General features: G+C 43.8%; 1 protein-coding gene across 1 annotated transcript; it reads left to right on the forward strand.

Annotated features, from left to right (window-relative positions):
- Nucleotides 1–602: 602 nt before the first annotated feature.
- Nucleotides 603–28,582, forward strand: BAG3 (BAG cochaperone 3). The gene is made up of 4 exons (XM_065408351.1): nucleotides 603–779; nucleotides 20,998–21,345; nucleotides 23,352–23,738; nucleotides 27,812–28,582. Exons 1-4 carry the CDS (start codon nucleotides 603–605, stop codon nucleotides 28,580–28,582), a joined length of 1,683 nt encoding a protein of 560 aa, XP_065264423.1.
- The last annotated feature ends 43,507 nt before the right edge of the window (nucleotides 28,583–72,089 follow it).

A 72,089-nucleotide genomic window follows, 5' to 3' on the forward strand; every position in this document is an offset into this window, starting at 1 on the left:
GGGGGAATATTCCTGTTTATGGCCCCCAATAGGCTAGCGCCACGTCTGCCAAAGCCCCTGTCCCTGATCAGGATTGTGCTGGGCTCTGTGCAATCACAGAATGTAAGAGCCAGTCCCCAGAGAAAAGGATGGGATGTAAACATCTGTTACCTGGAACACATGAATAAGAAGTTCTAAGTGTGGGACAAGGCTTTCAGCCCCTTTCCCCCTGGCTCTGGCCCAGCGGCCCCAGAGAGCGCAGCAGGCAGGTCTAGGGGTGGACAGCGCTCAGGGCTTTCGCTAAGCACAACGCGCGTTAACAATCATGACGGTGCCCAAGGGTGACTCAAACAGGCTCTCTCCGCCCAGCCGCCGCAACCAAGTTCTGCTCGACGCAACCAGAAGTTTCCAGCCGAGCCGGCCAGTTGCTCTGTCTCTCCACCTCCTTCTCCTCCCCCCTTCGGCTCCTCCTCCGCCTTGCCCCTTTGCAGCTATTTCCAGACACTTCCACCCCCTTCGCTGCCCCCTCCCTCCGCCCATTGATTGATAAAGGTGCCGGCCTGGCCGGCTTCCCCGCCTGACTCTACAGTGCATGTCACAGCGGCCGCTGCTCGAGCCGGAGCATGAGCGCCGCCACTCACTCGCCCGTGGTGCAGATGGAGGGCAGCGCCGAGCGAGAGCCGCTGCCGCCGGGATGGGAGGTTAAGATCGACCCGCAGACCGGCTGGCCCTTCTTTGTGGATCACAACAGCCGCACCACCACCTGGAGCGACCCGCGGCTGCTGGCGGAGCCGTACAAGGTGCCCGCTGGGGAGCCACGGTGGGGCGGGGGTGGGAACTTTGTAGTGAAGGGCCCGGAGCTTGTTCCCTGCGCAGCGCCGGGCACGGCAGAGGGCAGAGCAGGGGCGGGGGGGGGGGCGAAGGGACGGGCTGCTGAGCCTCCCCATGGTACATGGCCATTGCGGGGGGGGGGCAGCCTCCCCCCCTCGGTACAATTGCGGGGGGAGGCGCAGCCGGGCTTCCCCTCGGTACGTGGTAAAGGGAGGGGGGGCAACAGGCCTTCCCCTCAGTACATGAAATTCCGGGGGGGAGGGTGGGCAGCCGTCCCTCCCCTCCCTACATGGCAAAAGCGGGTGGGGAGCTCGGCCAGCTGGCCCTCCCCTTGGTACGTGCTAATTTCGGGGGGAGATCGAGGGGCAGTGGCAGAGCCGCCTAGGGTGACCAGACAGCAAGTGTGAAAAATCGGGACAGGGGGTGTGGGGTAATAGGAGCTTATATAAGAAAAAGACCCCAAAATCGGGACTGTCCCTATAAAATCAGGACATCTGGTCACCTTAGAGCCGCCTGCCCTCTCCTCAGTACATGGTAGTGCAGTGGGGGTGAGGGGCAGTGGCAGGGCCATCTGCCCTCTTCTCTCCTCAGTACATGGCAATGCAGTGAGGCCAGGAGCTGCCTTTTGTCTCTGACGCACTGCAGTCCTTTTTTTGTGCATTAAATCATTTGATACCTTAGCCCTGTAATGTTTATTTAAAGTTGGTTAAGTCCACCCAGCCTGCCTGGGGAGACACAAACTCTGATTTATTTTTCAGATGTGTATAGCTTAAACAATGGACATCACTAAAAAAACCCTTCCTCGGTTCAAGGGTTTTTTTTTTCCTTACTAACTATCTCAGTAATTTTGCTCTCTGGTTTTGTTTTGTTTTAAAGCTTGCTTACAGGAAACCTATCTCTCACTCCAAATATGTCCATGTAAAGAGAAGCAGCTGAGAGTTAGAGAGCAGTCATGATTTTTCTAGGTGCTCTCATAAGTGAATCTTTAAAGTAAACATGTCTTGGTTTAAAGAAATGCTGAATTTATAGTGTCCCTACATTTAATCAGAATTAGTGTTTTTTTGTTAGATTTAAGCAATAACCAGGAGAGACAGAGCTGGAAACCCCCTAGAACTAGGAAGTTTTTAAGAGCCTGGTGGAAAATAAGAGTTTATTGTCAGATGTTTGTTTACTTTGTTTTAAGTTCTGATATGCTAACCTTTGTCCCTGCCTTCATTTTTGACACCATATTACTGATGGTCATAAAACATTACTGTCATAGGACTAACACAGGGCCCAATTCTGCTATCCTTACACACTGAGTTCCAGAATTAGGCCTACATAGAACAGGGCTGTACAGAACTCTGCAGCACATCAGAGGAAAGAAAGCTCCCAATGAAATATGGAAGGTGCTGTTCAGGCCAGTGCTGAAAGAAGTTTGGTTGGGCTCTGTGTTACTGTATATTGGACTGGTAGTCTGAACACCTGATTGCTTCTGCTGCGAGGGAAGGTTCCTGACACTTCAGAAATCAGCTAAAACTTCCAACTGTTGCCTTAAAAATGGTGCAGTGCTGGTGGTCTGAGGCTTGTAAAGGTATCAAGTTATTGTAGAGCACCAAAGCAGTTCAGTGGTTCTCAAACTTTTGTACTGGTGACCCCTTTCAAATAGCAAGCCTCTGAGTGTGCCCCCCCCCCCCTTATAAATTAAAAACACTTTTTAATATATTTAACACCATTACAAATGCTGAATGCAAAGCGGGGCTTGGGGTGGAGGCTGACAGCTCGCGACCTCCCATGTAATAACCTTGCAACCCCCTGAGGGGTCCCGACCCCCAGTTTGAGAAGCCCTGAGTTAGATCATCAGGACAGCATTCAGTTCAGACTAACCCTGCAGGTAACTATTGTTTCACCATTTTATCAGCACACTGGAAAGTCTTAGGGCCTTGTTAGTGGACAGTATTGTTGTCTGTGTTGATATATAAGCAGAAGCCCACTGTAACAACATTTATTTGTTTTTTAATTATATTTGAAATACATGTAAAATAGACAATTCTGTAGAGATCTAGAATGCATTTTTATAAACCAGCCCATGGAAAGTAATTTTTTTTTCTTTTTTTTGACTAATGATCACCATTTTTTGTGCAATCTGACACTCGTAACCTTATTCATTAATGTAAATATTGGAGCTTCAAACACTAAATGTAACAGGGAATACTCTTTTAAATTCCTTAGTTTTAGAATGATAATTGAATAAAATTTGTTATTACACAGTTTGTGAATGCAGGTCACAGCTGAGAACTCAGAGTACGAGCAATGCAGTACTTAAGGGAAGTCAGAGGGACTGATTTTTCCTCTCACACTGGTGTGAATCAGGAGTAACTCCACAGAAGTCAATGGAATTACATGGGTATAGAACCAATGTGAAAGGAGATTCTCTGTATTTAATCCAGATTTTACAAAACAATTTTTTCATTTCTTTTCATTTTTGTAAATGTTCTTCTCAAATTCTTTGATGAGCATTGTTTAACTTAATGACAAAGTAAATTATCAGGAGGTAGCCGTGTTAGTCTGTATCCACAAAAACAACAAGAAGTCCGGTGGCACCTTAAAGACTAACAGATTTATTTGGGCGTAAGCTTTCGTGGGTAAAAAACCTCATGTTTTCAGATGCAGTAAATTATGTAATTTTTGTACTATTCTGAAGATCTCAGAAAAATATAAATCAGCCAGTATTAAACAAATACTATATAAACCGCTTTAGTTCATCTTCAGACAGATTGTCTGCATAGAGTAATGGTGTCCCAGTCAGGGTTGACACTACTGTAAACAAATAATATTGATAGATGTTTTGTGTAACCATAAGACTTTCTTGAAGAGTAAAGAGTGCAATTTTTGAATGACCTCTGTTATAAATTTGCCATCTCTTGGGAAATTAACAAATGTCTCCTCTAACTTGTTTAAGATAAAAAGTCAGATTTAAGCTGCTTTTGATAATCATCTGAAAACAGGAAAATTTTGAATTATAGTGGATCAGAGTTCTTCCTTTGTGATTGAAACAAAATAAATTCCAACCTTATCTGATGTGAAATCTGTGGTAATGGAAAGTAACTCCCTAAAACCTGGCAGGAAAGGATTATCTTACAAATCAGTTTGGAAGTAGTTTTGGGGGAAAATGTACAAGCGTCTATATAAAAAGAAGAAACAGTTGCACCTACCTTTGAAGAGATATTATGAAACAAATTTTCCTAATAGGAAAACACACCTCTTCCCCGATAATAACGCTGTCCTCGGGAGCCAAAAAATCTTACCGCATTATAGGTGAAACCATGTTATATTGAACTTGCTTTGAGCCGCCAGAGCACGCAGCCCCGCCCCCCTGGAGCGCTGCTTTACCGTGTTATATCTAAATTCGTGTTATATCAGATCGCGTTATATCGGGGTAGAGGTGTACTCTCAAAACAGGCATTTACATGCTTTGGGACTTCTTATCAAGGTCAAGGTTAATGCTTCCTGAGAAGGAAAGGAAAATTGTTGATTTAATGTTCTATTCTGTTCCTGACAACAGACACAAACTCCAATTGATTTCAATACAAGTTTTGCATGAATGGCCTGATAGGGCCCTTGGAGTGTGGGCCTGAATTTAGAATTACCTATTCAAATTAGGGGGCAGTTTCTGGCACCTTCACTCTGATTTAAGTAGCATTATGTTTCACTAGTAGTCCTATTGACTTCACTGGAACTATTTGTGGAGTAAGGTCATAAAGGTTTTAAATTCTGGCCCTCAAGGGATATTGTGTGTCCCTAAATAAGAATTCTGAGCTGTCAAATTTGCTACTTAATTGGCATAATTTAACAAATAATCTCTGGCTTTCACATTCAACTGTAAATACAAAAATATTTCTGGAGGGGCATTAATTATGATTCTTGTGTTCATGAATGACTGAGATCAGATTTTGTATGTAGGCAGGAGGAGGAATACTTTCAAACAGCTTCCTTGTTTTCTCCCTCATTTACCTAGTACTATTCAAATAGAAGAACAAGTTTTGTTTTGTTCTCAAGGGTGAGTTGAGGAGAATAAGAGCTGAAATGTTCATTCTTTACCCTGCTACACTTGGATAATTCAAAAAAGACAAAATGTTTTCTGAGATTTCAGTGATGCCCTGTTCTTTTGGAAAGCTCATAAAAGCAGACAGTGAAACCGCTGACTGTGGATCACCCTGGTGTTGGTGCTAAAACATCAGTTTAAAATTATCCACATCTTCTTGATGATAATTCATCCCTTTGAGTGACCTGTGCAGTGAAATTAACTTAAAGTACTACAGCAGTGAAATGGAACACAAAGTGTGAAGTCATTTTGTAGCTAACTGAATAATAACTTTTGTGAGACCATTAGTGATAATGAAGCCCCCTTATTTCTGTCATGTTGGGCATGATTCTCCTTTCATTTATTCTGGTTTTACACTGGTGTTACTTCATTGATTTCAATGGCGTACTAGACCTATTATCCCTTAAACCCCTAATCCGGGCCCCCTTTAAGTAAATGGAATAAGGCTCTCGATTACCAGTTAACTGTGGAGTACAATACACGGCAGCAACCACGTGAAGACGTTCTGGTTACACTGGTCTACAATTTTTGAGAAGTCGTCTGCTTCAGAGATGAAATGTGCTATTTATTATGTATTTTGATGTGCTGAATTCAAATATGACAATTAAAACAACTGATTGGCTACTGTTTCTAAGATATTTAAGTTTTTACATTTTATGTCTATGTATATTGTGTAGATAGTAGAGTTTTAATCATAAATTGTAAACCTAGGTCTTTTCACGTGTTTATGGTTGCTTTACATGATAATATTTCACCTGTCCTGTTTATGTAACACTTTAAAAATCAGCAAAAGGGTTATATAAATAAAATTTATTATGAAACAAAAGGCAAAAAACTATTCTGTACATAGTTTAGTCCTATTCAGTGTCTACTCGGCGCTTCTTGGCTTGTCTCTTGTATTCATTAAATGGAGCATCTCTTGTCACTGTCCAGCAATAGTCTGCAAGCATTGATGGGCTCCATTTGCCCTGATAGCGTTTCTCCATTGTTGCAATGTCCTGGTGAAATCGCTCGCCGTGCTCGTCGCTCACTGCTCCGCAGTTCGGTGGAAAAAAATCTAGATGAGAGTGCAAAAAATGTATCTTTAGTGACATGTTGCAACCAAGGCTTTTGTATGCCTTGAGGAGGTTTTCCACCAACAACCTATAGTTGTCTGCCTTGTTGTTTCCGAGAAAATTTATTGCCACTAACTGAAAGGCTTTCCAGGCCGTCTTTTCCTTGCCACGCAGTGCATGGTCAAATGCATCATCTCGAAGAAGTTCACGAATCTGAGGACCAACAAAGACACCTTCCTTTATCTTAGCTTCACTTAACCTTGGAAATTTTCCACGGAGGTACTTGAAAGCTGCTTGTGTTTTGTCAATGGCCTTGATAAAGTTCTTCATCAGACCCAGCTTGATGTGTAAGGGTGGTAACAAAATCTTCCTTGATTCAACAAGTGGTGGATGCTGAACACTTTTCCTCCCAGGCTCCAATGACTGTCGGAGTGGCCAATCTTTCTTGATGTAGTGGGAATCTCTTGCACGACTATCCCATTCGCAGAGAAAACAGCAGTACTTTGTGTATCCAGTCTGCAGACCAAGCAAGAGAGCAACAACCTTCAAATCGCCACAAAGCTGCCACTGATGTTGGTCATAGTTTATGCACCTCAAAAGTTGTTTCATGTTGTCCTAGGTTTCCTTCATATGGACTGCATGACCAACTGGAATTGATGGCAAAACATTGCCATTATGCAGTAAAACAGCTTTAAGACTCGTCTTCGATGAATCAATGAACAGTCTCCACTCATCTGGATCGTGAACGATGTTGAGGGCTGCCATCACACCATCGATGTTGTTGCAGGCTACAAGATCACCTTCCATGAAGAAGAATGGGACAAGATCCTTTTGACGGTCACGGAACATGGAAACCCTAACATCACCTGCCAGGAGATTCCACTGCTGTAGTCTGGAGCCCAACAGCTCTGCCTTACTCTTGGGTAGTTCCAAATCCCTGACAAGGTCATTCAGTTCACCTTGTGTTATGAGGTGTGGTTCAGAGGAGGAGGATGGGAGAAAATGTGGGTCCTGTGACATTGATGGTTCAGGACCAGAAGTTTCATCCTCTTCCTCTTCCTCGTCTGACTCAAGTGAGAATGATTCTGGTGCATCAGGAACCGGCAGTCCTTCTCCGTGGGGTACTGGGCGTATAGCTGATGGAATGTTTGGATAATGCACAGTCCACTTTTTCTTCTTTGACACACCTTTCCCAACTGGAGGCACCATGCAGAAGTAACAATTGCTGGTATGATCTGTTGGCTCTCTCCAAATCATTGGCACTGCAAAAGGCATAGATTTCCTTTTCCTGTTCAACCACTGGCGAAGATTTGTTGCACAAATGTTGCAGCATATGTGTGGGGCCCACCTCTTGTCCTGATCTCCAATTTTGCAGCCAAAATAAAGGTGATAGGCTTTCTTAACCATAGTGGTTATACTGTGCTTTTGTGATGCAAAAGTCACTTCACCACAAACATAGCAGAAGTTATCTGCACTGTTCACACAAGTACGAGGCATCTCTGCTCACTTTGGCTAAACAGAAATGTGTCCCTTTGCAAAATCAAACACTGACAAATAAGAGAGCACGACACTGTATGATTTCTAGAGCTGATATAGGGCAATTTGTTCAGCAGAGTGATGTAAGCTTCGTTATGATTGCATCATCCATGACTTCTAGGAATAACATGATGCAATTCATATCATGTATGACGCAATACCAGCTTCAGATAGGCAAGTACTGTCCAAATCCAGTCATAGATTTATTCATAGATCCAGTCAAAGATGCATTTTGGCTGTAGAGCAGTGTTATTTTCATTATTTACTATTGCCCTCTTCCCCCACATATATGAAGAACAGACAATATGTTTATGCAGTTTATTAGGCTTTGTGGAAGGAGTGGTGGTTGTAGGTAAGTCTCTCAACTTTAACAGTTTATGGCCCAGTTATTTGTATGGAATCATGGAATTTGTATGGAATGGAATGTCAGAATGGATTAGGGACATTGTCCGGAGATCAAGGAATATAAAATCTCCAACTAGACTGAAATGAACAGAAGAAAATGGTTTTGGTAATGACTGAAAAGCATTTAGAGTATTAAGGCAAGTTCTTTAACAGTTATTTTCTCCCAGGATACTAACTACTAATTTATTGAATGAGTTGCTGGTACTTTCAATAGCGTGGACCACATAACTTATTACATTTCTACTAGAGAAGTGTTTTCCAACAAATGCCATTGCTTTTCCTTTAGTTTCTTTGTTATAATCATCTTCCCTTGGGCATGTATGTCATTTGTTTTCCTGAGTAATTAATGTCATAACTCAGTATGGCTTTTGCCAAGATTATTTGAAATGGTGGATCAGTCTACTAAATTGTTCAGTGGGAGCCCCCAAACTTTTGAAAATGGAAATGGACCAAATTTAGCTGGGGAGGATGGTTTCAGGGAAGGGCTTGAATGCTTTCAGGAAAGGGAACACATAGACAAGGCTTAAATAAGTGTTAACTAATGCCCCCACTCCTGTGTATTCTTTTTACATGGACTACTCCCCTTTGATGTTTATTTTAACTAAAGATGGGTCACAGGTGTTAACTGCAGAGAGATTCACTGAACAGATGTGAGGGTCATCAATGGCTCAGAGGCATAGCAGGTTGGGGCTTGTGGCTATCTTTCACAGTTACGAATCCCTAGATGCCTGTCGCATTGAATGGCATTGAATGGCATCTGCCATAAAAGTAACGCTTCTGAAAGCAGCCCTTCTAGCAAAGATCTCACATCATTGAACAATGCTGATTGCCTTGAAATGATGCAAACAAACTGCATTGCTTAGAAAGACCAACAGGTGTATGCAGCTATCCCCCAGGTGCTCGAATTACCAAAGTCTCCCACCCCACCACTATAATTAATTTCTGATTGTATTTATCTTTCTCCCTTCAATTCCTCATCAAACTCCAATCTTGGTTCACTAGACCCACACATGGGTGTTTTTTTCAAAAATGCTCAGCATTGACCTAACACTTTTCCCATTCAAGTCAATGGTAAAATTCCCACTGACTCAAATAAGAGAAGAATTTGGCCGGTGGTAAACAGTTTTGAAAATCCCACCCACTGGTTCTGCTTCTCTGTTACCTTGCACCTCATACCATCTCTTACTCCAGTCAAGGTAAGTGCACAGTGGTTGTAAAATGCTACCAAATTTTATTTTGCAAGCATTTTACACTAAGTTTGCACTGGTGTGAGTGACTACACAAGGCAGTGGAGAATTAGGGCAATGAAGATCCACAGATTCACACCTCCAAGGGTGTAGAAACTGTATTTTTTTGAAATCTCTAAATTATACAGTTTGGAACTGGATTAGTAGTGATATACCCTCTTACCTACAGGTATAGGAAAGATCTGTGCCAGTGTTCCTCCTAGTGAGGAGTCTTGTCTTTAACACCTACAACTGATGCACAAGCATGACTGTTCATTATGCCGATGTGATAAACAGCATTGTATTTGATTAGACAATAGTAAACCAGGTGTAGAAAAGTTTGGGCTGGAGGGGACCTTGTGAGATTAATTAGACTATCGCTCACACTGAGGCAGGACCGAGTATACCTAGACCGTCCCTGACATTCCTATGTTTCTTTCAAACATAGATACCTATCGGAAATGAGTTTTGATGGACTAACAGTACCATTCTTCTATGTTATGAACCCCCTCTTCACTCCTCTTCCGTGGCCTCAGTACTACATTCTTGCCCTGTTTTTACCCTAAATTACACCTCCTGATTCTGCTTCCAAAGAAAATATAAAAATAAAAGGGGCTGCAAGCCTGAGAGGTGTCTAAAGAGAGGCTTTTTTTGCAACTGGTGCTAGGGAAATCTTATCAGTAAATAGGGTGCGGCATAACAAGTGTTTTTACAGTGCGGAAAAATAATCTATGTGGATGAAGTGCTATTTTAGGAAGTGATACCAGAGGACTACCCTATGCACAATTAAATCAAGATGAAAATTCAGGCAGTAGAGATGTCCTGTGAAGTGAATGACTGACTGGTCACTTGTTCGCTATTTGCTTTCCTTTCATGAGTGGCAGCATGTTGCTGCTTCTTGAGATTCATACCGTCACCTGTGCTCTGAGTTAATGGGACACAGCCAGTATTTGGAACACAGAAAACAGACTGGCCACCTGCTTCTTAGGGAAAATAACGTAATGAACAGAAGTAGCTTGGTAGAGCACGTTGTCATTCTCATGATCTTTGGCAAGAAAACTCCTGTTGGCAGCGTCTTAGTGGGCTTTACTTCAAATTTATCCCTCTCTCTCTTTGTGGGTGTCAGTGTTTTCTCAGAACATGTTCAATTCAGCCCAACTGACGCAATCTTCATGCAGGCCAACTCCTACTTATGGACATAAAGGGCAAGTGTCTTCATGTTCTGTGGAAGGCCAGGATGTGATAGCCTAAGAGGAATCTGCTTGGTGAGCAAGAAAATTATAGCTATAATTCCTAAGATAAGATTAGGTCATAGAGTTGTGACTTTACAGCTAGAAGCATAGATCTCTACTTTTGAACTACATAGAACTTACTCATGGTTAGATTGTTTCCTCGCTTTTTTGGATCCACATCAGCCTATTGCCACTATCCATCAGATAGCGTATACATTAATGGAATACTTACAAGGTATATATTAACTACTTTGGTTAACAGAAAAACAAACCATAAGCCTTATTTGCCTGCACATGTAAAAGGCATGAAATAAAACCCCAGCATTAAACAAATAAAACATCAAAAGCAAGCAGCCTGTTCTATAAATAATGATGTGACTGATTTGATGCCTTATTAAGACAAATTCATGAGACTAAACATGTTCATGAGTTATTCTATCTTTCTTCAGTCATTAGCTAATGATGCCTCATTCAGTATATATGAACACTGATTGTAAGTGAGTGAGAGAATATGAAAATCCTGAGTAGGTGAACTTCTGAGTTACAGCAATAGAAGCAGTATGCTCCAGTGGATTGAACACTGGACTGGGACCTAGGAGATGGTAATTCTGCCCTTAAGAGGCTATGTGACCTTGGTGAAGTCAACTAACCTCTCTGCCCCTCTTACCCACCTTTGTAAAATGCTCTGAGAACTATGAATAAAAAGCACTTTGTAAGTACTTATTATTATTAATCCATGGAAACATAGCATCGCTGAGGAAACTGGTTAGATTAAAACTTTTAATTAATATTTTAAGTAAATTACTGTTGACCAGTGGTGCCTAAACTTTTCCTTTGAGGGGGCTGGCCCAGGCCCCGCCGCCCCCCTATGGTGGCACACCCCACAGTTTGGGAAACATTGGTGTAGACAGTCTGGGGTGTACTGATTTCTACTTTTAATAAAGACTCTTAACACTGATGAGTTAGCTAGCTAGATCAATTGTTATACAATTTGGGGGGAGAGGGAGAATATTGGTTTGGCTATAACTTAATTCCAAGAGGGCAAGCAGTCAGGATTTTTTTGAGTTGCAGCCACTTCCTATAAGGTAAAAATATTCTCATGTAAATGGAACTGGTGCATCCTCCTTAATTCAGAATATGAGCGACTATTATCATCATATAATGACACTTCTGTTTGAAAGTGGAATAGACATATGTACAAAGAATACTAGGTTACTAAAATGTCACAATCAATTTTGGCAGGCACTTTTCAGTTTATTTTATATTGTTCTCCTGACCTGTGGGACTCCTGGCTCCCTGAAAACATGGGACCAGATCCTGCAACTCTCACTCATATGAAATAGAGCTTAATCCTGTGTTCATGGACTTCAGTGGGTGCCGAATCAAATCCATAGTCTCCCTGAAGCCAGTGGTGAGGGTTCCAGAGCGGATTCAAGGTCTGCAACATAACTTAAAACTTTCTCCTTTGGTGACCCTATAAGAGAAATCCCAGTGGTTTCTGTGAATGTTCATATAACACAGACACATACAGTACATACATTTCCTCTTAGTGCCTATCTGTTTCAACCTCTCTGTAAGAGCTATGGAAAAGCTAAGTATTATAATTAATATGTAAGTCTTAGAGGACGTCTCTTCTTTAGAACACAGCTTAGGAAAATGTTATTGGCCGTGTGTTCTGCAAGAAGCAAAAATGTTGCTTTTCAACTTTTTTCCTGTAGATCCTTGTAGCATTGTACATTTTGGAGTTCAGTCCTACTCTTCTTACTCATGGAAATCGTTTCCGATTTAAGAGACCTGCTATAATGACGTGTGTTATAGTTTGCATCCAGCATATTCTGGAAAATTTCAACATCTGTTGATAGAACAATATGGAAGAGTAAGGAGTGACTGAAAGCTCAGGCATGACCTCAGGATTTGACTAATTATGATAATTTTGGCCTCTGAGGAATGCTCTGAGGAATCAGCTCGATGTGTTGGCCTTACCTCATCCTCCACACCAGGAAGAGAGGGCTGGTGTGTAGAGGTTGTCGTCATAAGGATTCTTTCCCTTCCGTCATGCCCTGCTTGCTGAGGGAGCTCATTTAAAAGCTGGGAGTAGGGTTGAGAATCTTGATGTCACTTCTGACCATACCCTCCCCATCGGAAGCCAAGAATAGGATGTGGTGGCATGAAGCATTTGTGCTGGCTGCACTTTTATTTATCCTGGTGATGACCTCACAGCAGCATATGCCCTCTTCGCCAAGAGGTGTGATAATTGTAATTGCCCTTTAGCAGAGCTACCAGCACTATGCATCTCTTTCACTTGCAGCTTGTTTGAAATGCAGGAGCACATTTTCCTTGCTGGTTAGTGCAAGCATTATATGATCATGATTGCTCAATGTTCTTTAATGTGGTTGCCTATAAAGTGGTGGATTGACTCTAAATTGCCACTGTTGATTCTAAAGCCATTTATGATGTAGGCTATATTTAAAATCTCTGAACCACTTTCTGAAGGGTTTCTGCATTCGCATTCCACCTGCTTTTCAGGTCCCTCCCATCACATATAAGAGAACAGATGGTCAGGTTTATCCTATGCCTTTAAGACCACTGTTGGACCTTACTTTTTAACCTTCCCTTTTATTAATTTATCTTGGCCTCCTCTATTTTTAGTTTTGAGATGATTTTTTTTAAATTATAATGTTCATTTTTTTAAAGTACTAAATGTTAATTTGCCCATCCACTACTGGGGATGGGGACTTTATCAATATTATTATTATTAAAAATAGTTGCATACTCTGTGGCACATTTTACCTTTGTAGCAGCGAGATGAGAGAGCGATTCCTTTTAGTCCATTATGCAGCATTGGTGCATAGGATTTGGATTTCTGCTTGCTTTATTTGAACCAGAAGGGTCGTGGACTAGGTTTTTAATCTCATTGTATTTTGTTTAATCATTTCTTTTTATACATGTGTCTTGAATATGGACTCTGGCATGTGTAAACATCCGTGTTCAGACATTGTTTATTGTAAGGCAAATAGCACATAAGAACTGATTATAAAAAGTACTGACAAGCATGACTTCTTCCTAAGCTGAACCCTGAGACTGAACATCCTTTAGAGGGGTTCCCATGCTCTCACCTTCACGGTACTACAGTGAAAATTCTGTGGTTGCTAATTCCCCTTCTCTTCCCCCATCTCAGTATCCTAGCTGTGATGTTGTTCTTTTTATATGCTAGAAGATTCCTGTGTGTGAGATGAGAAACTTCAGCCTTTTGTGCATAGCACTGTGAATTGCAATGTCAGAAGATCCTTTTTGACTTAAAAACCCAGTTATTGAAATCTCTGTTCTCTTTTAATGACTTGCTATGATTTTGAACAATAATTAAGGATACGATTCTGTCACAGATTCCATGACTTTCTGGGACCTCCGTGACTTCTTTTGAGGCAGCCCCGGGGCCGCCAGAACCACTTACCAGCGGTCAGCCCCCAGGCCTGCTGGAGCAGTGATCCCGGAGTGGCTGGGGTTTGGTCAGTCCCCCTGGGGCTGGAGCGGCTGCAAGCTCCAGCAGTGCTCTGTTCGTCTCCTCTCCCCTACTCGCCCCCCCTCCCCCCCAGGGTATTTTTAGTAAAAGTCAGGGACAGATCATGGGCTTCTGAGGATTTTTGTTTATTGCCCGCTACCTGTCCCTGACTTACTAAAAATACCCGTGACAGAATCTAACCTTAATCATAATAAAAGGCCAGCTGTGCAATGGAACCAAAATCAGTTTGCAATGATTTAATTGTAAAAAGCCTGCTCTCTTTCTGGGATAGTGGCTTGACTCCCTCTGGATAGATTTTAAATATGTTTTTTACATACATATAGATTTATTTTTATGTTTCAGGACTTCTCTTTTCACTAAGAAAACCTTTTATTTCTAGAGATTCTGAATTAGAGGAATAATCAAGGATCTGATGAATTTCATATTATCATTTAGATCTCATCTTATTTACTATGCTAAGGTCCAAACATCAACGAGAGAACAGAATTGGACCTAAAAGTAAGTAGTTTGGGGCAGATCATTCTATCAGCAGACTGAGGTCATGAAAATTCAGAGTTCTGTGCTGGGTGACTAGTCAAGAGAGGATTGATGCCTCTGGCATCATTGTTCCCTTCCCTATACTGCACAAAAGCCTTTCTGTAGAGATGACAGAGAGATTCAGGTCATCAGGTGTGGAGGGGACAGATGTCAGCAAATCATTTCACCTCTCACCCTCCCCTCTACCAACCCTGCAGTAAATTCCCCCTTCAGTTAATATTACTAGAGGCTATGGAATTGTCACTTAGCATGAATTCTGGGGGCATTAGAGAGAGGACAGGAGAGTCCACAGTAGAATGAAGCTTTGCTACTATCGGGCCATTACAGGCAGAAAGCCAGGACATTGATGGTCCTTAAATTCATTCTCCACAAATGTAAAAAAAAACAGCAGCTGTGAAAGGAATAAATGCAAAAAGATTTTGGGTCCATTGTATATCTGGGGTGAAATCCAGGCTCTGCTGAAGTCAATGACAGACCTCCTATTGACTACAGCAGCGCCATGATGTCACCACTGGACTTTATGGTTCAAAGGCTTGGTCTACACTAACCCCCCAAATCGAACTAAGGTACGCAACTTCAGCTACGTGAATAACGTAGCTGAAGTTCGAAGTACCTTAGTTCGATCTTACCTCGGTCCACACGCGGCAGGCAGGCTCCCCCGTCGACTCCGCGGTACTCCTCTCGTCTAGCTGGAGTACCGCAGTCGACGGCGAGCACTTCCGGGTTCGACTTATCGCGTCCAGACAAGACGCGATAAGTCGAACCCAGAACTTCGATTGCCAGCCGCCGAACTAGCGGCTGGGTATAGACGTACCCAAAGTGACAGTAGATGCTCATCTCAACAGAATAAATATTTAAATAATTGAGTTTTTAAGTGGAAGAATCCTTTCAAATTGTAATTCAATTGAAATAAATGAGAGTTGGTACTTAGCACCTTCCAGGAGTGCTCAGACTCTTGTAGGATTGGGCCCTTAAACTGGTACCTTTACCTAGAAGAGGTATCTCATCCTTCTCTTCAAAGTGCCTTTTCCAACAGAATTTACATGGAAAGATCTTGCATAAAGGACTAATGTTTAAAATTCTCCTGCATTACTCTGGATGTGAGATTGCACTGGCAATCGTAGACCCTGAGTGGAGGGCCAAACTTGGGGGCCATATTGCAAGGGCTGATCTGTAGTTACGGTTTTATCGTGTATTGTGGTAAGGAGTGTGATTTTTGGGGTTTTTGTTTACCAGCATAGTTATGCTTATTTTGCTTCACCAAACCACAATAAACTATACTGGTATAAGCACTTTTATACCAGTAGAGCTGCATCTACACTAGGGTTTTTTTCCCCATTTTAACGATGCCAGTTTAGTTAAAGCAGCAAACTTAAGCATAGACAAGGCCTTATTAACACAAGGCCATGCTAAGCTACTGAATTAGCTGGTTGCTGATACCGCAAACCATGCAAAGAGATTTTGGAAGACCACAAGGAAAAGGGAGTTATTTTTTTTAATGTAAATCCATGTTTATTTTTATATGAAAAGAAAGTGTTAACTATGTTTGCACCAGGAACAATAGCTTCAGACCAAAATCAGCCACTTGTATTGTAAATGATCTTCCAGTATTTCTAGTTAATTCAAGAAAAGACATTATTTACAGTTTGCTTGTACTTTAATGATTAAAAATTTTTTGTAGTGGTTAATTATTTACATGCTGCAGCTATTTGTTGACAATGCTAGTTTAAAATTTTATAGCAATGTGTGTAGCTTTTGTTTTGACAACTGAGAATTACTACCATTTAAAAATCACAACTCAGTAATAACAAGGTTTTAAAAAGCTTTCTGTAATCAGTTTTTAAAAAAACAGAAATTAATGCACTCAATTTGATGATTTCTAGATGTTGTACAAATGTTAAGCCTCCTAACACCGCAGAGACAGGAAACTGTTTTATAGACGGGGAAACTGATAAAGGATAAAGGGAACTGACTTTGTGACACACAAGTCAGTGGCAGTTGGAAAACAAGTTACATCAGTAAGACTGTGATTGCAGCTAGTTACGTAGACTTCTTGGTGATGCATCATACATCACATTTTACTTTATTATCCGAGGTGCAGTTGCAAGGACAAGTCAGAAGCATAGGGAGAGATGAAGAGTGGGGAGGTAATGAAATGATAGGGATAAAATGAGGGAGGGGGAAGAGAAGCTGGACTGAAGAGAAGATGCTGCAGCTGTGCCACTGTAGACACTCCCTATGCTGACGGGAGGGTCGTTTCTCACAGCAGTGTAGGTAATCCAGCTCCCTAAGAGGTGGTAGTCAGTTTAACAGAAGAATTCTTCCATTGACCAATCACTGTCTAAACTGGGGGTTAGGTCAGCATAGTTACATGTCTCGGGCATGTGGATTTTTCATACCCCTGAGAGATGTAGCTATGCAATGGAAGTTTCCAGTGTGGACCAGCCCGGTGTCACCGACTAGTAAGCTTAAATTAGTATAAATTAAATGCTAAAAAGAATAATCAGGATTATAAAAAATAGTTGTAATTGGATGGACCTTCCTTATGTTTGTGATCTATGTAATTCACAATTCAGGCTACTTCTGGAGGCAGAGGGGGACAGAGAATTTTGTTGCTTTTGTGGGAGGTGCTCAGATACTAGTGTTGAAGGCCATATAAATACCTTCCTAGATAGATATATACATACATACATATACCTAGCTACAGTTTTTATAATTGACCATGAAGAGAATTTGAGTACAGGGACTAACTACATTCGTAATTTTCCACAAGATGTACTTATATTTATTTACAGCTGTAAATATAATGACAGATTACAGGAGTACAGTTCATGCTGTTCTGTTTAAGGTGGTGTCAATGTTTCCATTATAAACCCTATTTTCAGGGTTTATAAGCGTGCTATAAAATTTCACTCCAGGCAAATCTTGGCATTTTTAAAAAAAAACCACAAACACGCCTCTCAGCCTCTTTGTTCTTGGGCTAGTTGTTTTGCATTTCCAACCAGGGCCTGAGCTGTGGAGGCAGGATTTGTCAGATAGCTGAGATGGTTCACAAATTTAGACAGTCTAAAGGGCCTGAAAATAAAATGTGTAGGACCCTAACATGATCATCTAGGATGAGATGGAGCGTGGTAGTGATAGAGGAAACCTTCACAAGGATTCACCTCATTCCAGATTGCTCTGCTGGGGGTTGGAATTGAGGTTGCAAGGCCCACCTCCAAACCTAGCAGACTTCTGAGATTCCAAGGAAGATTTTGCCTCTGTACCGGCCCCTAGCAGCTTCCTGATAGGGTGTCTCAATTGGAGCCTTGCCAACAGGGACTGCCCTGCCATAAATATTCCATGGGAAAGATCCAATGCAGCTTCAGGAAGCATCTTGTTTGGGGTCCTCCTGGCCCACCCAGGCTCTAACCCAAGGGTAGGCGACCTATGGCCTATGGCCAACCAAAGGCGGCACGCGAGCTGATTTTCAGTGGCACTCATACTGCCCGGGTCCTGGGGGGCTCTGCATTTTAATTTAATTTTAAATGAAGCTTCTTAAACATTTTAAAAATCTTATTTACTTTACATACAACAATAGTTTAGCTATATATTATAGACCAGGGATCGGCAACCTTTGGCAGGCGGCTTGCCAGGGTAAGCTCCCTGGTGGGTGGGCTGGTTTGTTTACCTGCCGCATCCGCAGGAAGTGGCAGCCAGCACATCCCTTGGCCTGCACCGCTTCCTGCAGTCCCCATTGGCCTGGAGCGGCGATCCGCGGCCAGTGGGAGCCGCGATCAGCCGAACCTGCGGACGCGGCAGGTAAACAAATCAGCCCGGCCCGCCAGGGTGCTTACCCTGGTGAGCCGCGTGCCAAAGGTTGCCGATCCCTGTTATAGACTTATAGAAAGAGACCTTCTAATAACGTTGAAATGTATTACTGGCACGCGAAACCTTAAATTAGAGTGAATAAATGGAGACTCAGCACACCACTTCTGAAACGTTGACGACCTCTGCTCTAACCTCTCCATAGCACTGATCTCATACCCTGTGGGTCATCTTCTACAAGGTTCACAGGAGGAAAGGACAATACCACAGAAGTGGACAAACCTCCCTTCCACGCTAGAGTGGGGAGATCTGCACGAGTCATCCCAGCTGGGTAGTATAATTCAGGCAGACATATCTAGCTACCCGTAGATCTCTCTATGGCAGGGGTTCTCAAACTGTGGGTCAGGACCCCATTAAAATGGGGTTGCCAGGGCTGGCTTAGACTTACTGGGGCTCAGGGCTGAAGCTGAAGCCCGAGCCCTACTGTCTGGGGCCAACACTGAAGCCCGGGATCGAAGCCCAAGCCCAAGGGCTTCAACCCTGGGTGGTGGAGCTCAGGTTACAGGCTCCCTGCCTGGGACTGAAGCCCTTGGGCTTTGTTCCCCCACCCCCCACCCGGGGCAGTGGGGCTCAGGCAGGCTCAAGTTTCAGTCCCCCCTCCTGGGATCGTGTAGTAATTTTTGTTGTCAGAAGGGGGTCATGGTGCAATGAAGGTTGAGAACCACTGCTCTATGGTAAGGGAATTTTCTTCAGAAGGATTGTGTGGAGCAGCTGCTGTAAACCAGGCATGGAATCTAATGACTCAGCCTAATCAGCAAGGTGTTTCTTCCGAGCACTGAATCATCTATTTTCCTGACTGCTAGGCAGCATGGTTGGCTTCACTCACTTGGCAGAAATTCTGCTTTGCACATGGCTTCAGTTGCCACTTGCTGACTGTTCTTGATTTTTCAGGTAAACTCATTTTGCCGACATAAGCATATGTCCCTCCAGTGCCTAGAAGGGAATTGCTGCCAGTAGCACTAGGAACACACTGTGTTGATCTAGATTTATATTTGCAGGGGAAATCCATTGATACAGCAGGGAGGGTGAATTGGTGAAGAGGACCTAGTTGTTTGTACTAAGAGTCCAGCAGCCCCAAGACCATCCATATGCAGGTGCTGATTCTGTTCTTGCATCTGTTTAAGTCTGAAATAATAAATAGTTACACTAATATAAAACCATTGTGAGATCAGAATCAGATCCATAGTCTTTAATTGTATGCAGAAGCTAACCTAAAATTATTTTTCTCTGAAAACTTTCTGGGCCTGGTTTTCATTTCTGACTTCAGTGGAATTTCTCTTAATTTACACCAGTGAAAGAAAATTCAGGCTCTCTGACTCAAGCCCCTTCCCTCCTGGAAGCACTTCATATATACCTCTACCCCGATATAACGCTGTCCTTGGGAGCCAAAAAATCTTACCACGTTATAGGTGAAACCGCGTTATATTGAACTTGCTTTGATCCGCCGGAGCGCGCGATCCTGCCCCCCCCGGAGCGCTGCTTTACCGTGTTATACCCAAATTCGTGTTACATCGGGTCGCGTTATATCGGGGTAGAGGTGTATGTGGTCTCATTAACTTTGTTAAAAGAATAGAATTTATTCTCTGCAATTCTATAGCTTGCTGAGTTTCTCAGTACTCGTTTTAAGGAGACACTGGCATATGGGAGGCTCACTCAGTATCTGATTGGAAAATAATTAATTTTCATTTAGTGAATTGGTCTGCTTACATATGACTGTGCTACATATCTAAGTAATTTTTATGGTTACAACAACACTTAATACTACAATAGAAATGTTAGAAATCCTATTATGTCCTCTTATTAAACTCTCCCTTTACTGAATAATGACATTACCCTCTGTGTGGTAGAGTGCCTGTTACATGATCTTACTCAAATACATCTGGAACTTGGCCCTTAGGAGGGCCTCAAAATAGAATGACAGTTGCAGGAAGAACTTTATTAGAGGACTTATGAGGGAGCTTGGTACAAACCACTTCCATCTTATCCAGAGTATTAGTATAAGCATAATCCTGCACCATGTAGACTTATCTTCCATTCCCTTTGTTAGATTTCCTTTTGGTATCCTCCCTTTATTACTCTCTTCTTTTGTTATTCTCCCCTTAGCAGCTATTGCAACTGAATCACATTTAGCTGAAAGCAGATACATTTTTCAGTATCCAGCATCAAGAACACTCTTTTAATAGCCAGTGGAAAGAACAATACTGACGAACATTGCTTTTCTGATAATCTCCTGTTTTCTTGAGAATTTCTTTGTCTATAAATGGGCTTGATTCTAAAAGTTGCTGAGGGATCTCTTTCTGATCTCGCACTGCTGTAAATCAGACATGTCTCCACTGAAGTCAGTGGAGTTACACTAGTATAAAGCTTCTGTGTGTCAGATCAGAATTGCAATTATGAAATGTGAAAAATTTGGATATGTTTAAGCTTAAAGTTGCTGTCTATCAGAAGTGAAAACTTAAAAATATCCCTAGACAAATAATTTGTTCATCTTTTTTTCCCTACTGCACACAATTCTGAATGATTAGCAGTTGTAGTCATCCTCTGCATTAGAATGTGATACCAGTTGCTCATGCAAAGGAATTTAATTAGAAATAAAGGAAGTTTTAAAGTTCTGACATACAGTTCTGTCATTGCTTTGAAGATGGAGGTTTAAGATTACTTGTTCTTATGAGTTGCATTGGTCCTAACTTCTAAACTTTTCCCATGTGGTGTTTTTAATTTCTAGGAGGGCCAGTCATCAGCAAATGGTCCTTCTCCAAGGCAGCCACAAGTAAGAGAAGGAAGCATGGGATACCCTCAACTTCGTGCTGGCTACATCGCTATTCCAGTTATGCATGAAGGTGCTGAGAACAGACAGCAGCACCCGTATTACTCTGTTCATCAGCCTGGCATGCAACGATACAAAGCAGAAACTGTTCCCACCACAAAGCGGGCACAGTCACCTTTAAGGGGGGCCTATGCCCACTCGGAATCCCCTGCTAGAGGACCAGCTGAAGCTGCTCAGACAGATAAACAATGTGGACAGACAACAACAGCTGCAACAGCCCAAACTCCAGCCTCACATGGGTCTGAGGTAACTTGTCAGTAGTGCTGGGGTGTGTTTTGCATTACTCTCCAACATTTGTGACCTAAAATGGCATTACAGCTGATTTATCCCTCAAAAGTCCAAAATTACCATAGAATTACATTTCCCCCCCAATACTTTCAAAGTATTAATACAAACATAAAAATGCACTTTTTAATGGTTCTGCTGACAGTCACTTCACTTTAAATGCTTTACATTTTATCTAGCATCACAGTGTCTCACTCACAAATGACTGTGCAGAAAGAATTGCACATAGATTGATTCTGTCTCTTGTCTCAGAAACAGAGGCATATAAAGCCCGATTCTCCTCTCACACTGGTTGACTTAATGGAGTTATTCCTGATTCACACCAGTGTAAATGAGAGCAGAACTGAGCCTACGGTGTTCTGTGACATAACTATGAAACAATGTAAGTGAAAAAGCTAAAAACAAACCAAACCAGACAAAAAATAAAGGCTGCTATTGTTTAGTTGTTAATAAATGAGACCATTTTAGAATCCACCAAACTGCACTAATTGCAGCTGAATATTTTTAAAGTGCATATTATTTTTAAATGTATATATCATTTGAATTCATTCTAAAAAAAGCTTTAAAGATGAACTGAAAAATAATTTTTCTGCCTATGCCCTTTACTAATTTGTTACTATATATTCACAAAGATTTTTCATAAAAAAGATTCTGCTTGCTTTGTATCTCAGATGTACCAGCACTTGGTTTCCTATTTTCTCTGGAGAGCCAGAGTTGAGATAATATCCTCACCAGACTGAAACCTGAGCTTGAGTTTTCCCAGCCCTGAGTTGAGTGGGGAGTGAATGTTGAATTTGAGCCATATTACATCTTTTAACTGAGTTTGTACTCAAATAGTGGCAGGATTCGCTCTTCATATGATTGGCCCATACACCACATGATTTTAAAATTCTGTGTTTTGTCCCTGAAGCCCAGGGTGGCACATGATAGAATAATGAACCAGCTACTGGGTTTTGGGTTGTTGTGGGTTTTTTTTTTTTTTTGTTTGTTTTTTTTTTTTTGTTTTTTTTGTTCAGTGTGGCCAGGACCCCTAAGCCATATTTGTGTAACCACTTTGGCCAGTCCTCTTTCCTCTCAGTACTTTGTGCAAAAGGACTTCCAAAAGTATATTGCCCCATGTAATGTTGATGACACTCAATGTGCATGTCTTCCAAACAGTATCCCTTATTGTAGCACTTTGGGTCAGCTGTCCAGATTCTCAGAATTCCTTGATACAAACAGTAGTTGATAGGGATACACAAAAACGGTGTGGCCACAAACTAGAGTGTGTTACCTGTAACAAGAGAAGGCAACTGTGCCTTTAAGTGTGATGTCGCCAAGGCCTTATTTTCCTAAAATATCCAGTTAGTGCAGTTCCACCGATAGTACCAATGGTGGAAGCACTGGTAGACAAGGTGCCACCAGCATTTTAACTGTCATGTTACTTAGACTCATTCTGAGCAGTGTTCAGACAACAGTGCATTAAAATGCTAAGACCACATTAGTATTGCTACCACCAGTGGAGCTGCACCAGTGGGAAATTAAGAAAGTCATTCTAGCATTCACACCCCTATCCTAACAAGATACAAAAACACAGGAAGAAGTCCTAGTGTGGCAAAGGCAACATTGTTTATGTGACTGGGTTTTTTTTCCCCTTCGTTTGCTTAACTTTTTGCCCCACATCTAACCAGTTTAAACAAGAACAAAGTTTCAGATAGAGTCTGATTAAATGTCCCCTCCCTCCTCAGGGAATGCTGCAGCTCAGGTTTCACCTATTACAGTGATGTTTTCTCACTAGTTCTGCAGTTGTCCAGCAAAAAATAGGGAAACCAAATCCTGATGTGCAAACAGATTCCACCACTACTCCCCACTGTCTCTCCCTATTTTTGGGGGGTGGGGGAGAAACAAATGTTAAGGCTGCCTTTCAACATATTAATAAAATAAAAATGTGAAACAATTAACACTAATTAATAATCTTGTTTTTACAGCAACCTCATTCTCCTACAACTTCTGACTCACAGTCAGTTTCCCCTCAGTCATCAGGTAGACCCAGTGCAGGAAGCCATCAGGTCCGTCGAGGTTATATTCCAATTCCTGTGATCCATGAGGAAAAAGGCCTCAGGCAACCATCACAAGTATATCATCAAGCACAGAAGACACACTACCCTGCCCAGCAAAGTGATTACCATGTCCACCAACCAGTGTATCACAAAATTCAAGCTGATGAGCTGGAGCCCAAGCCAGCACGAGAGCAGTCCCCGTTCAGAATGTCTCAGAAGGGTTCATCAAGTCGTGAAAGTTCACCAGCCAGAGTTACCACTCAGATACAGTCCCCAGTTCCCATCAGAGTACAGACAGTTGTGGACAGACCCCAGGTATGTGGGATGAGCAGAAAAATCTGATTTTTCTATAGTAATTGGGCTTTGTGTTAATAATGTTAAAGATCTGGATTATACTAATAAGCACATAGAATTTCACACATGTAATTCCAGCATCAGATCCTCAGCTCATGTAAATCCAGTTTACACCAGCTGTGAGGATCTGGCCTTCAATATTGTTGTTGACAGTGCCACCATGTTACTGAGGCACTATATTCTCATCAAAGCTAGCATTTCACACAATAGGGTGCTAAAATCCTCATTCTCACATGGGAAACTGTCAAAATTAGAGATTAAATGAAAAAGAAAAGTTCAGGGATACTCTAAATCAATTCTGATTGAAACCCAGAACCGGATTCTCTTTTCACTTGCACCCTATGTAAATCTCAGTCAGTGGTGTAAGGGAAGTATACGTTAGAGGAGAATCAGGCCCATGGGCTTTATAGTAACAATGCAACTTTGTCTCATTCTTCATTGATTACAGCAGCAAATCCAGAAAGTAACCATTATTTATCATGATGAAAGGAGATTGGTAAAATATCTACTCTACAGTTTGTTTCTACATACAGTACTTTCTCTAAACTTGATTCATTCAGGGACAAATTGTCCAATTCTGCAATTTGTTCAAGACAGTGAAATTCCACCACACAGACAGTAATTTTCTATAATATAGTACCAGCGTATAATATCCTAGACAAACTCTAAAATATAATACTATTTAGTGCTTGTCATCCAAAAGATTTCACAACACGTTACATTCACTAATTAAGAATCACAGCTTCTTAGTCAAGTGGGTATTATCATATCCATTTTACAGATGGGTAAACTCGCATAGTAAGACACAGGACTAGAAACTAGGAGTGCTGACCAAGATTAGCGCTTACTAGACTACAGTGCTTTTTACATGCCTTTTCTGAAGCATAGTCACATGACAGTCAGAGTGGTGTCTGATTTAGTGAAGGGAAGGACTACATTTTGATTAGATGCATTTCCTGAAAAGAGCTGTATTTGTTTGATTTACAGTCAGCAATTCTGGAACAATACTTGGGGTCAAATTCTGCCCTCAGATACAGTTGCTCCCAGTATCTGAAGATAGAATTAGGCCACTTGTACTGAATATAATTAACATGCAAAATGTAAAATAATATTAAGCTTCCTACTGAGGCCACAAAGCAAGGACATTTTGAGTCGATTTGACTTCAGCATTAAACACAGGTTGACTTATTCAAGGATTTCCATCACTTAAATCTGTAAAATAACCCTAAACCTCTCAAAGGTGGGCTTTTCCCATTGAAGTCAAAGGGAACAGAATTAGGTCAACGCTGAGCCCTTTTGAAAATCCCACCTAGAACATGAACAAAATAGTTAAAGGGGGTTGGGGAAATCAAAACCCAGAATTAATGACATGTACTAAGTTTCACTGCTTGCTTTGTTTTCGTTTTCTTTTTTTTAGGGCCAAACCTTAAGGCACTTAATTAGACTTTATCCAGTCTTTACTCAGGCAAAAATACTGTCCTCAGTGCATATCAGCTCTGAAAATTGGCCCATTTACTTAGGTGCCCTACATCAGTATTTAAGCACCTAACCTTAGGCACCTATATCCAGAATAATTGGTCTAAGAGACTTTCCCATTGCCACATCATGAATCAGTGAAGGAAATGGGACAAGAGCTCTGACTCTTGTGACTCCCAATCCTGTGTCCAGACCACAAAGCCTTGCTACCTTTGGTTTTTATGGCAATACATTGTAATTTGTTTTGATGCCCTTTTGTCTCATTCTGACAAGTCTACCTTTGTAGTGCCATCTCTCATCTAGATACATTGTAACAGGTTTTGCATCTTAATCTCCTGTTGTAAGCACTCCACAGCAGAAACGCTGTCAATAAAATAAATGTTACCAAAAGGTTAAAGATCTTGGAAGGTTACTTTCAAGTCAAATCAACAGAGACAAGAAAGTGCATAGACTGTTAAAACCTGACAACTCCTACACTTCCAGAAAATACTATCTCAGGCAGTGGCAACACTACACACCTTACAGCCGGGTAGCTGCAGCACTGCTAGTGCAGACACTCTAAGCCGATGAGAGAGAGCTCTCCTGTCGACTTACTACTCCAGCCCCTGCAAGGGATGCTGGCTATTTCGCTGTCCATGCTGGCACTTAGGTCAGTGTAACTTACGTCATTTAGGGGGGTGGCTTATTCACACCTTGAGTGACTTAACTTATTCCGACGTAAGTGGTAGTGTGCACATAGCGTCAGTTTGTTAGAAATTAAGAGTGAAATTTTGACTATGTTGAAGTCAATGGCAAAACTCCCACTGATTTCAATGGGGTCAGGATTTCACTCTAAGGGCCCAATCCTGCAACCCCCCTTGCTAGGGCCTCTCATTGAAATCTATTGTTTCAACGTGAGTTCAGCATGAGGAAAGCTTGTAGGACTGGGCCTTAATATCTTCAAACTGGTTTGTATAATAATCTCTAACAACTTTACTTTGAAAGGCAGTCCTTTGAGTAGTATTTTTCAAACAGCAAAATTCAGCACTCCTCTGGAAGGATAAACTGCATTCAAAGTGTTGTTTTTAAAAGTACAGGAAACTAGATTTTAGGTAAAATTTGACTAAAACATCTAAAACCAGGGCACAAGAGAATGGAATAATTTCAACTTTGCAGATAAAAAGTTTTATATTGAGACTACATAGAATAAGTCACTGATTCCTCTTGTAAAAGTGACAGTATTCTACAGTAGTGTTCTAAATAAAATACTCAACACTAATCTATGGTCAGGGATTGTAACTTCAGTGTTGTAACTATTCAAGGTTTTGCGTCATAACTTGATAGAAGCTAGGCAGAGGCATGGCCAGGCAGCTCTGACTGCTGCCTCCACCCAGAGCGCTGGCTTTGCAGCTCCCATTGGCTGGGAACCACGGCCAATGGGAGCTGCAGGGGCAGTGCCTGCAGTTGGAGGCAGTGCGCAGAGCTGCCTGGCCATGCCTCCGCCTAGGAGCTGAGCGAGGGGGATGTTGCCATTTTTGGGGCGCCCCCCCAGGTAAACGCCACCCAGAGCCTGCCTCACCCCGTCCTGTGCCGCAACCCTCTGCCCCCTCCCACACCCAAACTCTGCTGCTGCTGGGGTGGGGATGCGCGGAGGCAGGTAGGGAGCCTGCCGGCCCCGCCAACCCACCCCTCCTCCAGCACCAGTGGGGGGTCCTGGGGTGTGCACTGCCACCCACACCCTTCCCCCGCATCACCCAGGCTGCCCTCCCCCAGTACCCGCAGGGCCCCCGGGCAGCCCCCCCTCCCCCAAGTCACAGGTCACAGTCCGTGAATTTTTGTTTACTGCCCGTTACCTGTCTGTGACTTTTACCAAAAATACCCATGACTAAAACGTAGCCTTAATTATAGAATATGAGCTTACTAATTTCTTGTAGCTGAGATCCACCAGATTCCTTCTTGCCCTTGGTGCATCCCCCCCAGGCCCTATGCTGGGATTAGGGGGTAGATGCATGGCCCAGGTCTTGCAGAATGGATAGGGGGACTCTGTGCTGGCCCATTGCAGTCCATGTCTGGGCCCACTGCACCTCCTAAATGATGCAAGGGGATTGGATCTGAGTAGGAGAACAAATCTCCCAATGAAAAGACCAAGTTAAAGCTAATGACCTTTGGAAATAGTCTTAGGTTGGTAATGGCAAAGTTTGCAAATCTGGATTTTACCAGTGCTAGTTGTCTATTAAGAAGTTGGTGTTAATACTGATATTTTAAGCAGCATCTTTCAATTAAGCCTCAGTATGATGGAAAAGATTTGAGACCTAGATTTTTCCAAAGGGACTAGTGATTTTTAGGTGCCTGAGTTTTTTTGATACCTGACCTGAGACACCTTAAAAAGGCCTGATTTTTCAGAGCATTGGTGCTCATCACATTCTGAAAATCAGGCCTGTTTAAGGTGTCTCAAATTGGGCGGCCAAAATCACGAGTCAGCTTTGAAAATCTTTTGGCCTGACAATTGTAATTTTTGTTTACAAATGAAGTAGCATTGTTTTCATGTCTCACAATAATAAACTTTCCTCCTTCTTCAGGCTTCTCAGCAACAAATCCCACCCCAAGAAACACTACGTGAAAGCATACCTGAAAACAAGGCAAGCCCATCAGGAACTGAGATGCCTTCATCTTATATCCCAATTCAAGTCTTTCACAAAGAACCAGATTCTAAACCACCACCACAGAAACCTCCACCCACTGCAGAAAAGATTGATGAAAAGGTTGATAAAAAGATTCCCTGTCCTGCTAAGAGTGCACCTCCAGAGGAGTGGCTTGCTTCTGAAGAAACTTCACCACAGAAGATGATGGAAGTGGAAGAGACCCAGAAGCATCCTGGTGTCTTGAAAGTAGAAGCAATTCTAGAGAATGTTCAAATGCTTGAACAGGCAGTTGATTCTTTCAAAGGCAAGAAAAATGACAAAAAATACTTGATGATTGAAGAGTATTTGACCAAAGAGTTGCTAGCCCTAGATTCAGTTGACCCAGAGGGTCGTGCAGATGTGCGCCAGGCCAGGAGAGATGGTGTAAGGAAGGTCCAGAATATTTTGGAAAGACTTGAACAGAAAGCAGAAGACGTCCCAGAGGTAGTTCAAGTTTATGGACTTCAGTCAACCTTGATGGAGAATAATAAGCCACCACAGGAAATCATGGAGATTGATCCTGTGGCGGACAAAACCAGGAAAGATACAAGTAACGAAGATGCCAAAAAGGAAACCAAAATGGAAACGCATCAACCTGAAACTAAGGAAGAAGTATTTACCAATCTTGCCAGCACAACAAACACAGTTAATAACCCAACTGAACCATAGCCACATACTGAACTTTAAAGCTCTCAGACTTTATAACTTGAAGTGTGTTTTAAGTGAATTTTAAGTTGCATGCATTTCAGAAGCTTTTCATCAATTGGTTTTTAAATCAACATAGCAGCTTGGGACACACACTTGCGGGGGGGAGAGGCTATAAAGAAAATGATGCATTTATCCTATATTCTTACACTTTATAAAGAGACATGTTTCAAGAACGAGTCTTGTTCTTAAGATACTTTTGTGCCAGCTGGATGCAAAAAATGCCTCCGGGTTAACATTGATACATGTTGTATTTTAATGTTTCTTCTGCAGGTAATTTTTGTAAAATCAAAGCCCTGCCTCACCAGAATATCAAACCCTTCTACAAATGTAGCCACTCTAGCAAGAATATTTTATTTTTAATGTTCATAAATGGGCACTTTAAGTAAAGATGCATAGAAAGCGTGTAAGAAATTGTAGAGCTATTTATATGTGTGAAGGACTTCAGTGCTATATTTTAAAAGGGAAATAAAATAATATAGAAATCTGACTTAGTCTTTTGGTTTATAAACTAGAAAGCTGAGTATTTGGAAACAATTACTGCCTTCTAAAAATAGATATTTTTTTGAATATCCTATTTTGGTTTAGGTAATGTCTGCTTACACCTACTTTCTGATGAGGGCAATGACTTGCCTTCGCCCAACTCCCTCTTTCCGCTGTATTTATCAGCTGTCTGCACTTTTTGTTGTATGGAGACTTCAGATTTGCTGCTTGACCTGCTAGTATTAACAGAGTTAGTGCTTTTAGACTATATTTATATGAAACCTTGCCAAAGCAAATCATGTCACTATACGGTCGTCTCCACTACTGAAGTTCACTATCACTCCACCCACTGTATTCACATCCAGTTTCTATAGCAGCAAATCAATGGGATCAACAAAAATCCATCTTCTGTTCAGTGAGTTTATTTCAGGGCCAGTTACACACATTGTATCTGGCAAAACAATACAATGCAAACACTTTTCCAAGCAATCAGCTTTCCTGTATAATTTAACAAGAGGCCTAATTATTCTTTCAGCTACAACCATGTAAATCGGAAGTAAATCCAGTAAAGGCAGCAGAGTCCGACCACTGCAAGTGAGAAGAGATTCAGGCCCAATGAGTTTTAGCTGTCTATTCTCAAACTGTCTATGACTTGTTCTTTCAAATTATAAAATGGACAAGAAAAAATTGTCTTTTATAAGCTAACATTTTGTATTTCATCTAGTGTAAATGATTAGTGTGAAATCAATTGATCGAAGTTGGAAGGGGATTAGATAGGCAATTAAGATTGTGGCATAAATTAAATCGATTTCAAATCCTGGTTATGAAAGGCTTGTAGCCATTAAGAATTTGGAGTTGTCGTTACATAATTTATTCCAACAGAATTATGTAGCCTGTAAATTGCAGTAAACAGGTCTCTTAAAAAAATCAAAGCTAAACTCTATGATCTGTCTACTGACTTTTTAATCTATAGGCAGATTGTTGATGTTTGCTTTAGTTTCATTTTGATAATCAACCCCACCACATAAATATGCACAACAATTTGTAACCAGTTGGCTAGTCTTAGCTTTATGACCAGCACTGTAGTCATTCCGGTAAAAGAGGTGCAAATTAAATTAATCTGCCTGCATAATTCTGGCAGGAACTCACTTCAATGGCACATCCTTCTGCAGGATTACATCTTTGAGGAGACATGCCTCTGACATCATAAAACACAAATATTTAAATCAGGGATGCTTCTAGAAAATCAACTATAAACAAGAGTCCTTCAAGTTAGACTCCCCTTTTTTTCTTTCCCCTCAGTGGGACATTAAAAAGATCTTGATATTAAATGTCATTGATTAGCTAGCTGAGAAGGTAATCTGAGAATTTAGGCTGTTGTCATTACTGAAGCATATTATTTCTTCACTGGAAGTTAGATACATTAAGGTTATAATTACCTTTGAAATAGAGGCATTACGCTGCCTATCAAGCATGTAATGAGTCATGTAATGCTATTTAAGATTATTCAGAGTATGCAGAGTCAAAACTTCATGACAAATATATTGACAAGTGGAGCAGGAGCCAGACTTTGATTCCCCTATTCATAATGAATAGCACTCTATTCCACACATAATTCCATTAATGTCAATAACACTACTCATGGTATTGATCATCTGTCTGTAGTCAGTGGTTCTCAAACTTTTGTACTGGTGACCCCTTTCACACAGCAAGCCTCTGAGTGTGACCCCCCCTTATAAATTAAAAACACTTTTTTAATATATTTAACACCATTATAAATGCTGGAGGCAAAGTGGGGTTTGGGGTGAAGGCTGACAGAACCCCTGGGCTATATCATGAGAGAACGATCTGTCCTGAATGAGGGGCAGGGCATTGTGTTGTCCAGGTGTAGCCATCTCCCCCCCCAGTTCCCCTACTGCTTAAAGAGGGAGTAAACTGCACCAAGCATGAGCATATGCAGCCTGACATACCAGCTACCCAGCATAGGGGAGGAGGTGGGGAGGAAGCCAAACCACCCATTCCAAGTCAAACTCTGTCCCTCTTGCTCACTTGCAGCTCTGCAGATCCTGCTTCAGTTCCTAGGTTAATAGCCATGATGATGGTAGCCAGCACAGGAGAGTAAGGGAGTGCCTTACATCCTATTATGACTGTGCTATCATACTAGGGCCAGAGTGTGACCCGGCTAAGCGATTAGTTATGGAAGTTTGCTATTGACTTCCACAAGCAGCAGTATCAGGTACTTATACACTTGCCCTCACCACTCAATCCACAGTACACTCCAAGTAGTGCTATGCTCAACAAACTGGGAATGTGCTTTGGAATGCAGAGTGTATGCGGTTATTTATGTTAAAGGGTTACTCTGCATGTGCAATAATCATTTTCAAAAATGAAAATATCCAGAGGATTTTCAGTAACAAATACAAAGTTGCCTAGTATTTACTATCAACTACTGGCCACTACATTTAATTTTGTTAAAAAACAAAACCAAACTCTCCAAAACAGACCCCCGAATCTGAGAAGTTCCAGTATGCTTCTCCCCACCCCCCAAAAGAGTAGTGATAAGAATATATGAAGCCTGTAGACAGAATCACAGTCAAGGCTTGGGCTATTTTCTGATTGCACTATCTTGTCCAGCCAGTGATATTTTAAATGCCAGTAGTGGCCTGTTCTCTATATTTAAACCACCACCACAGACAGGCATTGTGTTTCTCATAAATATAGCCTTTTGACTATTTACATATGGCTACACCGTATACTCCCAATCTACCCTGAACGAGGGGCCGCCTACAGTTAATGCTGCCCAGGAGCAGACTAGGGAGCACATTGTGACACAATTCATCGCCTAGTTCCCCCTTACTCCCCAGAGGGGAAGTAAGTTCCACCAGCCCTTTTCTTAGTGCCGATTATTTCCTCCCCTCCATGTTTGTTTAGTTGTGCTTGGAAGCTACTTCCACTCCTTACCCACAAGGAGGGGAAGTCTCATAGCTGCATGGCAGTCTACTACAGAAAGCGCTCTCTCTCTCCCCCACGCTATGCCCCAGGATGTGGGCAGCCTTCATAGGGGATCAAGGGGAGCACTTTACATCTTACTTCCCTGCCTGAGGATGTAACATTGGTCATGATTTTAGTATTTTTAATGTGATAACTCAAGTAGAAGTCACGTGGATTTTAAAAAAAAGTTGAATGTAGCGGGCATTTAAAACTATATTTAAAAATAGTTTTAGCCACAAATAAAATCATCCTATTAACACTTTCCCCCCCTATTTGTATTGACAGAGAGATCTCAGCATAGGGTGACCAGACGTCCTGTTTTTAAAGGGACAGTCCTGTTTTTTGGGACTTTTTCTTATATAGGCGCCTATTACCCCCCACCCCCTGTCCTGTTTTTTCACAGTTGCTGTCTGGTCACCCTATCTCAGCATGTCCATATGAAACAAAAAGTCTATGCAAAAGACTTTCCTCTTAAAAAGGTATCCTATGCATGAAGAACATATGAACACCATAAAACATGTTCTTTGTGCTGCCTCGGAAACTGTACCTCTTTAAATCAGATTCTTTTTAGAATTTCTTGGCAGTTAACTCTACAGAAGCAGCACATTCTTAATACTGTATTCATGTATCATCCCATAGGCCACTATGCAAATTGAACGGTTTGTCCACTGTTCTGTAACACTAGATACAAATGTAATCATATGCCAATGAATGGAATCCCAAGTGGGAGTTATTTTAGGAAAGGCAGGAGCCTAGTGGGAAAACAGCAAACATGTCCTGACTCCCTTTGTCGAATACTTTTCTTTCCTTGTTCTAGAATGTTTCAAAGTAATCAGTAATTTCAAAGACTCAAAAAAGAGAGGATTTGGGAGCTAGTCCTGCATTTCTTGCACACTCAAACTAACAGTGTGGCCACTGGGAATTTGGGCATGTGCAAAATGTAGGAGCAGGCCTGATCTTCTGGAGCCCAGTACTGCTAGGTGCTGAATACCCACAGTCCTTTGCAGAACTGGAACCACTTTAGGTTTTTTTCCCAAATAATGTTACTATTATGATATTACCAGTTTTCAGAAAAACGAAGGATGGACACTCTCAAACCGAGAGTTCAGAAGAAGTTTCTACACATCAACTCTCAATTCACTTTAAACAAATGCACAGGATCCTAATATTCCATTTCTTTTACATCTGAGAACAAAAACCACTTATTTCCATGCTCACTCCACATCCGATTGACATAAGCACTGATTTTATAAAGGGGTATTGCGTGATTTGGGATTGATTTGGGCTATGGAGTTTTTCAACATTTGGTCAGGAGTTCAAATCCTGCCTGGGATGAGAGTCTCCTACCATCACCACTATGCAGTGGTTGTACAGTGTTCTGTGAAATGAGTCAGTGGTCCAATTCTAACGCCACATCACACACACACAAAAAGTTAGAATTAGCATTAATTGATACCCTCGTTGACAGGCTCAGCAGAGAGGCCACCGAATGAACAGACCTGAAAATGAAATAGCCACTCACCCTTAGAAATGGTGTCTCCACTCAGAGTTGAAGTGCATGGGCAGGGCAGTATGAAGAATCTTGCAGTGTTGTATCTGTTCAGTGGCTAAATAAAGGATCACAATCTCCAGGGCTTCACAAAAGTCATTTTTAAAAATTCATGGGTATTTATCTCAGTCTTAAATCAAGGAGGAGAAACTCATATTTAGTAACTAAAAGACTTAGAACTGTATGCCTGGTTGGTATTTTCCAGTAGCACTCAACAACCAATAGATCTTATTTGCATAAGAGTCCTGATTTATTGCTTTTAATTATTTGGCAGACTCCAGGTGCCCAACATTTCCATCTTGTCAAGGTAGCTGAGTTGCATTAACTCTCTTGGGAAAATTTTCCCACAGGGATGGTAAGCAAACAACATACATCCCCCTCAACCATGTTCCCTCCACACCTGCAGATCTAGGACAAGATATATGAAGAGGGGTTGGACACCCCCTCCTACCTGGAAAACAGGGAGATCTCACTTGCCAAGGGTCATCTCCACACACAGATCTGGGGGGAAGAGATCTAGCCAGTAGTAATGACCACAGGATTTGGACCAGTGGGAGTTTTGAATTTTACCTCAGTAAGCACTGAGCATAAATAGAGTGGTATCAACCGCCAGACATACTGTAACTGTTGCTCCCTGCGGATTACCGGAGAGCTGTCATGCAACAACTTAAGTAGCCTGTTAGGCGTATCACTACTCAGACAAATGTTTCCTCAGGCACTAAGACTAGGTGGTCTCCAGGAAGCACTGCACCAACTTCCATCGGTGCCACGTTCTGCCACAAGACATCCTACCTCTTCTACCTATTCTTCCCAACTGTCTTCTCAACTGCCATGGAACCTTTCCCTCCCTCCTGTATCACCAGCCTCCAGTCAGAAGTGAGAAGACCAACAGCTAGGGTAACCGAACAGCAAATGTGAAAAATCGGGACAGGGAGTTGGGGGTAATAGGAGCCTATATAAGAAAAAGACCCAAAAATCAGGACTGTCCCTATAAAATTGGGACATCTCATAGACTCATAGACTTTAAGGTCAGAAGGGACCATTATGATCTTCTAGTCTGACCTCCTGCACAACGCAAGCCACAGAATCTCACCCACCCACTCCTGTAACAAACCCCTGACCTATGTCTGAGCTATTGAAGTCCTCAACTTGTGGTTTAAAGACTTCAAGGTGCAGAGAATCCTGCAGCAAGTGACCGTTTGTCACCCTATCAATAGCAGACTCATCAAGTGGCCCTTTGTGTTGAGAGCGAAGGCATATTTAGGCCTGACAGAAGCTTGCTGTGGATTTTAAGAGTCTGTTCTAATCACAATTAACAGCGTAAGCATAAGTAGAACTGTGTATGTGTAAGAAATTGCAGGCTAATCATGTTTAGTGTTGTGCATGTGTAAGAAACTGCTGAGTAATCATGTTTGTGAGAACAAGAAAAGACAAAGTAGCTAAAAAGCTAGAAAACACAGGTTTGAACTAACACTAAACTTGTACTGACAGGGGAGGAGAGTTAACATGGAAATGAGAGACTAATACATATGTATAAGAAAAGATGAAAAAATTATAAATAAGTTTGTGCAACAAAGGGAAGCTGAAGCTGTATTGTCCGATGCTGGTGGGGACTGTAATGAGATTCCCACGTGTAAGTGATCACTACTCACCGAGTGTTTTGCCTTAATAAATATTTGTTAGACCCATCTGCTGAGTAAGTGAACCCTTAATCCAACACTTTGCTGACCTATTACTGCTCAGCAGATTTATCACAATATTATTTCAAAAAGGTTAAGGGATCCATGATCAGTGCTTCGGTGCATATTCTCTGTCCTGTGCTGCTCAGGCATGCAAAGGGAGGAGAGACTATCTGCATACAGTTCCTCTGCTGGGAGCTCCCCAGCAGCAGTGTTCACTTCTGTGCCTCGCTCCCGGCAGGAGAACATGTAGGGGACAGGAAGGGAGAGTGGCCATAGACACCTGTGCAAGTTACCTCGGCTCCCAGGCTGCTTTAACCTGCAACATGACGGAGACAGACAATCAGAGAATTGTAATTGGTTGTGGGTTCTCAGTTTCTACACCCCGCCCCAGCCCGCCCTCCCAATCTCCCCCCTGGTTGCTCTGGGTGACCATGTTGGGGAGGAACACCACCTTTTGCTAGGCACTCCTCATGGCTTAGGCAGAGCCAGTTGAGTTCCTATCCTGCTCTCTTTGGGGCTCCCACAGCCCAGCAAGGCAGCCGCAATGGAGCAGCTAGAGCTATTCTCTATTTCCTCTTCTGCGATGTAGCAGGCAGCCAGCAAAGCAGCTGCAGCAGAAAAGGGGCAACAGAGCTGCTCCTGGGGCTTGAAGTGAGGTGGTTGGAGACAACTAGGGAAGCAACAGAGAGGTTTCAGAATCAGGATTCTGGTTTCGGCCCTTATTCTCAGCTGAAATACTCGAAGACACCAGAATTTTGTACTCTGCATTCTGCACACACACACACCCCCCACATACACATACTAAATGTCCCAAAAGGGAGAGAGAAAACGTTGGCAATAGATGGTGGAGAGGCACATATACCTGATCAATTTTAATAAGTCCTTATTCTGGTTCCTGTAAACATCCCCCAGCCCTAAGGTTTCACCAGAATATGCTATTGAGATAGCGTCCCAAAAGAAAGCACACACTAGTCTGGGCCTCAAACATCCATAGCACCATGCAAAGCAGCACAAGATGTCTGACCATAGAGTAAATCCTCAACCTGAAGCATATATTTTATGATGATTATCACTACATGCCATTAGTCACCCTACACTATGGAAATATAAAAGTAATCTCTATATTTTAAAATACCAGGTCTGGAAATTAAAAATCCGTAGAGCTCAGAATGCCCTATCTCTATTAGGCTGGGCGAAGGATTTCAGTTTTGCGTTAATTTACAGGGCGGAAAGGATTATATAATAATAACAAACAAATACTGCTGCCTAGATACTGCAGTTATAGGTATATTAAAATATTTAACGTACCTTAGAAACTAGCCATGTAATCACAAGTTCCCAGTCATTTGGAAGGGAGTGTATGGTATTTACTTGAAGGCAGATATAACAACAATCATTATTATTAGGGCTGCAGGTTTGTCATTGTGGGAAAGACGTCATGGATAGCTCATGCATTTCCTGTCCTGGGGAGCTGGACCCAGAGCCTGCCCTGCTCTGGGCATTGAGACCTGGCACATGGGGTGACAGCAGCACTCAGGTTTGGCCCAGTCACCCTGTTATGATCCCTCCATCATGCACCAGGTCACAACACCCAGAGTGGGGCACCAGGCCCAGACCCATGGGGCAGGAGCCACCACTTGCTCTCCCATCCCCCCCTAAAACCAGCATTCGGGTTGCGGTGCCAGGAAAGGGTGCTGCTGTGGGTGGTCGGTGCCCAATCTGCCGGGCGAGGAGGAGGCCACTTTTTAAAGAAGTCACAGTAAATTTACTCATCCATGATTTTTACCAAGGTGGCTTTTCTGTGATTTTTGATAAAAAATAATGCCGTGGCATGTCTGCAGCCCTAATTATCATTGTATAATATTTTTAGTACAGTAGCACCCAATCAGGCTCAGGGCCTCATTGTGCTAGGCACTGTACAAACACATCTGGAGACACAGTCCCTGTCTTGGAGAGTTTACAGTCTCATACAGAAACCAACAAGTGCTGACTATGACATTAAATATTTGGGAGGGAGCATAACTAATGGTTAAAACAGAGGAAAATGCTGTCAGAGTCACTGAATTTACATTCTGGCTCTGCCACTGAATTACCGTGTGGCCTTAGGCAATTCACTGAAGTCTAAATTGTCATGCCAACAATTAGGTACCAGAATCCCTATTCCTGGTTTTCAGTGGTACAGATCACCTACAGCACTCACTGATGTCAGTGTGTGGCTGAAAAGCAGGCTACTTTTGTTTAGGTGCCTAAACATAAATTTACAGTAAGTGCCTAACTTTAAGCATCCAAGTTTGAAAATTCTAGCCTTACCCTATTTGTAAAATGGGGCTAATACAGCTACATCACAGACATGTTGAAAGTTTTAATTAGTGTTTGTAAAGTGCTTTGAGACTCATTGATGAAAGGCACCATAAGACCAAATGTTATTATCATGCCTTCCAAACCCACACCTGTCCCTGAGATCTAAAACTACCAGGTCTGTGATGATGCATCTTTGAGCTTCTTGGAACATCAAGTATAATTACTAAGAAATTAGGTAGATGATTCCATTGTGATGCAACTACACAGAGCTGGAGCCTGCTGTAGGCTGTGCTATGACACAAGGATTTAAAGGGCGTAGGCAGTCCCCAAATCCTTTGTAATCAGCATAACACTTTTGTTCTATATGTACAATGCCTACCACAATGAAGTCCTGGGCCATAACTAGGGCTCCTATGTGGTACAGTGATATAAATAATATTAACCACCGGGCAAAATTATTATTTTGTTCTGTGGTAGCAACTAGCATCCCCAGCCCTGGACCAGGATCCCACAATGTCAAGTGCTGTACAAACAGAAAGAAGGCCCCGCCCTCATCTACACTTACAGACGAAGTAAATACCTTCCGGGGTGCACGTCTGTACTAGGAACTGGAAGTATGTTCAACGAACATGCCTGGCTGAGTACCTTCATCTGATGCAAGCACCAGTGCCTGGGGCAGTATTGTTTGTGGGCTACATGGATATGGTTTGCCCAACAAGCCAGTGAACAATATTTACCAGCCACCAGGAGTAATAAGTGACCCAGGATGTATTGTTATGGTTCACTGTCTAGACTCCTGCCTTGAGCTGTCAGGATTCCCAATGCATCCCCTCTCTGGTCAGGCTCATGGCCCAAAGATAAGATTTGTCCCACAATATTCGTAGAGCAGCCCAATGTGTTGTGTTAAAATAAACAAAATTTGGTGATTTCCAATAGTACCTAATCTTTCTAGGCCCATGTGTGTTCATTAAGGCAGTGACTGGATAGGGTACAAGGACATGGGTTCAGTCTTCCTGTTCATTTATCCTAACCATCTCTTCTGAGGCTGCATTGAAGAGTGTCAATGAATAAAATACATGAAGATGCTTTTTTATACTAAAACTAACTTACAGACCTAAAACTATCCATGGATCATTTCAATACAGGCCATCAAAATGGCCTTCACATGCAGGCCTAATTTTCACCTTTTCCCCCCCGAAAAAGAGAGATTAGGCCAGATTCATTCCCTGGATATCCAATAAACTGGTGGAACCTAGGCTCTGGTCCCCTGGTGGCAGAAAGTTTACAGGTCTGTCGCATCTTACGCACATTTAGCATGCACGAATTCAGTTTTACGCCGTCGGCAAAAACAAAACAAAAACCAAAAAAAAGAGAAAAATAACAATTTAAATACTGTTCCTGTAGTGCGGGCGATTCCGCCACTATTACACTCAATGTAATTTTGACTAAACATGGTTTTCGCTTTACGCGCTGACCGCGGAACGTGAACCCAGCGTAAGATGAGACAGACCTGTACTAGGACTGGTAGCACGGCAGCGTAAGCTTCCCGCAACCTTGCTCTGCCAGGTCCAGAGCCAGCATATACACCTGCAGAAATGGATGTGGTCATCTCTGGAGTGGGGTGAGGATAGGCTGGCTGGGGGCTGATTCAGTGCTTCAGCCTAGCAACATCCTCTGGCAGGGCTCCTAGCGAGTCCCAGCTGGATTTTAAAATTTCCCTGCTGAAACCTGCGGGGGAAGATGGCAACACTACTGCTATCTGACGTCCCTTGGGGTGAATCTTCCCTGGCAAAGCCTGCCTGCAAGAGTAAGGGCAGCAAATTGTACCCCCTTATTATGGCTCGTCTAGCTCGTCGTGTGGGCCATTTCCATGGCTGTTTGCTTAGGTTTCTCTGCCAGACAAGTGCAAAGAAGCTTTGGGAGTGTACACTAGTCTTTCCCTGAAGCTTGCACATCAGACCCAGTGTAAAGTATGTGAACATCATCTTGCCCTGAGGTTGCACCAGGATTCTTTGAAGAACTTTTTTAAAAAATCCACTCTGCCACAGGTAGTAAAATGACTTTCACTGAAAATAACCTTTTCACTCTTGTTGAAAATCTTTGACACTACATTACTGTTAAGATTCGTGGGGGGAGGGGCAGTGGTTATTTTCATTATATTTCTTAAAATAAAGCAGTAGATTGCTACTGCCTCTGGTCAATTATCATCTCAGCACCTGCCTATACTTTAGGTTAGTACAAGGGGAATTGCCAGGAGTAATACTATAAAATTAAGAAAGGAAAATATTAGGCTGAATATCATGAAGATCTCCCTGATGGAGTAATTAATTAGGCTATGGAATAGCATCTCAAGGGAGAGAGTGGAAGCACCATTACTTGGAACAGTTAAAATCAGACTGGAAAAATGGTAGAAAATTAAAGGGAAGAATCTTGTCCTGGGGGTAGTGACAAGATTATTTAATGGGGCTTTTCCAACCTGACCGGATAGGATTCTATGATCTGCTGAAAATGGGTCAGCTATAACCTTTTTTACCCAGAGCTAGGATTTGGCAAGTGCTAATGCATTAAGCACATGTGTAAGAAATCCTGGCCCTGAGAATGAAGTAGTTTATAGTAAATTAAGTTTTCTGCATTATAATCGTGATACAAAAGTGATACAAGCTAGATATCTAGCTACCTGTACATTTGGGGACAAGTCTCAGAGGTACTAAACTTACAAAGCACCCGCAGTTCCTGATGACTCCAGTGGAAGACACAGATACTCAGCACCTCTCAGATTTAGCCCATAGTTAGACAGCAATCAGTTTGAAACGGCTATTGATTTAGGGCACAAAATTAGAGGCCAAATTGAGGTCTCCTTAGACATTTGTCTCTAAATGCATATTTGGAACCTATATCTCTGGCACTGGTGAATTAAGGCTGGAATTTTCAAATCCCAGCTTAAAATTGCTACAGAAACTTCCAAAGGGCCAAGGGCTAATTTACCAGAAGAAGAATCACAATCAAGTGCCAAATGTAGTTCTGATGCAACATTGCATTATTAGTAACTGAATGAAATCATGGCATTCATAAGTATCAAGGAGCCTTCCGAGAAGCCTATAGCAGCAATTAAAAGGCACATTTCAGAGTGACGAGGGGGGAAATGGCAAATATAAATTGAAAAATATTGAGCCAGGTTCTAGTTTCAGTTTCCTCATTATTATTAAATGGGGATAATAATGCCTGCTTACAACCCTTACAAAAGTGTTGTGAGGATGAGTTAATATCTACATGGTGCTTTGAAAAAGTAAAGCACAATGGGCCTAATATTTAGAAGTGCTGAGCCCCCGTACCTCCTATGGAAGTAAATAGAAGGGGAAGGTGATCAATACTTTTGAAAATCAGGCCCTATATAAATGCTTACTGGGCCAAAGCCTATAGTCCTTACTCAGTCACTTGAATTAGAGATTTTACGGAATAAGTTCTGTAGGATTTGGACCATTAGTAAACATGAGGACATTCCACCAGATAGGAGCTAAACAGAGAAAGTTTGTCTGGTATACATAACAGAATAATATATTGGATTGGCAATTTCCATGGAGCTAGTGAGGCATCACCCATACACCCTCTCCCTCCCTCCCTCCCCATGAGTTTGGTCAGAACCTGCTGTGGGCATTGCGCTAGCTGCTTCTTTTATGGGGGTTGGGAAGGAATTTTTCCCTCACCACCAGATTGGCCTAGGTGGATTGGGGGTGGGGGTTTTGCCTTCTTCACAGCAGGTTCTGGGAGGGCTTTGTTGTGGTGAGGCGTGAAGGGAGTTAGGCTATACATTGCAACTCATGATGTAAGTGTGGGGTGGATGTGCAGTGCAGATACTCCTTAGGGAAGGGATACAGTGACCAGATAAATGGCTTGGTAAAGGACTTTAAAAGGAGGTTTGGTTAAAGGAACGGGGGTGTTTCAGGGCTACTATGAATGGTATGGCAGGGAGCCTACCCCTCTTTCTTATAGCCCACCTTAACCCTTGTATGAGGTGGGGATGGATGGTAAGATCCCAGCAGTGGGTTGGCTGAGGCACATGGATAGAAAAAAAGTGGGGGCTGGCAGAAACCACCAAGATAGTTATTGAATGAACATGGAGTTACCTGCACTGTATACTTTTATCTGCCAGGTAGTCCCAGACATCTAATAATAAAGTTGCGGTCTGATTAAAACCATATCAAGTGTCTCCTCTCCTTTAGGTATAGCTAGACAACATACTGGGTGGGCAACCAATATTATAAAGGGCTAGTGTGTTTTGACTGCCTGATGTCAATTCATCCATAAGGATGGAGATTGCATCTACGTCTTATATAGAAAAGCATTCACTATTATCAAAATGCCCTATTACTCGTTACTCTCTAGTTTTGATGTGCCCCTTTGCTTGCAGATGTCATCCTGTAACAGTGATGATTATCTACTCACTCCCTGTAAGCAAATGTCTAATGACTGAACACATTACTAAAATTCATCTCCAGCATTTCCCATCAGAACCGTTGCCATAGTGTGTCATTTCAAAGGATCCACAGGAGTAAGCCTCTTAAACATGCTGAGTGGGATTATGTTGTTACCACTCTGTGATGTCCCCAGGCTTTTGTGGGATTCCATTACTACTCTTGTGGTGTGGGTCCTAGGATGGAAGCACTGCCAGACACATACCAGGAGACAGGCCTCAATTTGATGTGCAAAAGGTGTAAGACAAAGATACTATAATAGACTCAGAATAAAACATAATTTTATATGGGGGCCATCTCATGATAAGCCAACAATGTATTTATTTACCATGAATAATGTGCTTTCTCAATAAGTCAGTTCCATTCATTTAAGTGATTCTTCCCTAAAATATATTATATTCACTAAGAATAATCTATTGTTTAGGAGGTGTCTAGTATATTTTATACAGCAGTGCCCTTTTCCAAAGCACTTTACAAACATTACAAATTGTTATATAATTCCCAAACTACCCTTGAACTTTGGTGGTTCTGATAAAATGGAACCTGGATCCAAACCACTGCTGGTTCTGATTCGACAGAATCAAAACTATCTCTCCTTTTGCTTATCCCTGATATATGCGTAAAATATGGAAGAATTTATTGGCTTGTTCTCCAGCTTTTTTCTCTCTTCTCCAATGCTGCCTCCTCACCTGTTTCAGGTTAACATAAAAAATAAATATAAATCTGCATGAAAGGAAAGTTGAAGTTAATGACCTTGCTCTCTTGCTCTTCCCTCCTTAAGTGCCACCCAGTCTTCATATCCCAGCATCTTTCAGGAAGACACCATACTGCACACTCACCAAGTCAGAGCTGCTAAATTGAAGCAGGAGTCATGCACCAGACTCTCACAATAATCATTTAATTATAACTGGTAAGCATTCCAAAGTTATATTTTGAATACAAATCTGTTTCTTACTGTGCTTCAGTTTCACAGATTTCACAGCCATCCACACAAGTAAGTCTAGGATTCATCACGTACTACAGCTGTGCCAACATTATCCCTTATTTCTGACCCTATTCTGTTATATATAGGCTCTTTTAACCCCCTTATCACCACAGTATCTGAGTACCTTCCTGTAGTGCATTAAGGGATGTGACTAACATCTGTCACATGTAGCTTGTTCTCTCTCTGATCCTCTGCCCAGGGACAGCACTGTGTGTGCAGTGGAGTGTTTTGTTTTGATAGGGTTTGGGTACCCCTCCCTGTAGTCCCTTCCACTGGAGGGCGAGTGCTCCCCTAGAGGGGACAGGTGGTATTCTCCAACAGATTTTCTGCTGGGACCTCCACAGGATCCTACCAGCAGAAATTGTTGAGACAGTGCACCAAATCAATGCATCCTTTGCCACACTTGCTATACCCTTGTTGGCTGCCTAGCACCACCCACTTTCTGGGTTGCACTGGCTGTGTAAGGCCTGCTCCCACTCAGTGGAAGGGAGGTCGGGATCACTTTCTACTACTACAATCTCTCACCTTGCACCTGCCCCCACCCGTGCAGATTTTCTGCCTCCATTGTCCCATAGCAGAAGCTGCCTATGTTGGCAGATGCTGGCATTGACCTGACGTAAATTTATGGCAGTAAAGCAGAGTGGAGACAGTTTTTAGTGAGAGCACTTATTGCCATTTGAGTGTGAGTCTTTAAGTGGATGATGTGCTTCAGATATATCTTGGCAAATCAGTTCCTGGGCTTTCCAGTTCAAAACCTAAAAAACTGAAAGTCAGTCGTGTGTGTGAATGAAGTAGCATATTTCTAGTGCACTTTATTTGCTGCAGGTTACCCTGACAATGCGGACATTTAGGACAGCAGGCAAACAGTGAGAGAAGATTACTATGATGTATTTAGTTCAGTATTCATTGTCTAGCCAACAGTTAAATAAAGAACAATTGACTATTAAAACATACTTAACAAATGTCTTCTATATAATTTTATACTATGGACAAAAATCCTCTTTTCAGTTATGCCATTGCAACCCCATTAACTTCAATGGGATTGCAAGAGTGTAACTGAGTGGAGAATATGGCCCTATGTCCTTATAAATCGGTGAGTGCTTAATAATTATGCTAGTAGTATAAGGGGCCTACCATCAATCAAACGTATTCTCCGTCCCCTCACGCCCCTCCCACCTTGTCTACACTGAGAAGTTGTCAACAAAACTTTTCTCTTTCAGGGGTACTTAAAAAAGCCCCCTTGCAAAAGACAAAAATTTTGCCGACGCAAGTGGCAGTGTGAACGCGGCTTTGTCAGCAGGAGCGCTCTCCTGCTGACAAAGCTAACGCCGCTCGCGGGGCTGGAAGTATTTTGTCGGCAAAAGTGCCGACAAAGTACCGACAAAGAGCATTTACACACGCTGACTTTAGCAACAAAGCTGTGTCGACACAGCCTTGTCGCTAAAAGCTGCGTGGTGTAGACAAGCCCTGAGACTCGGCCCCTGTGGATATTACTTCCGGGGTCAAGACAGACGCATGCCTGGAAGCAAAGGATGTCACGTGACCTCTCTAAGAACTTCTCCCACCGCTCTCTACCAATCAGGATGGGTTTCACCCCCCGTAGTACTGCCCCGAGAGGAGATTTGACCAAACAGGGGGTATTCTGTGATCCATCCAGAAGTGGGTTTATGTGACCCCTCTAAGAACTCCTCCCACCACCCTCTACCAATCAGGATGGGTTTCAGCCACAGAGGACCTCCCCGAGAGTGGATTTGACCAAGCGGGGGGAGTTCCAGGGTGGGGTGACCCACCCAGAGAGGGTTGTGTGACCCCTCTAAGCACTCCCCCTACTGTCCTCTACCAATCAGAGTGCAGCACCACCCCGGAAGTCCCAGCACCACATGGAAGAGGCCATTTCGTTCCAAGAATGCATGTTTTAGAAATCATGGAAACATTAAGAGAAAACATGGACTCCTTCACCACCCTGGTGAGAACTTCAGACTTTGTTTGAGCTCTGAGGGCCTTCAACCACCCGTGGAGGAAGCACTACATCAGCAACAGTTCCAAGGAGGAGGAGGGAGCAGCCCTGGGGAGCCCTTTGGCCCAGCCATTGATGGATATGCTGGAACCTGATCCTGAAACCCAAGCACTCGTGAAGCAGCCCGATGAGTGTGATGGCCTCTCTTTGTCCACCCCTATGGAGGGAGGTGACCATGGCTCATGGGAGTCATCGGTGAACAAGGTGAATGGAAAAGCCGTTGCTCAGGTAAATGAATGATTAAGAATTGCTGGTTGAGGATGGGGTATAATGGGGTTAGAAACCAATCCAGGGTTGCATAAATCTAAAAACAAGCAGAGGGGGGCTTACACTGTTTCTTTTCTGAAAATCTCTCGACAGCTCGACGATGCCTTTCTAGAAGCCTTTGAGAACTTACACATTGGTAGCCCTGTGGGAGTAAATCTATCATGCATCAGCTATTTTTGCTCGTGTCTGAGACACAGATCTCAAGAGGAAAATCCGGAAAAGGACAAAATGGAAGAATGAACCAGCTCAGACTCCCTAATGGTAGGGGTCATGGCGTTCATTTTCACAGGCGTCTGTAAAAGGGCGTGTTAAAACAGGCGATTAATAAAACTTGTTTAAATTTGTCAATATGAATGTATCCCCTCCATACTTGTGTTAGTAAAAGACAATACAAGTAACAGTCATGTCTACGCAGACGGCTCTGTTAAAGAAAATATATTACACCCCCGGGGAACTTGGGAGCTAGGGCGGGGTGAACCCTCTTTTTGAAACGGCTGAAAAGCATAATAAAACTTTGAATAGAAGACAGGTAACAGCTTGGCTTTTAGACCAGGACACTTACACTTTACACAAACCGGCTCTAATACATTTTAAAAGAAACAAGACCATTGTTTCAGATGTGGAGACACAATGGCAGGCAGATTTGGTGGATATGCACCAATTCTCCAAACTCAACAGCAGTTTTAAGTACATCTTAAAAGTGATAGACATTCTATCCAAATATGCCTGGGCCTTAGGCCTAAAAGACAAGACGGGTGGTGAAGTATCCAAGGTCTCTAAAGCTATTTTCAGCAAAGGTCGCATGCCTCAAAAATTACAAACCAATCAGGGGAAAGAATTTTTAAACAAACCTTTAAGCAGATTGTTAAAGTGGCATGGCGTTCACCATTTTGTTACTAATAACGAAGTCAAAGCAGGGGTTGTGGAACGATTTAACAGAACTTTAAACACTAGGATGTGGAGATATTTTACAGCCCATTTTACAACTTTCGCTACATCGACATGTTATCTGACTTTATAAAGAGTTACAACCAGAGCTTTCACAGAACTATATGTACCAGACCTGCTGATGTTAACCCTTCAAATTCTCTGAAGGTATGGAAAACGGTTTACAGAGACAGTTCTAAAATAAAACCGGTTGTTTCCCCTTTTAGAAAAGGTGAGCACGTTAGCTATCTAAAACCAAAGGAGCTTTTGAAAAAGGTTATGAACAAACATTTACCGATGAGATATTCATAGTGGATGAAGCCTTATCCAGGGGCCAGAGACCTGTATACTGATTAAAAGATTACAAGGGTGAGACAGTTATTGGATCTTTTTACCCTGAAGAATTACAAAAAGTAAACCCCAAACGTGACAGGATTTACAGGATTGAAAAAGTTCTAGCGGAGAAAGGAAAAGGGAGAAAAAAGCAGCTACTGGTGAAATGGTTGGGGTGGCCCGATAAGTTTAACAGCTGGGTGGAAGCTTCTCAACTCTGTGACATTTAGACGAGAATGAAAATGATTCCTCCTGCAAAAAGAGAGAGCGAGAGAGAGAGAGAGAGAGAGAGAGAAATGAGCAATGGCGGGTTTTACATCACTTTTCCCAGCAATGCCAGCTCTGGGGTTTTCCCCCAAAACACCAGCTCGAACATTACAATACGGCTAATTAAGCCCTTGGATCTCCCGGGTGCCTGGGGGGTGGGGTTAGTGGAAATACAATACCCGCACAGCTGGAACACTATCAACGAAGACACCCCTTTTGAAATCACCTTTGGAGATATGGCGTGGAGTTTCATCCTATGACGAGGTTATTACTCGTCCATACCCGAATTACTGAATCATATGAACAGTACTGTGGCCCGTCATCCTGGACCGCCTGAAGTGGTCATGAACTACGACCCTGTGGGTAGAAAAGTTAGACTTAAATCCGCCAATTTTACTTATATGTTTTCTACCAGCGGGGAGCTAGCTAACATTCCGGGTTTGGGCCCCAAGCGCAGCGTCCAAAAAATCCCCTTCTCAGCAGACATCACAGGGGGTTTCAATTCCTTGTATTAATTAGCCGTATTGTAAAGTTTGAGGTGGTGTTTTGGGGAAAAACCTGAGAGCTGGTGTTGCTGGGCAAAATGATGTAAAACCCGCCGATCGGTTTGTAATTTTTGAGGCATAGTACTTATGCTGTAAGGCATCAAGTAATATTTCACATACAATTTTTACCCTCTTAAATCTGATTTGAATAAAACGCTTGTAAATCATTACCCACTCTGTTCATGGGAGATTTAGAGTTTGTCTCACACCCTTAGCCATCATGTGGCTCCTACAATGTATTTAAGACATTAATAACTAGTCTGAATGTGGGAAGGGAGAATTGCACCATTGTAACCAGCAGAGGGCAATTTATTACCACTGATATTCTGTAACATATGCATTTCTGTTTGGAAGAGACTTCTTCCTTTCACTACTCTGACCCTGCCCCACTCTTTTCTCTTCAGATTGTTCTCTGGAGATTTGACTCCTAAACTACGAAGCTTGAGTGTCTCACTTCAGAGTAGACAAAATGAAGGATGAATGTTTGTTGGGTTAACCTCTGGGGTCCTTCCTCATTAAGAGCTGCTTTGGAGGAGCTATTGTGAGGCCAGGTTAGCCTCACACATCTGTGTCAAGAGCAGTTTTTTAATACATATATTGTAAGGAAACATAATGGGTTCAAAGCGTAATTCTGCTCCACAACCACTTTAATGATCAGTGACATAATACAATTAATTTGTGCTGATACCACGTTATGCTTCCATGTTGGAGAAACTTGCCAGCAGCCTCAGAATTTCACCTCCACAGCCTACCATTGCTATGGAGGGTTCTCTTGAAACAAGCAAAACCCATTTGTTTCTCCTACCTTACTCACATCCATTATAACTCTCAACAATATGGGATCTTACTCTTACCTGGCTGCCTGAAGATTTGAAACATCTCATCTTGAGACCTGTGAAAGCAACTATGACACCAGATGCAACCACTGCCAGGGCAGAGCAAGTGGTGTTTACACCCCTACCCGTAGTAGAATCCAAGCATCATTCTCAGCTCATTACAGGTGAAATTCACCCCTGGGCAGAGGGTCAGCACAAGGCCTATGAACCCCATTAGTCCACAAAAATAAAACAAGCAGAACTTAACTAGTGCATAGGCCATGTTCTGGCACTCTGCACGGGGTCAATTTTTCCTCTAATGAGCTGGAATGATTCTTGCATGCTGCAGAGGACCAGTGGGAGCATAGGATTCCAGCCTTCTTCACTCATGTTTCTATATTTTAATTTCCTGCAAGTACCCTCTTAAAATAGGCACGTGTAGTAGGCCAGTGCTTCTCAAAGCCAGTCCGCCGCTTGTGCAGGGAAAGCCCCAGGACCAGTTTGTTTACCTGCCGCGTCTGCAGGTTCGGCCGATCGCAGCTCCCACTGGCTGCGGTTCGCCGCTCCAGGCCAATGGGGGCTGCTGGAAGCGGCGCGGGCCGAGGGATGTGCTGGCCGCCACTTCCCGCAGCCCCCATTGGCCTGGAGCGGCGAACTGCGGCCAGTGGGAGCTGCGATCGGCCGAAACTGCGGACGCGGCAGGTAAACAAACCGGCCTGGACCGCCAGGGGTTTTCCCTGCACAAGCAGCGGCCCAACTTTGAGAAGCACTGTAGACAGTAGACCACTGCCAAACATCACTCTTAATATGTAGGAGGAAGACGTGCACGGCAGCAGTATCATCATACACAATGACAGCTGGGAGTATGACAGACTCCTCTGAAGAACAGCACTGAGCAGGACAACCTGTTTATTCCCCCGATACTATAAAAGCACAATCAATTATGTAGTTATCCCTTTAGAATTATGTTATTTTGTCACTACCATGATTTACCCAGGCCAGTTCATTGTCCACAATTGGCTCGTTTTCCTTGGAGCCAAACTGTTTCCACATCAGCTTCCAAGTCACTCCACTAACGGGAAGCCTGATAACAGCACCTGAGCCTGATAAAAGGCCATCAGAGCTCAGCTAGCAGCAACTGGTCCCTGATGGCCTTTTATCAGGCCCAGGTGCTTGTCTTCAATTAGCAGCCCAGTTAGGCTCCTTCTCTTAAATTAGTTTGTCATGGGTGGCCTGGGTCCAGATTCCCCTTGCAGGGCCAGCAAGCCCATGACACTGCTCCATTCTTTTTTGATTGAATAGCTGATGTGACCCTTCCTCAAAGAGATGGGGTTGCAAATAGAGGACAAGTTAGTGGTAGAGAAGGTCAAAGGAGTGAATCAATAGTCAAAGAGATTGGAAAATAGTACGACAATTACAATTAGAGCGGCGAACAGCAGAGGCTAACAGAGGGAGTTTGCCTGGGAGCTGTCCGAGAGGAGGTACGCTAAGTGCTGCATTAGGGGGGCTGTGTTGGTGGGCCTTGAGTGGGCCTGACTGGTATATAAGGGCAGTCAGCAGCGAACCAGCTGAGCGGCGAACAGCAGAGGCTAACAGAGGGAGTTTGCCTGGGAGCTGTCCGAGAGGAGGTACGCTAAGTGCTGCATTAGGGGGGCTGTGTTGGTGGGCCTTGAGTGGGCCTGACTGGTATATAAGGGCAGTCAGCAGCGAACCAGCTGAGCGGCGAACAGCAGAGGCTAACAGAGGGAGTTTGCCTGGGAGCTGTCCGAGAGGAGGTACGCTAAGTGCTGCATTAGGGGGGCTGTGTTGGTGAGTATCTGAGTGTCTGCTGCTGGGACAGTTGGTCAGTTTGACCGTGTGCTTGATTGCTTGCTTGTTTGTTTGAAAAGTGTGAATTGGGAGTGCTTTGTTCCAGGTGGGCCTTGAGTGGGCCTGACTGGTATATAAGGGCAGTCAGCAGCGAACCAGCTGAGCGGCGAACAGCAGAGGCTAACAGAGGGAGTTTGCCTGGGAGCTGTCCGAGAGGAGGTACGCTAAGTGCTGCATTAGGGGGGCTGTGTTGGTGAGTATCTGAGTGTCTGCTGCTGGGACAGTTGGTCAGTTTGACCGTGTGCTTGATTGCTTGCTTGTTTGTTTGAAAAGTGTGAATTGGGAGTGCTTTGTTCCAGGTGGGCCTTGAGTGGGCCTGACTGGTATATAAGGGCAGTCAGCAGCGAACCAGCTGAGCGGCGAACAGCAGAGGCTAACAGAGGGAGTTTGCCTGGGAGCTGTCCGAGAGGAGGTACGCTAAGTGCTGCATTAGGGGGGCTGTGTTGGTGAGTATCTGAGTGTCTGCTGCTGGGACAGTTGGTCAGTTTGACCGTGTGCTTGATTGCTTGCTTGTTTGTTTGAAAAGTGTGAATTGGGAGTGCTTTGTTCCAGGTGGGCCTTGAGTGGGCCTGACTGGTATATAAGGGCAGTCAGCAGCGAACCAGCTGAGCGGCGAACAGCAGAGGCTAACAGAGGGAGTTTGCCTGGGAGCTGTCCGAGAGGAGGTACGCTAAGTGCTGCATTAGGGGGGCTGTGTTGGTGAGTATCTGAGTGTCTGCTGCTGGGACAGTTGGTCAGTTTGACCGTGTGCTTGATTGCTTGCTTGTTTGTTTGAAAAGTGTGAATTGGGAGTGCTTTGTTCCAGGTGGGCCTTGAGTGGGCCTGACTGGTATATAAGGGCAGTCAGCAGCGAACCAGCTGAGCGGCGAACAGCAGAGGCTAACAGAGGGAGTTTGCCTGGGAGCTGTCCGAGAGGAGGTACGCTAAGTGCTGCATTAGGGGGGCTGTGTTGGTGAGTATCTGAGTGTCTGCTGCTGGGACAGTTGGTCAGTTTGACCGTGTGCTTGATTGCTTGCTTGTTTGTTTGAAAAGTGTGAATTGGGAGTGCTTTGTTCCAGGTGGGCCTTGAGTGGGCCTGACTGGTATATAAGGGCAGTCAGCAGCGAACCAGCTGAGCGGCGAACAGCAGAGGCTAACAGAGGGAGTTTGCCTGGGAGCTGTCCGAGAGGAGGTACGCTAAGTGCTGCATTAGGGGGGCTGTGTTGGTGAGTATCTGAGTGTCTGCTGCTGGGACAGTTGGTCAGTTTGACCGTGTGCTTGATTGCTTGCTTGTTTGTTTGAAAAGTGTGAATTGGGAGTGCTTTGTTCCAGGTGGGCCTTGAGTGGGCCTGACTGGTATATAAGGGCAGTCAGCAGCGAACCAGCTGAGCGGCGAACAGCAGAGGCTAACAGAGGGAGTTTGCCTGGGAGCTGTCCGAGAGGAGGTACGCTAAGTGCTGCATTAGGGGGGCTGTGTTGGTGAGTATCTGAGTGTCTGCTGCTGGGACAGTTGGTCAGTTTGACCGTGTGCTTGATTGCTTGCTTGTTTGTTTGAAAAGTGTGAATTGGGAGTGCTTTGTTCCAGGTGGGCCTTGAGTGGGCCTGACTGGTATATAAGGGCAGTCAGCAGCGAACCAGCTGAGCGGCGAACAGCAGAGGCTAACAGAGGGAGTTTGCCTGGGAGCTGTCCGAGAGGAGGTACGCTAAGTGCTGCATTAGGGGGGCTGTGTTGGTGAGTATCTGAGTGTCTGCTGCTGGGACAGTTGGTCAGTTTGACCGTGTGCTTGATTGCTTGCTTGTTTGTTTGAAAAGTGTGAATTGGGAGTGCTTTGTTCCAGGTGGGCCTTGAGTGGGCCTGACTGGTATATAAGGGCAGTCAGCAGCGAACCAGCTGAGCGGCGAACAGCAGAGGCTAACAGAGGGAGTTTGCCTGGGAGCTGTCCGAGAGGAGGTACGCTAAGTGCTGCATTAGGGGGGCTGTGTTGGTGAGTATCTGAGTGTCTGCTGCTGGGACAGTTGGTCAGTTTGACCGTGTGCTTGATTGCTTGCTTGTTTGTTTGAAAAGTGTGAATTGGGAGTGCTTTGTTCCAGGTGGGCCTTGAGTGGGCCTGACTGGTATATAAGGGCAGTCAGCAGCGAACCAGCTGAGCGGCGAACAGCAGAGGCTAACAGAGGGAGTTTGCCTGGGAGCTGTCCGAGAGGAGGTACGCTAAGTGCTGCATTAGGGGGGCTGTGTTGGTGAGTATCTGAGTGTCTGCTGCTGGGACAGTTGGTCAGTTTGACCGTGTGCTTGATTGCTTGCTTGTTTGTTTGAAAAGTGTGAATTGGGAGTGCTTTGTTCCAGGTGGGCCTTGAGTGGGCCTGACTGGTATATAAGGGCAGTCAGCAGCGAACCAGCTGAGCGGCGAACAGCAGAGGCTAACAGAGGGAGTTTGCCTGGGAGCTGTCCGAGAGGAGGTACGCTAAGTGCTGCATTAGGGGGGCTGTGTTGGTGAGTATCTGAGTGTCTGCTGCTGGGACAGTTGGTCAGTTTGACCGTGTGCTTGATTGCTTGCTTGTTTGTTTGAAAAGTGTGAATTGGGAGTGCTTTGTTCCAGGTGGGCCTTGAGTGGGCCTGACTGGTATATAAGGGCAGTCAGCAGCGAACCAGCTGAGCGGCGAACAGCAGAGGCTAACAGAGGGAGTTTGCCTGGGAGCTGTCCGAGAGGAGGTACGCTAAGTGCTGCATTAGGGGGGCTGTGTTGGTGAGTATCTGAGTGTCTGCTGCTGGGACAGTTGGTCAGTTTGACCGTGTGCTTGATTGCTTGCTTGTTTGTTTGAAAAGTGTGAATTGGGAGTGCTTTGTTCCAGGTGGGCCTTGAGTGGGCCTGACTGGTATATAAGGGCAGTCAGCAGCGAACCAGCTGAGCGGCGAACAGCAGAGGCTAACAGAGGGAGTTTGCCTGGGAGCTGTCCGAGAGGAGGTACGCTAAGTGCTGCATTAGGGGGGCTGTGTTGGTGAGTATCTGAGTGTCTGCTGCTGGGACAGTTGGTCAGTTTGACCGTGTGCTTGATTGCTTGCTTGTTTGTTTGAAAAGTGTGAATTGGGAGTGCTTTGTTCCAGGTGGGCCTTGAGTGGGCCTGACTGGTATATAAGGGCAGTCAGCAGCGAACCAGCTGAGCGGCGAACAGCAGAGGCTAACAGAGGGAGTTTGCCTGGGAGCTGTCCGAGAGGAGGTACGCTAAGTGCTGCATTAGGGGGGCTGTGTTGGTGAGTATCTGAGTGTCTGCTGCTGGGACAGTTGGTCAGTTTGACCGTGTGCTTGATTGCTTGCTTGTTTGTTTGAAAAGTGTGAATTGGGAGTGCTTTGTTCCAGGTGGGCCTTGAGTGGGCCTGACTGGTATATAAGGGCAGTCAGCAGCGAACCAGCTGAGCGGCGAACAGCAGAGGCTAACAGAGGGAGTTTGCCTGGGAGCTGTCCGAGAGGAGGTACGCTAAGTGCTGCATTAGGGGGGCTGTGTTGGTGAGTATCTGAGTGTCTGCTGCTGGGACAGTTGGTCAGTTTGACCGTGTGCTTGATTGCTTGCTTGTTTGTTTGAAAAGTGTGAATTGGGAGTGCTTTGTTCCAGGTGGGCCTTGAGTGGGCCTGACTGGTATATAAGGGCAGTCAGCAGCGAACCAGCTGAGCGGCGAACAGCAGAGGCTAACAGAGGGAGTTTGCCTGGGAGCTGTCCGAGAGGAGGTACGCTAAGTGCTGCATTAGGGGGGCTGTGTTGGTGAGTATCTGAGTGTCTGCTGCTGGGACAGTTGGTCAGTTTGACCGTGTGCTTGATTGCTTGCTTGTTTGTTTGAAAAGTGTGAATTGGGAGTGCTTTGTTCCAGGTGGGCCTTGAGTGGGCCTGACTGGTATATAAGGGCAGTCAGCAGCGAACCAGCTGAGCGGCGAACAGCAGAGGCTAACAGAGGGAGTTTGCCTGGGAGTTCGCCTGGAGAGAGCTCACTGAGGCTTTCATCTGCAGGTTTCTCTGAGTAGTTCCTGCAACAGCTGAGGAAGCTCTTAAGAGGACAGGGATATGGAAGGTGAGCGATCAGCTGTTGTAACCTGCACAGGTTGTGCCATGTTTGTCTTTCTTCCACAGGACAGAAGCGACTTTGTCTGTACAAAGTGCAAGCTGGTCTCCATATTGGAAGAGAAGGTTCGAGGGCTGGAGAAACGAGTATCAACACTGCGTTGCATAAGGGAAAATGAAGATTTCCTGGACAGACGTCAGGAGATGCTTCTACGGCCACAATGTTCTGAAGATTCAGAGCAGGCACAGCAGGGACAGAAGGATTGTGAAGAGGTTTGGCAGCATGTGACTTCCAGAAGGAGAAAGAGGAGCGTCCATGCACCAGCAATGGAGATACAGGTGAGCAATCGTTTCCATGTTCTCTCCACAGGTACTAATGCGGAGAGTGGACTAGATGACCCATCTGAGGGAAGGGAGCAGAAGGAGACTCCACCGATTGGAAGGCAAAAGATGCACTGTCCTAGGGATGGGGGTTCCACGACCACCACTCCCAAGAGGAGGAGGAGGGTGGTGGTGGTCGGGGACTCCCTCCTCAGGGGGACTGAGTCATCTATCTGCCGCCCCGACCGGGAAAACCGAGAGGTCTGCTGCTTGCCAGGAGCTAGGATACACGATGTAACAGAGAGACTGCCGAGACTCATCAAGCCCTCGGATCGCTACCCCTTCCTGCTTCTCCATGTGGGCACCAATGATACTGCCAAGAATGACCTTGAGCGGATCACTGCAGACTACGTGGCTCTGGGAAGAAGGATAAAGGAGTTTGAGGCGCAAGTGGTGTTCTCGTCCATCCTCCCTGTGCAAGGAAAAGGCCTGGGTAGAGACCGTCGAATCGTGGAAGTCAATGAATGGCTACGCAGGTGGTGTCGGAGAGAAGGCTTTGGATTCTTCGACCATGGGATGGTGTTCCAAGAAGGAGGAGTCCTGGGCAGAGACGGGCTCCACCTAACGAAGAGAGGGAAGAGCATCTTCGCCAGCAGGCTGGCTAACCTAGTGAGGAGGGCTTTAAACTAGGTTCACCGGGGGAAGGAGACCAAAGCCCTGAGGTAAGTGGGGAAATGGGATCCTGGGAGGAAGCACAAGCAGGAGAGCGCAAGAGGGGAGGACTCCTGTCTCATGCTGAGAAAGAGGGACGATCGATGAGTTATCTTAAGTGCCTATACACAAATGCAAGAAGCCTGGGAAACAAGCAGGGAGAACTGGAAGTCCTGGCACAATCAGGGAACTATGATGCGATTGGAATAACAGAGACTTGGTGGGATAACTCACATGACTGGAGTACTGTCATGGATGGATATAAACTGTTCAGGAAGGACAGGCAGGGCAGAAAAGGTGGGGGAGTTGCGTTGTATGTAAGAGAGGAGTATGACTGCTCAGAGCTCCGATATGAAACTGCAGAAAAACCTGAGAGTCTCTGGATAAAGTTGAGAAGTGTGAGCAACAAGGGTGATGTCGTGGTTGGAGTCTGCTATAGACCACCAGACCAGGGGGATGAGGTGGATGAGGCTTTCTTCTGGCAACTAGCAGAAGTTGCTAGATCGCAGGCCCTGGTTCTCATGGGAGACTTTAATCACCCTGATATCTGCTGGGAGAGCAATACAGCGGTGCACAGACAATCCAGGAAGTTTTTGGAAAGTGTAGGGGACAATTTCCTGGTGCAAGTCCTGGAGGAACCAACTAGGGGCAGAGCTTTTCTTGACCTGCTGCTCACAAACAGGGAAGAATTAGTAGGGGAAGCAAAAGTGGATGGGAACCTGGGAGGCAGTGACCATGAGATGGTCGAGTTCAGGATCCTGACACAAGGAAGAAAGGAGAGCAGCAGAATACGGACCCTGGACTTCAGAAAAGCAGACTTTGACTCCCTCAGGGAACAGATGGGCAGGATCCCCTGGGAGAATAACATGAAGGGCAAAGGGGTCCAGGAGAGCTGGCTGTATTTTAAAGAATCCTTATTGCGGTTGCAGGAAAAAAACATCCCGATGTGTAGAAAGAATAGTAAATATGGCAGGCGACCAGCTTGGCTAAACAGTGAAATCCTTGCTGAACTTAAACGCAAAAAAGAAGCTTACAAGAAGTGGAAGATTGGACAAATGACCAGGGAGGAGTATAAAACTATTGCTCAGGCATGCAGGAATGAAATCAGGAAGGCCAAATCACACTTGGAGTTGCAGCTAGCAAGAGATGTTAAGAGTAACAAGAAAGGTTTCTTCAGGTATGTTAGCAACAAGAAGAAAGTCAAGGAAAGTGTGGGCCCCTTACTGAATGTGGGAGGCAACCTAGTGACCGAGGATGTGGAAAAAGCTAATGTACTCAATGATTTTTTTGCCTCTGTCTTCACAAACAAGGTCAGCTCCCAGACTGCTGCACTGGGCAGCACAATATGGGGAGAAGGTGACCAGCCCTATGTGGAGAAAGAAGTGGTTCGGGACTATTTAGAAAAACTGGATGTGCACAAGTCCATGGGGCCGGATGCGCTGCATCCGAGGGTGCTAAAGGAGTTGGCGGATGAGATTGCAGAGCCATTAGCCATTATTTTTGAAAACTCATGGCGATCGGGGGAGGTCCCGGATGACTGGAAAAAGGCTAATGTAGTGCCCATCTTTAAAAAAGGGAAGAAGGAGGATCCGGGGAACTACAGGCCAGTCAGCCTCACCTCAGTCCCTGGAAAAATCATGGAACAGGTCCTCAAGGAATCAATTATGAAACACTTAGAGGAGAGGAAAGTGATCAGGAACAGTCAGCATGGATTCACCAAAGGGAAGTCGTGCCTGACTAACCTAATTGCCTTCTATGATGAGATAACTGGCTCTGTGGATGAGGGGAAAGCAGTGGATGTGTTATTCCTTGACTTTAGCAAAGCTTTTGACACAGTCTCCCACAGTATTCTTGCCGCCAAGTTAAAGAAATATGGGCTGGATGAATGGACTGTAAGGTGGATAGAAAGCTGGCTAGATCGTCGGGCTCAACGGGTAGTGATCAATGGCTCCATGTCTAGTTGGCAGCCGGTTTCAAGCGGAGTGCCCCAAGGGTCGGTCCTGGGGCCGGTTTTGTTTAATATCTTTATTAATGATCTGGAGGATGGTGTGGACTGCACTCTCAGCAAGTTTGCAGATGACACTAAACTAGGAGGCGTGGTAGATACACTAGAGGGTAGGGATAGGATACAGAGGGACCTAGACAAATTAGAGGATTGGGCCAAAAAAACCTGATGAGGTTCAACAAGGATAAGTGCAGAGTCCTGCACTTAGGACGGAAGAATCCCATGCACTGCTACAGACTAGGGACCGAATGGCTAGGTAGCAGTTCTGCAGAAAAGGACCTAGGGGTCACAGTGGACGAGAAGCTGGATATGAGTCAACAGTGTGCTCTTGTTGCCAAGAAGGCTAACGGCATTTTGGGCTGTATAAGTAGGGGCATTGCCAGCAGATCGAGGAACGTGATCGTTCCCCTTTATTCGACATTGGTGAGGCCTCATCTGGAATACTGTGTCCAATTTTGGGCCCCACACTACAAGAAGGATGTGGAAAAATTGGAAAGAGTCCAGCGGAGGGCAACAAAAATGATTAGGGGTCTGGAGCACATGACTTATGAGGAGAGGCTGAGGGAACTGGGATTGTTTAGTCTCCAGAAGAGAAGAATGAGGGGGGATTTGATAGCAGCCTTCAACTACCTGAAGGGAGGTTCCAAAGAGGATGGAGTTCGGCTGTTCTCAGTGGTGGCAGATGACAGAACAAGGAGCAATGGTCTCAAGTTGCAGTGGGGGAGGTCCAGGTTGGATATTAGGAAACACTATTTCACTAGGAGGGTGGTGAAGCACTGGAATGCGTTACCTAGGGAGGTGGTGGAGTCTCCTTCCTTGGAGGTTTTTAAGGCCCGGCTTGACAAAGCCCTGGCTGGGATGATTTAGTTGGGAATTGGTCCTGCTTTGAGCAGGGGGTTGGACTAGATGACCTCTTGAGGTCCCTTCCAACCCTGATATTCTATGATTCTATGATTCTATGATTCTATGATTACAAGGTCACATTTCCATCAGCCTAATGATCATTTTTGCAGCCATTCCACTCATCCTGTTTGTAGAAGTTTTAATTTTGACTTCGCAGTTCAGATGAGACATAAAACTGAAACCCTAAGCAGCTGGTCCCATGGCATTTTGGTGTCCTATCACCATTCCAATTGGGGGTAATTAAGCAATGTCCACCCAAAATTCCCCTTCTCATCCCAATTAAAGGAGTTATTCCTCAGCAGCTCTCCTGCTGTGCCATGTAATTGATGGGCTGTACTTTGTACTTGCATAGCATTTTTGATTTTATGATTTCAAACCACTTTACAAACTTGAATGAACTAAGCCCCAAAACATCACACAGGTACCAGGTTGGGGGACACATTATTCCAATTTTGCAGACGTGTAAAGGCAGAGCTGTTCAGTAACTCATTGGCAGAGTCAGGAACAGAACCCAGCAGAGCCGACGCCCAGCCCTATATACCAACCACACCACACTGACTGAAAATCATTGTCTTTTGCTTTCCGGAGGCAGCAAATGCAGATTGAACAAAGCATATGGGGCTAACGGTGCTACACTGATTTACACCAACTGAGGATCTAATCCATGACCTCTCCTGCTTTGGTCAGAGTTAAAATGCACAAGCATGCAGATATTGTGCTTGAATTAATTTGTATAAACATAGGGTAGTGGTAACGGTTAAAATATTCTTAGCATATTTTCAATACTGAATTTGTATTTATCCTTTTCACTTTAATTAACACTGGAGGCCTGAGGCTGAGTTATCAGCTAAGCAGAAAATTTCAGTGGATAATATCCAAGCTAAAGAGATTCAGAAACCTCATTTTAGAATGTTTTATTTGCAGAGGAGCAATACTACTTGGTGGCTTGCACGTTTGTTTCCTTTTTTGACATCTTCATAGATAGCGCTTTTGATATGCTGTAGGGCTGGCTGAGTGGAGAAACAGGATGACAACTATTATTTCCTGTGTGATTTGGATGTGAACATTTTTCTTTGCACTGCTTAATCATTGCTTTTTGGACAAAATATTCTTGAAAAAAAAATCTGTTTAAAGTCAAGTGTCTGAAAAACAGATGCCCAAAAGGAAAGGGCCAGTGAACTGAGCTCAGCAATAAATATAACTTTCACGAAGGCTTGAAAGAGGTCAATAAATTAAGACAACATGGCCCAAATTTTAAAACTAGGTGCTTATGAATTAAATAACTAAATCCATATGTAAGGGCTTTAAGAACTTGTCTGATTTTCAGAAGTACTCAGCAGTAGCAAATTTCACTGATTTCAGCTCTTCTGAAGATCAGGCCACTGATTTGGCTGCCTAACTTCAGGCACGCAAGTTTGCATGTTTTGGTCTATAAATAGGTCATATGCTAGAAACACCTAGCAAGTCAGCCTCAAAAGTCCTGGGCCTATGATGTCAGGAAGAGCATTTTAGAGTCAGTCAAGCAGGCAAGCAAGTAGCAGAAACAAGAGTAATTAGGCTGCCTGCCTTCTAGGCAGACGGACCTTGAGCATCTGGCTGGCTAAGAGGTATTTAGCCACTCTAAGTGCATTGGCCTGCCTAGCGGAGGAGCTGTTTCCATTTGCTGGCTATGCACAGTGGAGGAGAGGGGTGTGATCTGGTGGGAGGGGAACAAAGAAGTAGATTGGGGAGAGGTGGATGGGGGAGGAGAAGCAGAGCTGGACTGGACAAAGAGTGAGCTCTGTCAGATGAGAAGGTTGGAGCATATTCAGAGAGAACATGTGGAAGGAAAAGCACACAAAATGTTGGGGTTATGGGAGCTCATTAGATTGATCTGGCCATCCTGCTTAAAGGAATCCTAGCTTGTACCTAATAAAATATGCTTGGTAGCCTGAGGAATAGGGAACCGTAAAGGGGGTTTTAAATTATATTTAATAAAATAGTTGGGCAAGTCATTTCCTATATGTAAAAGTGACCTTGTTTCTCTAGGCATTGATCCAAAGCCCCCTGAAGACAATGGAAACTCCCATTGGTTTTGAGTGGGGATGCTAAAAAGGTTTGGTAGAGAGGGAGGGAGGAAGGAAGGAAGGAAAAATGTGGATTTTTCACCTTTATTTAATAATGTTTCTGATCCCTAGCATTTCAAAACATTTAAATGGAAATAAGCAACAGATAAAATTCAGAGCAAGAGTCTCACATATAACACTTTTCCCCTTTTGTTGAACAAGGTTTTGTGTTGTCGTCAAGTGCTGATGTTGATACTAATGCTTTAGTATTATTCTGATATAAAACATTGAAATTCAACAGATATTATTCACAGCATTAAATATTTAAGATACCCCTTTACAAATGCTTCAAAAGTATGTTTTATGGCTGTAACCTAAATACTTTGTCTCTCTCTTTCCCAGGAAGAAAATGACAATTTATCAATAGTTTCTTGGACAAACAAGTCTATTCATATCTTTTAAATTTTGCTCAGGGATGTCTTTGACCTTGTCTCTAAAACATCCTCCATGGTAAGGTTGACTCAGGCTGCTAAAATAACAAAGTACTCCCAGCTTTATCGCACAGACTGTAGAGACAAATCAGGTTTTATAATTACCTCTAGTTTCTGTGTGATGGATCTGGAAGGTATAGGTAATGTAGATGGGTGGTATTGTGGCCTAATTGAACTGATAGATGGAGGGAAAGGTATGCAAAAAAATGTGTGACACTGACAGGCCAGCTCAGGTCAGAGCAACAGGCCAATTAACTTGTGTGTGCATATCAAAGGAATGTTAAGTGTGTGTTAATTTAGTTCAAAGGAAATGCAAATGTATTGTCTCAACCTGTTGATTGCTATCAATTTACATTATGTATATCCCTGTACTTAGAATCATAGAATATCCGGGTTGGAAGGGACCTCAGGAAGTCATCTAGTCCAACCCCCTGTTCAAAGCAGGACCAATCCCCAGACAGATTTTTGCCCCAGATCCCTAAGTGGCCCCCTCAAGGATTGAACTCACGACCCTAGGTTTAGCAGGCCAATGCTCAAACCACAACCCTAGATCAAAAGTGTGTGTTAGCATTAAGATGAAAATTTACTTGATGTGTGAACTTCATGAAAACTAATGAAGGATTGTTGTATGTGGTTACATTACTGGGATAAAGCGACAAAGAGTCCTGTGGCACCTTATAGACTAACAGACGTATTGGAACATAAGCTTTCGTGGGTGAATTACTGGGATATATGTTATGGGCAAATGTAATTACAATTTACATTTGTCCATCAAATGCAATTGAAGCCTTGGAAATGTAAATGAAGAAGGTTGCTAACTTCAAAGCATAGGTCACTGTGTTCGACAATGGAATTTCACAAACTCAGTTTGCATTTAATCAACAAAGGAAGAGCCTATGCTGTGATGAAAACACTTGCCAGATTGCTCTGCATGGAAAGCAGCTAGAAGAATGGATCCAGGGATCAATCCTGTATCTCTGAGTTGTTTGGACACTTTCAGGAAGCATTCCAGATGTAAGACAGAGATCCCAAAAGTTATTTTAGGTAATCCTGAGAGATTTATGGAAGACTATCAGATTATTATATCTCTGCTACCACTTTGGATTAACAAACTTGGATTCATCTGTTGATATATTTTACCTTCTTTAACCTCTCTAACTATAATTTCTTTTTCTTACTAATAAACCTTACCTCATTTCTTTGTCTTAGCTAATAAACTCTAATTTACTAGAGAAATTGGCTGCCAGTGTTGTTTTTGGTCTAAAATCAAGAGTATCCATTGACCAGGGTAAGTGACTGATCCTTTGGGATTGGGAGTAACCTAATGTGAAGTGATTTTGGTTTTAATAACCTCTCATCAAAGTCTAGTTTGTCTGGGCAGCAAGATGCACTGGAAAGCCTAAGTGGACTGTTTGTAGCTCCTGGAGACTATAGTAATCCAGAAGCACAGATTTGTTACTGGCTTGGTAAAATTTAATGATAGAATATCTCCAGTTTAGGGTGTCTGCCCTGTTTTCTGACAGCCTGACCTGAGACTGGCACTCTCTGGTGTGAGCTACTCTAGACTGCCTGACAATAGGCATAAGGCAAAAGACTATGATTTATATATTTAAACAAAAGTGTTATACAGGCCTTGATTCTTTAACTCGCTCCCTGCAGGCAGTCTTCTGCACCTATGTCTAGTACCACTGACTTCCAGGAGGCTCTGTGTGGGTGAAGGGATCTGCTCATGTCCTTAAAGGATACCCCTGGTTTTTATCTTGTATACTATGGAAACTGATGTACAGAACAGTTAAGTGACTTGTCCAAGATCACACAGCCAGGAATAGAACTAAAATTTTCTGACTCTCAGCCCTCCATCTTAAACACAAGACCATTTTCTTTCCCTACATTGCATAATGACTTACATATAATAGCACAAGAAATGCAGAGGCCAGCAACAAATAATGTTAGTCTCCATATAGCAATGATCCTCTAGTCTAATTATGCAAGTATAAAACATTTCATCTCTGAGGAAAACACTGTTCTTTTAACCTTTTGGTTTAGTCCTTTGACTCAATTCTGTAGCAAGTGTTCCAACAGTCACAGCTCTCATACATGGCTTTTTATGCACTATGGGGGAAAAAGCTGATGGAAAACAATTGACATTAAACAGCACTTACAGCTGTAGAGATTCCACTTTTAGAGAGGAGGTCTAGTGTTCCTCTTGGAACTTTTATACAGTCTGTATTTGTCTTGCCAAATGTTGATGTGTTTGTTTGCTAAATGAATGTTGAGGTTCTGTAACTGATTTCTGCTAGAGGGCAATGTGTGTGTATTAGTGAGGCAGCAATAATCTTCTGAGCAGCTCCTCAGCCTGATTCTGTTGCCCTACACCTTGTGTAGTCACGCACACCCCTACCAAGTGAATGCCAAATGCATGTAAAATATTACCAGATCAGAATAGTAGTGTTTTACACTCATTTTGCACTGATGTCGATGATTACACTAGGTGCAGAACTACAGAAAACGAGGCCCCTTCTATTCATTGAGGTCCAGATTCTGATACCATTACACATACAGTATCTTACTCAACAAAGTCCGACTGACTTCAGTGGGGCCATTCACTGAGTAAAGTACTACTCAGTATAAGTAAGGGTATGAGACTCTGACCCTAAATTAACTTGACGCAGGTTACTGCTACTACTATCTACAGCTGTTAAAACTTTTGACAACACTGCTCAATATCAGGATATGAATAAGTGTTAGCTGGGGAAAAGGAATAAAGTATTCTATACACTAATGTTAGTATTTTCACAGAATACCCAAGTACATTGATATATGTCAGTGGGACTGGAAAATGCTCATATCATAGGAAAGATCCAGTTAAGCGTGGCTTGAGAAGGGGAAACAGGAGAAAAGTGACAAGAAAGAAAGCAAGATTAGAATTTCTTGATGGTTGTTTACATCATGTTCCACCAGGGAGCAGCCAACATAATTGTAAACAACCGATGAAGAGAGCTGTGACGTTGCTCCAGTTTTTGGCAACCCATGCTGTTTTTTGTGAGGTATTTTATGCCAAGTCCCAACAGAACTCATGGCACTTAAAGACAGGAATTTTCTGCCAAGAAAGGAAATACACACACTGTTTTCTATTTATGGTGGCTTGTACTTCCCCGGAGCTCCTACACTGCTTGAAACTATAAATTATTCTTGTTAATCAAACTAATAATAGAGAAACAGAAGCTCTGAAGTACTTTAAAGTCTAAGGAAAACAACTAGCAACAGTGATGAAAAATATCTTGATACATATTGTTCAAGTTTCACCAGGCTTTCACAGCCAGACCCAATCATCTAAAAAGCGTTGGAGCATTTTATTTACCAATAAAAGGCCAAATTCTGACCTTAGCTATCTCAGTGTAACCCCACTAAAGAGAGACGTAACTGTGGACACACATTTTCCGCAGAAGGGCCTACACTAGTTAAACTCAGGCCTTGTCTACACTACCAAGTTTTGTCGTCAAAAACTGCCTTTTGACGACAAAACAGCAAGCGCGTACACACTACAATGGGACTTTTGTTGCGAAAAATGCCCAGTTTTGGCAACAAAAAACTTCCACTCCTACAAGAGACTTTTGTCTTTTCCCCTCCCTTTATTGTCGAAAAAGAGCCTGTGTAGATACTGCTGATTTTTTTGTCGACAGAACTGGCTTCTGCCAGTATCCCACAATGCCTGCCCTGATTGCTGTGCTCTGTGTTTTGATCTCTGCTGCCCTGCAGGCATGTGCCCCTCCCCTTTCAAAGCTCTGGGAAGTATCTGTGTGCTCTCTGTTTGGAGAGCAAACAAAGAGCAACTCATTGGAATGCTCCTGTTCTGCCCAGCACTAGGAACACAACAGCAGGCAGACTGCTGCTGCAGGGGGAGGGGGACAGACTGCTGTGCTGCTTTGCCATTCCTCAGCAAGGAGAGCTCACAGAGCTACTCATGATGCTGCTCTCAGTGGCGTAGCCAGGATCTAAGAGCAGGGGGAGCAAACATAAAAAAGGCGCCCCCCCCCTGGCTCCTCCTCTGGCCACGCCCCCCTTGGCTCCTCCTCCGGCTGCTCCGCGCCCCCCCCCCTTGGCTGGCTCCTCCGGCTGTGCCGCCCCTCCCATTGGCTGCCGGCCGCCATGCTGTGCCCCCCCTTGCTCCTCCGGCCACGGCTGCTGGCCACGCTGTGGGCTGCCTTGCTGCGCCCCCCCCCCTCGCTCTGCCTCCTCCGGCCATGCCCGCCGCCCCCCCATTGGCGGCCGGCCGTGCTGCCGGCCGCCCTGCTGCGCCCCCCCCTCGCTCCCCTGGCCGCGGCTGCCGGCCGCGATGTGCGGGCCACTATGCTGCGCCCCCCCACCCTCGCTCTGCCTCCTCCGGCCGCGCCCGCCGCCCCCCCATTGGCTGCCGGCTGCGCTGCAGGCCGCCCTGCTGCGCCCCCCCCCTCGCTCCTCCAGCCACGAGCCGCCCCCCCCCGCGGCCCCCTCACCCTCCGGCGGCAGAGCTTCACCAGCAGCGACTTGGGCATGATCTTGCCCACGAACACCTGCTGGCTCTCCAGCTCCGTGATCTCTAGTAATACTTGGCGAAGCCGCCCTTGCCCAGGAAGCGCCCGCGCATGTAGCTGCGGCGGGTGCGCGGATCCACCAGCACCTTGGGGATCTCCTTGGCTGCCGCCACCCCGGCCCCCGCGCCGGCCCCGGCCGCCTTCCCGGGCTCCGCGGCGCCCGCCGGCTTCACCCCCTTCCCAGCCACCGCACTCATGCTCACTCCTGCCCGCGGCTTCCGCACCCTGCCCGGCTCCCCGCGCGGCTCCTGCCCAGCCCTCGCCCCGCTGCTCCGGGCCCCGTTCTCGCCGCCGGCCGCTCTGACACTGTAACAATTTCAAACCTCGAGCGGGAGCATTACGAGCCCCCAGCGCGCTCCCCATTGGTTGCTAGGATCCAAGCCGCCTGCCGCTAGGCAACATGGGAATACCCCCTCCCACGCGGTTTAAAGGGACAGGCGCGGCCGCTGCACTGCGAGCTGACAGCTGCGAGCAAAGAGGCCCTTCCAAGGTCTCACCTCGCAACGTCGTCCGCATGAGTGTAAAAATTAAAAAGGGCGCCACTTTTGGGAGTGTGCTCAGTGTGGGAGTGGCCGCTCCCCCTGCCCCCCCCCAGCTCCGCTACTGGCTACTCTCCACAGCTAAGGGGGCTGTGGGAGAACTCGCGCAGCGATCAGCTCTTCCTTTCCACAACACTGCACTCTGGGATACATACCCACAGTGTATTGCTCACCCTGTCGATGATGGTGTCCCCAATGTGGACATGATCTGTCAACAGAGGGAGCAAGTGTGAACACCGTTTGGCGATTTTTGTTTTGTCGACTCTTGGGTGTCGACACAAGTTTTGTCAACAAAACTTGGTAGTGTAGACAAGACCTCAGGCCTTTAATGTAGAAGGGGTGGTGTGTGTGAGGCTCTTGGTACAAAGGTATGTTAATCAGGCAAGTGTGTAAGGGTATACATACCAGCAACCACACACCTCACAACAAAAACACTAACCCAGGAACCTATCCTTGCAACAAAGCCCGATGCCAACTCTGTCCACATATCTATTCAAGTGACACCATCATAGGATCTAATCACATCAACCACGCCATCAGGGGCTCGTTCACCTGCACATCTACCAATGTGATATATGCCATCATGTGCCAGCAATGCCCCTCTGCCATGTACATTGGCCAAACCGGACAGTCTCTACGCAAAAGAATTAATGGACACAAATCTGACATCAGGAATCACAACATTCAAAAACCAGTAGAACACTTCAACCTCTCTGGTCACTCAGTAACAGACTTCAAGGTGGCAATTTTGCAACAGAAAAGCTTCAAAAACAGACTCCAACGAGAAATTGCTGAACTTGAATTAATATGCAAACTAGATACCATTAATTTAGGCTTGAATAGAGACTGGGAATGGCTGAGTCATTACACAGATTTAATCTATTTCCCCATGTTAAGTATCCCCATACCTCTTGTCAACTGTCTGAAATGGGCCATCTTGATTATCACTACAAACGTTTTTTTTCTCCTGCTGATTATAGCTCATCTTAATTAATTAGCCTCTTAGAGTTGATATGGCTACTTCCACCTTTTCATGTTCTGTATGTATATATATCTCCTTACTATATGCTCCATTCTATGCATCTGAAGAAGTGGGCTCTAGTCCACGAAAGCTTATGCTCAAATAAATTTGTTAGTCTGTAAGGTGCCACAAGTACTCCTGTTCTTTATAGTGTAGGGAGAAGCAGTTACAGAGCTACTATTAAACCATGGATGTCTCTATGAAAGGGTGCAGAGGCCCTACTTGATTTCCAGCAATAATCAAGGCATGAATGCCCTACTCAACCCTCATGCAGGTGTTAAAGAAAGAATAATGAGGCAGGGCTATTGATCAAACAATTAGTTCTCACTTCATAAAGGACTTTGTGTTCGTTGCTAGACAAGATGAGTTACTCATCAGCTTACTGTTTTGTATTGTAGTATTTTGTATTCCCTGGGTAACCCATTTAGGAAAAACAGATGACTTTCTGGTGTAAGTTCTCTGTGAACTTTATTGCAGTAAGACTGAAGAAAAACCCAGCCCTATGCAGTCAATTAAAGTTGACATCAAGCTCCACAAAATGCCAGCTGCCCTGGCCTTACTGTACCATATGAAACTACATTGTTGAATCTTTTTTTGTGAGATAAGTTATTTGCATCTTTCTGTCCAGTAGTACATTCCACCATCCAGATAAAGGACCAATCCTGAAACCCTTCCACACATGCGTAGTCCCTCAAGTATTGCTGGCAGTATCTTTCTCCTGCCAGTAGTCCTTTATGTGTGTGTCAAGGATGCCGAACTAAGACCAATATTCATAATTAAACCAAGTAATCATTATGCCTGTGAATACACTGGATAGCAGAGTTTGCAAGTGTCTGGTAATTTTAGACTGTAGTAAGAGAGCATGAAGCAGATCATACAGGGCCAAATCCTTCTCACTTATTCATGACACATTGACTTAAGCTTAATATTATATGTTTTCCTTTTAAATAATATTTGAGTAACTGAATACAACACATAGAAACCAATCCACACAATACTCCACAAATGTTAGTAATATGCATATTACTTTTAAGGAATAAAATAGTTGGGAAAGTCATTTCCTATATGTAAAAGTTACCTTGTTTCTCTAGGCATTGATCCAAAGCCCCCTGAAGACAACGGAAACTCCCATTGGCTTTGAGTGGGGACATTACAAAGGTTTGGTAGAGAGAGAGGGAGGAAGGAAGGAAAAATGTGGATTTTTCACCTTTATTTAATAATATTTCTGATACCTGATATCTACAACACTTAAATGGAAATAAGCAACAGATAAACTTCAGAGCAAGAGTCTCACATCTAACACTTTTCTCCTTTTGTTGAGCAAGGTTTTGTGTTGTTGTCAAGTGCTGATGTTGATACTAATGCTTTAGTATTATTCTGATATAAAACATTGAAATTCAACAGATATTCACAGCATTAAATATTTAAGATACCCCTTTACAAATCCTTCAAAAGTATGTTTTATGGCTGTAATCTAAATACTTTGAATAACTTTGACAAGCAAGCAGAGGAAAAGAGATTTGTTAATCAGGACAGCCTACAGTGTTACTTTTCTTCACAGGACGTTCTTGTTTAAAGACAGACTTTGCAGAATGTCTATTTAATGCATATGTGACAAAGGGGGAATTTTCTGCAATACTTGTACGAATCCATGCCTCAGTTTCCCTCTGAACGTGGCATTGCTAACCAGTGGGTGCAAATGAGTTAACACTACTCCTGGAACAGCAGAGGAGGCAGGAGGGGTGTGTGTGACCTTGCTGAGGGAGATGGGAGAGGTATAGGATCATTAAAGAACTGACTGAAACTGGCCAAAGTCAACAGAGGGTCCAGCAAGACACAAGGATACTCCAAAGACTGAACTATCAACAGCTAAGAGCAGGAAACCTCAGCAGGCGGGATTCATGAGCTGCTGGAAAGCAGAGGTGTCAGGTGTATGGAAGAAGGGGCTGTCAGGGTTCCCTCCCCACTCTGAACTCTGGGGTACAGATGTGGGGACCCACATGACAGACCCCCTAAGTTTATTTCTACCAGCATCCTGCCTTCAAGGGGCACAGGAGTTTGGCTTGGCTGGATTTGCTGCAGGGAGCCACGGAGAAAGACAGGGAATGCTGGTGCCCAGGTCAATTTGCACCCTAGATCTCACACCAAAGACAATGTTTGTAGCCAATCCTATCTCAGGATTTATTAATTAAGAAAATAAATGAGTTATTACTAGGTTAAAGCTGGCATACACACAAATGAGTTACAGTCTATGGTTTCAAAAGATAATGGAGTTGTCGTAATCTGTTAGCTCTGAATGTGTTTTAGGGCTAACCCAGCTTGACTCTAGGGATCTCTGTTTCTGTTTCGTAGCTCCAGCCCTGTGAGAGTCCAAACAGCAAAATAGATGAAAAAGTTTTTTGTCAGCTATTTTTATTTCCTTCTCTCAGAATTCAAGCTGATGGGGCCTGCACTTTGGCAAATAGCTTCTTCATGGGATGAAGGGGTAATTAACAAAGTCTTTGTATTGTGATGTCCCACAGTGGCCCATTTAGTTTAGACAGGCCTTCTTGATGGGCAGGACATTATCACTCCTGCTAGGTTCACAGTTTCAGAGCAAACACTTTTTAAAGATACAAAGCAAAAACTGAAATATTACCTTATAGCATGTGATATAGGTATTATAAGTGAGATTAATGCATGCAGCATTTTACAAATATTTCATAAAGTCAAAACACTAAACACATTGGTATAAGTCCAATACTCCTCTTAACCATACTAATACACAGGTGAAATTCATATTTTGACTAATGGGAAGTGGTTCGATCTGATTTAGCAGCAGCTGTTGGATAGATGCTGCTAAATCAGATCGAACCACTTCCCATTAGTCAAAATATGAATTGAAAATCAAAAACAAAGCTATCAGGTTATATTTCGAAAGAATGAATAACTATACCACAGCAGTATTTGCATATTATTAGCCCACACACTTCCTCTCCGCCAGCCACTGTCAATGAACTGCAAAAATGCCCTGGTTTTGTGCTAACTAGAGCTGACAGGACCATGAAAACCCTGCCAAACTGTGAATCCAAGGAGAGCACAGTGAAAGTCAATAGAGAAATACCCAAGGGGGGTGGGGAAACCCTGAACACTAAAGATCGAAACAAGTTCTGTCCTTGAATGCATGTGTGGAGCACTGAATTACTTCCTTCGGAGTGCTACTTGTGCATATTGTACTACATCAGTGAATTATTTGTAACGTTCATAGATGAGGGAAGCCATACAACAAAGATGAAGCTATTGACACAGGTATGTAGCACCTCATAACATATGTGGCAGATCTTAGTGCAAACGATGGAAAAACATAGAAGAAGGAAAATACACAAAATCCTAGTTGAGAAAATAGGAAGCAGGACGTAAGAAGGTTCTGAACATTGGCCCTAGCCCAGGAAAGCACTGAAACATGTACTTAATTTGAAACAGTTGTATCGCCCGCTGGACATCAATGAGCTAAAAGTTAAGCATGGGCTTAAGTGCTTTGCTGGGTACTCAGTACTTTTCAGGACCAGGTCTTGAATGGTACTATTTAACAAGGAGATTTCCCCCTCCGACTGTCCTATCACATGTACCATAGAACAAATACCAGATAGATGCATGTAATGCATTAATGGAGAGATACTATATTTGAGCTATTTCAGTCTCTTCGGAGAAAAGGTGAAAATAAAAATCACTGCAGGCCTCCCAGCCAACTAAGATGGGCAAATGCTTACATTTATTTCAATGAGGCACAACTGGTATGTCTACCCAATCAGAGGTGTGACTGCAGCTTGGGTAGGCATACTGCCTTCCTCCCTCTGCCCGCCAACTAGCTTTAATTTAGCTAGCATGGCTAAAAATAGCAGTGAAATTGTGGCAGCGCAGGTTCAATGCAGGCTGTACACGCCCACCCAGCACACTGGATATGTACTCCTATTGCTAGCCCATGCTGGGGTCCATGCTGCTATTGCTAGCCATGCTAACTAGATTAAACCTGGCACAGGTATGCCTACCTGAGCTGCAATCACACCTTTGACTGCAGCGTAGACTACCCCAGTGTTACAGTAGGATCGGGTGTTTACTTGCACGAATTGTCTGAAAAGCAGAGGTTTCTTTAAGATGTAATCAGCAGAATGGATAATGGTTTTTGTCTGAGCTACAAATAGTACCTTTCTGGGTAGTCAGGCTACCCCATGTAGTCTAGCAGCCAACAGATTGGGCGTGAAGGGATGTTGAATAACACCTGGTCAGATGATTGGGAGTGGTGGCTTTGAATGACAGCCCAGACACTAGCTCTTAGAAATGGATTTAAAGATACTTTCAGCAGAAGTTAAGACCCAATGGGTTCAATGCTTATCTCGCATCTGTTTTGGAGCAGCCGTAGCGCCATTAATTTCGGTAGAGTTAATCCTGTTTTACAACACCAGTGAAAGTGAGGTAAGAGTCAGGCCCAGAATCACACAGCAATTGGGATGTTTGTGAGCCTCATAGAATTTAATATAAATTAAGCCAATAGGGATCTAAAGAAAAATAAAAAGATTCCATGGAAGTTATTCTAAAACCATATAAAATCGTGTGACACTGTATGAAATCTGGGGGACACTTTAGGATATTATGAATACCAATATTTTAAAATTGCAATGAGTTATGCCAGATATGCCATGTAAGATATCTGCAAACATATTATAATTTGCCAGATATGATAATCTCATTTATATGTTTGTATCACCTTTGTATTTTGGGCTATAGATATGTATGTCGGTCTGTATAACAAAACCTATGCTATGCTTCTGGGTGACACCCCCCATACAGTTTGGCATCAGCACTGCCTAGCCTGCTTGATGGCCCATTAAGGACCATCAGCTATACAACTGACCCACTGAGAGAAGGCAAGGGATACACCTTATGACTCAGCAAAGTCATAAAGCCTTCTAAGCCATGTGCTGGGCAGAAAAGCCTTCTAAGCCATGTGCTGGGCAACTTGTGTTTGAAACAAACTTCCTCCAAGCCACATGGCAAAAGACTATAACAGACAGCTGCATCTTCTCCATTTTGTCTTCAGTCCTGTTTCTTACCTCTGGAGGAACTTTGCTACAAACTGAAGCTCTGAACAAAGGATGGAATGACCCATCCAAGCTGTGGATGTGTTCCAGAGGGACTTTCAAGCTAGCAAACTCACCAGTACTGCTAGGAACCTGATGGACTTTGAAGTCTTTGTATGTATGTGACTGTTTTACCATTTAACATCTCTCTTCTTGTTCTCTTTTCTTTATAATAAACCTTTAGTTTTAGATACTAAAGGATTGGCTGGCAG

The sequence above is a fragment of the Emys orbicularis genome, chromosome 7 (assembly GCF_028017835.1).
Source record: "Emys orbicularis isolate rEmyOrb1 chromosome 7, rEmyOrb1.hap1, whole genome shotgun sequence".
Classification (NCBI taxonomy): Eukaryota; Metazoa; Chordata; order Testudines; family Emydidae; genus Emys; species Emys orbicularis.

Coding starts and splice junctions, on each gene's coding strand:
- BAG3 (XM_065408351.1), top strand. CDS start 603: ATGAGCGCCGCCACTCACTCGCCCGTGGTGCAGATGGAGGGCAGCGCC. Junction 780..20,997: donor TGCTGGCGGAGCCGTACAAG/GTGCCCGCTGGG, acceptor TTTAATTTCTAG/GAGGGCCAGTCATCAGCAAA. Junction 21,346..23,351: donor CAGCCTCACATGGGTCTGAG/GTAACTTGTCAG, acceptor TTGTTTTTACAG/CAACCTCATTCTCCTACAAC.